Source organism: Gordionus sp. m RMFG-2023, chromosome 2 (genome assembly GCF_954871325.1).
Source record: "Gordionus sp. m RMFG-2023 chromosome 2, tfGorSpeb1-WG-v2, whole genome shotgun sequence".
Lineage (NCBI taxonomy): Eukaryota > Metazoa > Nematomorpha > Gordioida > Chordodea > Parachordodidae > Gordionus > Gordionus sp. m RMFG-2023.
Genome location: NC_088776.1, coordinates 35,140,129 through 35,212,217, shown reverse-complemented (window position 1 = coordinate 35,212,217; position 72,089 = coordinate 35,140,129). Strand labels below are relative to the sequence as shown.

The 72,089-nt window shown below is 26.9% G+C and overlaps 2 protein-coding genes across 3 annotated transcripts in view; one reads left to right on the top strand and one right to left on the bottom strand.

Moving 5' to 3' along the window:
* LOC135923323 (probable protein phosphatase 2C T23F11.1) overlaps positions 1-4,379 on the bottom strand; it is a 26,337-nt gene extending 21,958 nt beyond the window's left edge. The window contains exons 1-2 of one of the 2 annotated variants that reach the window (XM_065458008.1): positions 4,332-4,379; positions 4,081-4,215 (exon numbers count right to left, since the gene is read on the bottom strand). In XM_065458008.1, coding sequence (XP_065314080.1) covers positions 4,081-4,183 — 103 coding nt within the window. In that variant the 5' untranslated portion in view covers positions 4,184-4,215; positions 4,332-4,379. The remainder of the gene's footprint in view (positions 1-4,080; positions 4,216-4,331) is intronic. The other variant, XM_065458007.1, reaches the window with a different exon arrangement.
* Positions 4,380-22,577: 18,198 nt separating this feature from the next.
* Positions 22,578-69,178, top strand: LOC135923119 (bromodomain-containing protein DDB_G0280777-like). The gene is made up of 16 exons (XM_065457697.1): positions 22,578-22,942; positions 26,650-26,994; positions 31,748-31,822; positions 32,061-32,302; positions 33,189-33,544; positions 34,399-34,663; positions 40,728-41,063; positions 41,242-41,370; positions 45,034-45,222; positions 46,290-46,485; positions 52,242-52,319; positions 52,588-52,722; positions 52,959-53,396; positions 53,500-53,599; positions 61,401-61,920; positions 68,546-69,178. The coding sequence occupies exons 1-16, from the start codon at positions 22,660-22,662 to the stop codon at positions 68,777-68,779; spliced, it is 3,921 nt and encodes a 1,306-aa protein (XP_065313769.1). The 5' UTR covers positions 22,578-22,659; the 3' UTR covers positions 68,780-69,178.
* Positions 69,179-72,089: the final 2,911 nt, after the last annotated feature.

Here is a 72,089-nt window from a genome sequence, read left to right as displayed (position 1 = left end):
TATAAACGAGTTTACATTGTATATTATGTAGGGCTGTGTCGATCCACATATTTTACACCGATCCGATCCTATATTGGTTCAAAACCGATCCGATATTTATATTGATTTTTCACCACCCCCCTTTGAACCAAATTTAATTAAGAAATCAATATTTTTTATGCAAAAAAATCGAATTATGCATTTAATTTAATTTTTTTATATCTAATAATTAAAAAAAGTTTACGGATATTGGTAGTATTAAATAAATTTTTCTCAAATTAGATTTCCGCAGATAACGCATTTTGCAAAATTATCTTTGTCTTTTGTAAAATATTTCCATAATTCAGATACCATATTTATTTAAAGTTTAAATAAAAAAATTGGCGTTATTATTTAAAAAGATTTCGAATAAATAAAACTTTAAGTGTTCCTAATTTTTTTTTTAAACAATGCAAATGCACAACACCCCTTAAAGTTTATTTATTTTTTTAAATAGATTTATAATATTTTAAGTTTTTTTATAAAAATAGAAAGGAACACCCAAAGTTTAATTTATTTTAAATCTTTTTAAATAATAACGCTAATTTTATTGATCCGATCTGATATTTAATATCGGCGCAGCCCTAATATTATGTAAATTTTAATACTTAAACTGGGAAAATTAAAAATAATTTATGAATGGTTAGAGTTTGAAGTGTGGATCGGGAAAATTTTAAAAAATTATAAGACTCGGTTAGGAAATTCGCGCATAAAATTATTTTGAAATGGGAAGGATATTTATACATAGTATCAAACTGGGCCTCCCAAATCTTTGATTATTCGTAAAATTTTAATAGGCCAGTACGGGGATTAAAATTTGATATTTTTTTAATTTTGAGCAAATATATGTGATGGCCTGAAGGTACAAAAAAATTTTAACGGACCAGGGTGGACTTTTTGCAAGAGTATATTAAGCCGGGCAACAAATTTAAAGGACTGGGCAACTTATGCAAAAATTCTTAATGGGTTAAAGAGGGTCGGGCAAGGCTTTGCAAGCCTCTAATTTGAAGACCTAAATTATATATAATTTTAAAAATTGAAAGATAAATATTCATTTATTTGGATCTATATAAATAGCATATCTAATATATCAAAAAATAAATCAGTAGCGTCGCTGAGAAGGGAGTGGAGTGTATCAAAGCACGCCGAGCTTAACCTTATAAAAATTTTGGCATGCCTTTATTTTTCCTACTTTGGTATTGACAAGTGATCGCATCAAGTAGTGTTTGCAACGGTCCGGTCCGAATGGTCGGACCGACGGTCCGGTCCGGTCCAGTCCGGTCTTATTAGACTTTTCGGTCCTATGGGACGGTCCCGTCCAACAACACGGTCCCACGGTCCGGTCCGGTCCGACCGAAGACCGATTAAAGAATATAAAAGTTTACTATAAATTGCTTTATAGTTAATGTGTATGTACATGAACATATAAAATATGATTATTTAATGCCTAACACTATATAATATCTAATTCATCGTTTACTTTTTATATTCTTCCGTTTCATTAAATTCAATATTCATAGTTTACTTTTTATATTCTTCTTTGATTAGGCATTTGTGTATAATATAATAAAAATGAATTGATGATATAATTGAAATATTAATAGGGTAATTTAACTATTCATTTTTAATAAATTTAAATGCAGAATAAAACTTTTGTAGCTTTATAAAAAAAAATTTTTTTAGGTGGGACCGGACCGCCTGGACCGGACCGGACCGACGGTCCCACGGTCCGGTCTCATTTGACTTAACGGTCCATCGGTCCGGTCCCATTTTAGAAAAAAAAGACCGGACCGGACCGGACCGGACCGTTGCAAACACTAGCATCAAGCCTAATTTCCTCCACTATTTTACAAAAAAAAGTAGCGCGCTATAGTATGCTTTACGCTACTAATTTTTTTAAAATATTTTTTAAGTATCTCTATTTCTACAAATAAAAAATATGACTAAAATTTAAAATATATATTATTTATTTATTTTTTGTTACATCTCAATAATAATAACATTTCCATACTGTCATCCCAAAGTCTAGAGCGAAGATAATAAGCTATGACTAAATAATGGTTCAACACTAGCAGAAAATGCAGTATTAAATTTAATATATATTTTTATATAATAAAAATCATCAAAAATATTCATTTTAGTATTTTTAAATTTAAAAAAATGCATTTAGGGATTTTCAATAGTATTATTTATTTCAAAAAAATCATCTATAGTAGGTAGTGTTTTTGATCTGGCTAGGATCCTAAAATTATAGTAGTAATAGAAGAATAGAAATTATGTAGTGGATAAGTGGATGGTCATGTTTGACAACTTTCTAGGTCACCTGGAAGGATTAAAATAAGTTTTTTAGCATGTTTTAATAAAATTTATAAATATTTAAATAGATGGGTGGTTAATTTATACATGTTTAACATCCAGATAATAATTAATATTATCAATAAATAGATGAGTCTGATGATAAAATGAAATGATAGTATTAATTATTATAATTTTAAATTTATAATATAATTCTTGAATAACATCTTATGGCCAGTTGAAACAAGTGATGTTTGTACTGGGCTAAATCAACTTGCACATAAACTCATCTAGCTCAAAAACTATTAAAGATACAGCTTTGATTTAAATTTAAAGATTAAGGATTGGGCTACACATTGATATTAAAATTGTTTTATATATTACTTTTAAATGTTTCCTCACTGAAGCTACTAGTCAAATTTGATGATAAAACTTTCCAGCATTACAATGAAATTTATACTCAATATTAATTTATCGTGATTATAATATTTTGTAAATTACTTTATCAATATGATCTATGCCAAAATTATCTTCAATATCAATCTCTATCATCTACATTTTAAATGATTTTGATAACTAAATTTATATTATAGATTTTTAAATATAAATTTAAATTTCAAAATTAAATAAAAAGATTATGATTTTAGAATTAATCATAAATTTATTTTTATAATTTTTATGTGTATTTATTAAATAAAATTGTGCTCTTTGCTAATTTTTAAATTAGTGGCAAATGTACTGCTATAGCTATTAATTTTTATAAGTAGCTAGCTAAAGCTACTCCTACAGAAAAAATTAGTGTGTTAAACAACACTGGTGCCTATATACTTTTTAAGAGGAAGCCATATATTTTTTGAATAAGGATATAAAAAATTTATGTTTGTTTCTAGAAAACATTTATTGTGATGTGTTAGTAACATATAATTATTTTTAAATTTTATTCATTTTATTTTGAAATATTATTAAAAATAGAAAGAAATTATAATTAAAGGTATATCAAAGATATAAAGAATTTAAGGAAAAATTTTAAAAAACTAAATAGGACAATTAATAAAACACACTCTTTTCCTATCTTTCTTTTTTTTTCCTAATAATTAAATGGGAATCCTCTGGTATACTATCCAATTTTCATTATAAAATCAAGACATAACTTGAAATATATAAGTAAAACACTGTCCTGTTAAGATTTTTGTTGGCCCAGGGTGAAAATAAATTTACTGGCTCTTAAACAGGGTGCCATGCTAAAACTATTGGCATCCTAGGAAAAATAATCTAGCAGTCCTAAACCACATAATTTTCCTATGTATTAAAGGATATCATAAAATAATGAACTGTTTGACATTTTTAAAATCAGGTTTATACATAAACCATTTATAATATGAATTATGGAATATTTTATGGCGAATTATAAATAATTTGTAATAAATGATTGAATAAAATTAAGCATAATTTATGTATTTTTAATATATTTTTTAAATTACAAGTAATTTTTAAAAGCAAAAAAAATAAAATTTGGCAGTTCTTTAAATAGTTTAATTTTAATGTCAGAAGTGGCTTTCCCACCTGCTTCCCAGTTTGCTTGGGTCTATTAAAATGTATACATGATATCTTAATAAAATTATTTACATATAGATATGAACTCAATTTTATATACAAATATTTTTTCATTGAAGAAGCCCCTTTTCTCATTAAAGATTTTACTTTTAAATATACTGTTTGTGCATCAGCATCTATAAATATTTTTTAAACTTAAAAACGTTTTTTTACTTATTCTCCATCCTTGCATTGAGGAAGCACCAACCATTAATTTTTTATTTTCATAAATTTCCGAATCCTTATGAACCATTGGTTCTGAAGCATATTGTCCCATACCAAACCTTGATTTAATAATCAATTATAGTCCTATTGATAAATAATTAATAAATTTATGGTAACATAATATAATATACATTAAAATTATAAGCATAAGCATTATATAGACAAAAATTTGGTATATAATATATGTCAAAAATGTTCACTCGATTTCCATATGAATATACCTATGAATGAATGAGTTAAGCTTTTAATATTAGGGGAGTTTTAACAAATATTAAAAAGAATAATTTTACTATTATGATAAAAAATTTAACAATTAATTGTTTCGGAAATATTTTGATATCTTTTATTTTATTACTTACACCAATTGTTTATAAAATTAATTTTTTTTACAGACATATTATAATTAGGCCTACTCAAAAACATAATTAAATATTCGCATTCAATAGTTTTGAACGAATATATTTCCATAAGCTATCAAGGTATATTTCTTTATACGAATACAAATAATTAATCATGGCCGGTCAAATGCGCCGCCGCTGGTGATTTTTAACCACGCCGACGCCGCCGCCAAAAAAGTGTTGGCGCTCAACACGCCACCGCCGATGTAAAAATTCGGCAGCGTGGCGGCATGCATATTTTTTATTATTAAAAATAATATTTATTTTATATATTATTTATGAACTGTAACTAGAAGAAAAAAATATTAAATATTTTTTGAATTATTAAAATGTGATTTTATTTTTTAAAATAAATAAATATTATTTACTATAAATTTGATTTGTAACAATCCATATAATATACGCTGGCTCACTTTGGGCAGGTCTGGGACCAACGTGCTAGATAAGATAAGATTAGGATAGTAAAACCAATGACATTAGTAAAACAGAAAAGTAATTGATATTATTATATATTTTATTATTTTAATCTTAGATTTTATTTTAACTGTTAAAATATTTAATTATTTTATAATAGAATATTTAAATAAAACTAATCTCATCCCACATTTAAAATTTTATGGCATAATATATTTAACATTAACTTTTTATTATGTAGAAATATGGCATTATTTCAGATACCAAAGATTTACCAGATATAACAACACCTAGCAGGAGTGGATTAGATGATGTGTATTTATCAATGAAAGCATACATACGTCAACAAATTAATATAGGTCCTAAATTTTGTGCTATAACTTTTGATATGCGGACCGACAAATATAGACGGCGAAATTATATTACCTTTACATTTCACGAAATAGATAATAATTTTAATATTGTATTTAATAGATTGGCGACACATCCTGTCACTTAAAAACATACGGCTGAAACTATTCTTTCAGAGATAGAAAAAGTTGAAAATGAATTTGATTTAGGGTCCAAGAAAATTCAAGGTTACGGATGCAGGACCCAATGTAAAGAAAAGTATTCGTCTAGGAGAATATGACCATCATTTATGTTTGGGGCATGGACTAGTGACAGTCGATGGAATAAAAAAAAGTTAATAAAATAGAACGTCTCATTAAAAAAGTGGGAGAAATTACATTTGCCTTAAGATTCAACACAACGAATTTTGAAAATATAAACGATATCGAAAATAGAAAATGTTTTGAATCGATATCATTTACATCGGATATTTTAGATTTGGATGATAATGATTTTTTTTATGAAGATTGTTTTGGGTTTGATGATGATAGTGAATATCAAAAATCATATGAGAAAAAACCTTAAAATTAAATGTGCCTACATGTTGGCATAGTATTTTAATAATGCTGGAAAGTGTGACTGGCAATAACAAAAATCCTATAAATATTCTATTAAATAGAATAGAGAAACCGGATCTCAAATTATTTAACTCCGATTGGGACTTGGTGCATGAACTTTTAAATTTTCTTAGAACCTTCAAAAAAACTATTGAATTTTTATACATCCAAAAAGGAGTTACTATAAATTTGTCCTTATTATTTCGTAGTGAAATTAAATATTATTTAACTGTAAAAGAATATGAAAATCCTCCCATGCATCCCTTAAACAAAATATGCTTACTAAATTTGATCATAGATCCAATAACCGATCTTCAGGTAGTATTTTAAAATACATAAATTATTTTTTTTATATTTCTCTTTATTGTATATTTTTATTTAGGTTATAGGAACACTTTTGGATCCTCATTTTCAATCTATAAACATAGTAAATGAATATTCAAAAGGAAAAAAATATTACTCCAGTGCAATTTTTATGTCAACACGCTACCTCTCTATGACCTTACACGGACGAATTAACCGAATGTGAAACGACGGAAGTTGCTTCGAAATTCGATTATCTTGCATTGGCTACGAAACATTCATCTATTCATAATAATAATCTGAAACAGTAAGACTATTTAACTAGTTTAGAAAAGAGATATATTCATTATTTTCGCCTTATAATTTAGAGATAAAAAATTTCTTAGATTTTTGGAAGATAAGAACATTGGATCTTCCTAAACTTTCAATATTAGATAGAAAGGTCCTGTGTGTTCCAGCTACGAGCATACCCAGCGAGCGTGTATTTTCCATAGCTGGGCTCACTCTGAACTCTAAAATATCATTATTATGTCCTATAAATCTAAACATTATATATGATAATTTTAACTTAATAAAATCATTAAATTTTAGTTATAAACATAATAAAGCATAAATTTTATTTTATAAATGCTTTCAATGAATTTATAATTTAAATTTTAAAAAAATTGAGTTAGTGGCGGCGTCTAAATCGATTCGCCGCCACCAGCCGATCATTTTTAAAAAAGAAACGCCGCCGCCGATAATGCTACTGTCGGCGCACATGTCTACTTATAGCTCAAAATCAAATGGTTTGGCTGAGCACTATATACGTATTATAAAAACACGCTTCTAAGCTAGAAGGAGATGTGGAAGGAAAAAGGATATGGGATAAAGGAATAGGAAACGTAAACCAAAAATAAAAGCAAAATAAAAAGAAAAAAACGAGTAAGGAAAGGATAAGGAATAGGGAAAGAAAAGAAAAACAAAGGGAAAAAAAGGTATAGGAGGGAGAGGGAAAATGGAAAACAAAGATAAGCAAAAGAGAAGAAAAAGAAAAGAAAAGAAAAGAAAAAGAAAAGAAAAGAAAAGAAAAGAAAAGAAAAAGAAAAGAAAAAGAAAAAGAAAAGAAAAAGAAAAGAAAAGAAAAGAAAAAGAAAAGAAAAGAAAAGAAAAAGAAAAGAAAAGAAAAGAAAAAGAAAAGAAAAGAAAAGAAAAGAAAAGAAAAGAAAAGAAAAGAAAAGAAAAGAAAAAGAAAAAAGAAAAGAAAAGAAAAGAAAAGAAAAGAAAAGAAAAAGAAAAGAAAAGAAAAGAAAAGAAAAGAAAAGAAAAGAAAAGAAAAGAAAAGAAAAGAAAAGAAAAGAAAAGAAAAAGAAAAGAAAAGAAAAGAAAAGAAAAAGAAAAGAAAAAGAAAAGAAAAGAAAAGAAAAGAAAAGAAAAGAAAAGAAAAGAAAAGAAAAGAAAAGAAAAGAAAAGAAAAGAAAAGAAAAGAAAAGAAAAGAAAAGAAAAGAAAAGAAAAGAAAAGAAAAAGAAAAGAAAAGAAGAAAGAGAAGAGAAGAGAAGAGAAGAGAAGAGAAGAGAAGAGAAGAGAAGAGAAGAGAAGAGAAGAGAAGAGAAGAGAAGAGAAGAGAAGAGAAGAGAAGAGAAGAGAAGAGAAGAGAAGAGAAGAGAAGAGAAGAGAAGAGAAGAGGGGAAAACGGAAAATATCTACCTATTTCCTTACAAAATATCTCCTAAATTTTAACATCACTATCACTATCACTTCCCTTCTAAATATTAAATATTTGTGTATAATCAGGTGCGTAACCATTGGGGGGGGGGGATTCCCCCTCCCTCATCGGAAATTTGATTGTTTTCATAAATATCATTTTAAGCTAATAAAAAATTTGCCCCCCCCCCCCACCCCCAATCAAAATTTTACAAATATTTGAATATCAATTTTCCAACATATTATTCAAAAATATTAATAAAATGGAAAATTTTTTAGTCAAAGAGATTGAAATCAAACGGTAATTTATTTTATTATTATATATAATTATTTTATTGAATTCAAAATTATAGTGAGTTAGAATTAATAAGTATTTTTAATAATATTTTAATTATTAATAATTATCTATAATTTTTTAAATATTTTTCATTTTTACTTCCATTTTGTATAACAGAGATTTTGAATGCAAGATATTGCACAACAAAAGCTCATAGTCTTCTTACATAAATGAAAAACAAACCATTATCAAATATCAATCATAAATTATTAATATACTTGGAAAATATGAGTGGCAAATATCTTCAAATATTGAAAAATCTTTTTAAAATAACATATTTACAAATAACATCAATCTTAATCATAAAATTAGGATAATATATATTTGTTTTTTTAATTCCAAAAAATTAGAAAATATATAGCAGCTTTTTACATGAGAATAATTACTTTATAGGTTGCCAAAATGGCGTCCCCAGCTGATTTGTATCGATGTACACTTTTAATGAATGAATCGTCAGTCTAGGTATATTATATGTCATTGGGCTGAGCATGAAAAAAAGTAATGTGTCGTCAGAATCGATATCATTATTGAATTCAATTGATCAATCAGAATTTATCATTGCTGCTAGTTGCATCAATAAATTAGTTTTCTATAGCTCACTACTTTGTATAAATTTACAAAAACCAAATTTAGACGTGGTTCAGGTTATTGATTTGGTGGAAAATATATATGAACAGGTAGATACACTAAGATTGAATGTAGATGAATATTTTCATAATATTTATCTAGACCTTGAATCGAAGGCTAAATTTTATGATATAACGCTAATTAAACCTTGTCTAGCACCTAGGCAATTATTGAGATGTAAAATAAATATTGGCTCATCAACTGAAGAATATTATAAAATATCCATTTTCATCCCATTCTTAAATACTTTTATATCGCAAATAAAAAGTACGGGTTTTAGATAAAAAAAACAAGTCTTTAGCAATCTTCAAGTTTTATTACCCAAAGATGGTAAAATTAAATATTTAGCAAAATTTTAGTGAATTCAAATTGTGCTATAAATATTTACTATGTTTAGCTATTTTTGAGCATGCTATTGATGCGCTCAATCGGTGTAAAGAAACCTTGGCTCAATTTCCTAATATTATGAAGTTGTTTTATATTCTTGCATGTTTGCCTATTACAACATGTACGAATGAAAAGACTTTTTCCAACTTGAGAAGGTTGAAAACATATTTACGAAGTACTACTTCCGAATCTCGGCTAAATGGGTTAGCTCTGTTAAATATTCACAGATATTTGGTTCCAACGACAAACGAAATTCTTGAAAAAATTGGCAACATTCCCACGAAAATTAATAATCACATTATAATTATAGTATTTAATAAAAAAAATTGTATAATATTGTATTTGATAAGAAGTTAAAAAAAAACTTGTTTTTAAAATTATTTTCTAGTCAATATTTTATACACATACTATTAGTATTTTCAATAAAAAAAATATTCTACTTATATTGTATGAGAATTTAAGATGAGGCTAGTTTTTAAAGCAAATTTTATAAAAAAAATGTCATTAAACTTTATTTCAACTTTACATTTAAAAAAACTTTATTAAATATAATATACCTAACTTAAAATAATAAAAAATATGCTTATCCATAAGCACGAATTAGTAAATAAAAGTTAAAAATAGAAATACAATTATTATTAAATTATGAATAATTTAATAGAATAGCTAAAACATAAGATCCGGCCGAAGACGGGGGGAAAGCTGGTAAAGGGGGTTTGGGGACGAAGCCCCCAAAAACCTCCCCCCCCCCCTTATAAGAAAATCCTTGATAGGCCACTGTGTATAATTAAGAAGAAGATGTAATAGAGAAATAATTATTAAGTGTTTGAAATATTCTGTAGTATTTTTCCACTTGTCTAAATGATAAATAATTGTGTATATGTTTAAAAAAATCTATATAATTTAATGTAGTTTTAATTTATATTTTTTGTAAAACTTTACCAAGATTCAAATTATTGTAAACATCAATTTTGAATATACGATATATAAATCTAAGAAAGAGTTTATAGTTAATATATAAATAATAAATACATTTATGGGTCAATATGATTGTAAAAAATAATGTCCTCACGATGAGTGAGGATATGACGTAGTGAAGACATGACATAGTAATATATTTTCTTATTTAATTTAGTTCTTTTGAAAAAAAAAATTTTTATAAACAAAATACCCCCCCCCCCCCCCCCCCCCGTCTTACAAAATTACAATTGAATAAAAAATTAAAAATATATGTTATATATTTTGGTTAAGAAAAGTAATTATTGGTTGTCCGCTTAGATATTATTTTTCTATCACACTGAGAATTATTTTTATATCAAACTGTCCATGGAGAATAGTTTTTATTAAATTCAAATAAAAAAAAGAAAAAGTACATATTATGCCTAAAAACGGCTTTTTATATCTTATAATTAAATAAATAATTAATAACTATCTAAAATAAAAATAACAGGACATCTTGTAATTCAAAGTTATAAAAAGTCAAATAAATGCGCCGATGTTATCAAGCCATATTATTGCGCGTAATAAAAATATAATGAAGCTTAAAAATATATATATAACAAAATAAAAAAACAACACCAATTATGACATCTCCACCCTTCCCCACTCTAAAGTTCCTCATTGAAATGGCAAGGGTCTCTTCTCCTTAGAACCTAAATAATTCCGCCAACTCTTGTGTCCCTACCCCCAACTCCAGGAACTTTTCATGCGCTACCACCTGTCTGCCAAGGACCTTTAATATCAATGGTCTAATTGTTTGAGATGTTGACTGAACCCTCTACAGCCAGACCCTTGGTTTAGACTCGGGGTTCAGAGGAATGATGTTATTCCAAATAGTTCAAATAGCAAAATGCAATGGCATTTTCTCGGTTCAGCTTAGGGTTAAGAAAATTTTTTAAATGGAACCACCTAAGGTTTAGAAATACCAAATAATAGGATTAAAATGAGTTATTATGTTGGTTAGCCGAGCAATTATTTCCAGCCATATCACTAGTTAAGTATTAGATACGGACGTTCTGGTCGAATTTGTTTATTTCATTTATGGGGGGGGGGGGGTTATAAATAAGCTTCTTTTTGTCCTGCCTATTCTAAGGTCAAAATATATATAATCTTTAATAAGCACTTTTTATATAGTTCGTATAATTACTATGATAGGGTAATGGCTAAGTACAGGCTAACTTGGCCCAATCTTCAGGCTCTTGCCGGAGAAAATCTGTTAACATTAAGGCGTTTTAATTTATATTAATTTCTTCCAAATTAAAGCGTTTATCTTTTTAAGAATAACCCCGAAAAACCAGAATGATAGTTTTCGGCTAAAAAACTAGCTAGATGATTTTTTAGCCAGCTAAAAATATATTTGATTTGAAGAAGTTTAAAATAAAATTGTGGTAAAATTAAAAAATAATTATAAGAACTTTTAATTAAGGTTAAATTTTTTTAAGAAATAAAATGTTTTCTTTAACATTTTGTTTCAAATTTTTGTTATATTAATTATTTTTGTCAAAACTACCGCAATTGGAAATCTCCCGCAAAAATCTACCGCAATTTTTTAATTTCTCCCGCAATTTTGTTTTTTGGTATTTTAACGTTTTTAATATATAAATAATAATTTTGAGAGACATTAATTGATTATTTTTATATTTTTAAAATAAATTTTAAATATTTATTCGAAAAACATGTCTAGTTTGTAAATTTCTTTCTATCCTGTTTTATTTTTATCCAATAATAAATCAACATCATTTCATTTATATAAGTCAGTACAGGGGAGTATATCAACATCGATTGCAATACAAAAATATTCACAAAAATAATAAATAATACAGATGCAACTACATTTGCGGAAATCGTATACATCTATCATGTAGTTAAACATTCACAGAGCTATATCATCACAATGTGGGTCAAATCTTTTTCTAATGATATTTAACGACTCCAATATAAGTGCAAACCTTACTTGTGGCAGAACAAAGATAAGCACAAGTGTTTTAGTACCTGAATCCTAGAGTCAATTCTAGACGATCCATATTCTAACAGATGCATCTAATAAGGGAAATATTAAAACATTTCCATCGATCCTTCGCTATTTCAACAAGAATAAGAACATTTCAATAAAACTGTTAAAATTTTTTCCCCGGATAGTGAAAAATCCAACGATGTAGCTAGCCACATAATGGTAAATATAGTTATTCAGGTTATCAATGATTTGCATGTCAGCTTTCAGCGCTGATAATGCCTCTTTAAATTTTGGCCAAAACCAAAGTTACCAAATTGAGGCAGCACAATAATGTATTAATACCAATTGGCTTATGCCATATACTACATAATTCTTGCAAGAAGGCAATGAATTTACTATCTATGGATGTCGAAATAATTGTGATGAAATGTTTTAACGAATTTAGTTCATCAATTAAAAGAGTTAATGAATTAAAAGAGTTGGTGAAGTGGTCTGACTTGGAATGGCGTGAGTTGTTGCGATATGTACCTATTGTAAAGACGCCCCTTACTCTCAACCCTTCCCTTTAGCTTAATCTACACTTAAATTGAGTCAAAAATATCCCAAAAGTCCATTCAAATTCCTTATTCACAATGATAAAATAACAACTAATATAAAAGTAAACAAATAACCAATAATAACCATCCATTACATAAAAGACGCCCCTGCACCAACTGTAAAAACGCCCCTTACTCTCAACCCTTCCCTTTAGCTTAATCTACACTTAAATTGAGTAACAAATATCCAAAAGTCCTTTCAAATTCTTTATTCACAATGATAAAATAACAACTAATTGAATGTTGTACTACAAGATAAGTGATTACAATTGCCGCAACTGTAGTTGCATCTGTATTATTTCTTATTTTTGGAGTACCTTATTTTGTATTTAAACTTGATAACTGATAATTAAGCGCCTATCCCTATAATGTTATACACACACATGGTAGATTTCCAATTGCGGTCGTTTTGCGGGACATTCGCATAAAATATATTTTTAATTGTAAAATTAAAATCTTTTTTTTTAATAAAATTTTATCTTGTTTACATTCTTTTATATTTCAAAAAGATCGTTGGTTTTTTTTATTATAAATTATTATATTTTAATAAATCAAGATATTTTATTTTGAAATATAGTTACCGACTTTGTATTTATATAAATTAATGATTAAAAATAATAGGCGGATAATTAAGTCAATTCAAAATCCCGGCTGGCCAGCAAAAAAATTTATTTTAGCAATTTTTATATTTCTACCGCAATTTTCATATTTCTCCCGCATAATACCAAATTTCTCTCGCAATTTGAAAACCTATATTATGTTCCCATTTTTTATTTTTGATTACTTGATTTCCTAGTATTTGTGATCCATCATTATTTGTTAATCACCATTCATTCATATCTATTTCTGTTTCATAGCCTGTTCATTCCACGTCCGTAAGACCAGCTAGGTCAAAATCCTAGTTTTTTTAATACATAAAGGTATGTTTGTGTATTCATTTATAAAAAAATAAGTGGTAACCCAAATATAAAATTGCTTTTTAAATAAAGAGAAAATCATTTTAAATGATTGTGTAATTTGACGAGCAAACATGGGCATCGCTCAAAAGAAGATGCCTATAGGAGCTATTTTTTAAAGTGCATATAATTGTTTATTCTACTTAGTATATATAATTTATTAACCTTTGGCGGGTTTCGGCCAGCTTTTGCCCGATTTTCCGTCTGGTTTATTAATATCAAATATAATTTTAATATATATTTATTCGCGAGTCAAAATTATATCTAACACAATATAGAATCTAGTTCAAATTCTTTACCATGCATAACCAATAAAATATCCTCAAATAATCAAAGATTCAAGCCGAACCTGAACCGAACCATTAAACCGCTAAAAGTAGGTATTCTTTATTGAACCTAAACAGAACCTAAATCGCTAAAAAATTCTAGCCGAACCTGAACCAAACCGCCAAATTGCCTCTAAACCAGTTCAAGCCTCATGATTTTATATTTATAATTGTAAGTTTTTAATAGTATATTGCAAAAATTTTAATTATATTTGAATTATTTTAAAGATTATTATCAATCACATTTGATTGATAAGTTTCAGTCAAATTTTTATTAACTTTAGTATATTGACATTTTACAACATTTTTTAAATATTTTAAGCTAACAAATTATAATGCCTAGAGAAAAATTAAATCCAATATATAAATTATTTACATATAGTATTATAAATGGCACATCAAAATGTAGTCAATTATATATGAAAGGTCATTCAGGAGCAAATCTTGTGAGTCACATAAAAAGAAACTACCCTCTAGAATTAGACAAAATGAACAAAAGTTAATAAAATAGAAAGGTTTAAGATGTCATCAAACCAGCAGACGATAGAAGAAGCATTAAATGAACAAACAATATCAGTAAAACTAAATAAGGAAATATAATCGATGCTTGTACTGACTTGGTCACTTTTAATGACAGACCATTCAAATTAATTGATTATAGCGGTTTTAAAAGAATTCTTGAACTTATATTAAAGGGCATGGATAATATTAAAATTAATTCTCAATATTCAATCTAATGTTGCAGAATTAGCCTCAAGTATTCGGCGAAATAATGGTAAGTTATTATCTCTAAAAAGTGACTGTCTTACGCGTCTAGACAGGCCCATTTTTAAGATTGATCTTCAGTATATTCAAAAAGCAAAAATTGTTCTGAGAACACTAGTATTGAAAGAAAATTTTGAAGGTCCACTTATAAAATTTTAAACTTCTTTTAATAAAAATATTAAATGATTATGAAATCAAAACATCACAAATATACACTATAGCAATTGACAATGGAGCAAAATTTGATTAAGATGGTAAAATTATTTATGGAGGATAGTGATGTCTGAAAATGACGAAGAATGACAAATACAAAATATAGATAATTTGAATGATGTTTCTACTAGTTTCACAAATGTAGCTGGTGAATTAATAATCAATCTTAATGATTCTTAATATAATATTATAAATATAAGATGTGCTTCTCACATATTAAAACTTGTGGTATATCATGTGTTAAAAAATTCCAGTTTCTAATATTATTAATAAATCTCGTACTGCCTGCAAGAAACTAAGGACAAAATCGAGATCAATCTTACTAATAAAATTAAACCTTTAAAAAAACCTATATTGGATTGTTACAGATGGTTATCAACCTATGACATGTTTGAGCAGGGGCCTCGCTAGCCTTAACAATCTCAGGGGGCTCAACTAAAAAAAATTATGGGGGGCGAAGCCCCCCATACCCTTCATTTGCGGGCCTTCGGCCGGATTTTATATTAATATATTATACCTTTTTAAAATTTTCTAACTCTGAATAATTATTCTGAATTTCATATTTTTTCATTTATTATATTATGCATACAAAATAAACTAGCATACAAGACATTTCTATTTAATACAAAATCTATTTATTACAGTATAAAATATATTAGATTGCTGATATAAAAATTTTTTGACAAATGATAAAAAAGGTTAATTAATTCATACATATGCTTCAATTGATAATGGTTTTTAAAAACTACATATTATAAAATTAGCAAATTACATTGACAAAAGGTAAAGAAACCAATATAACACTCTGTTACCATTTTTAGACAATGTTTTATAGAATGGACTAATAAGAAAAAAATTATAGGCCTAACCAAATCAACAATTCTTGGAAAAGAGAATATAAACGACCAATCCAAATCATAAAACTATATGGTGGTTATAGCTTCCTCTTAGATGACATGATGGAAGATAGATAAGTAATCGATAAAATTATTGTATGATATTAAATTTCTAAAAGATTATCTTCCATTTTTAATGATACATAAAAGACTACACAGTTGACCATTATTGCTTATCTAAAATATGTAATCATATGCTCTCAGCAGCTGTAGTAATAATCTTAATAGCCACACAAATAATAGATGCTGGTTAATTTGCAGTTCTAGCCATGACACTCACGATGGTAACCCATATCAGAATTTATTCTGTTAGATAAATTGATAAAACAAAAACACTAAAAACCTTTAGAAGAAATTATGCAAATATATTGAAGCCTCAAGTTATTTACAAGGCAGGGATGCCATATTAGAAATGAAAAATTTTGTAACTATAAAATAAGAACCAAAGTGATATGATATGATAAAAGTAATTAATTAAGATTTTATATATTATTGTTGCACCACCTCTAGTTGGCATATTATATCTTAAAATAGTAGTAAGTAGTTTGTAATAATATCAAAAATATACTAGTATTAAAAATTTAACTCAAAATTGTTTTTCAAATAAGAAAAAAAATAGCTTTCCTAAAAACACGTAAAAAAGAGAAGAAAAGTTATCTAATTTATTACATCCATTCTGGGATAAATAATATGTTATATTTTAAAATATATTTCTAAATAAATAGATGGCATTAAATATTTGATAGCAATTTATTACTTATAATTATCAAAAGTTTATTAGTAGAATTTATTAAAATATTAACTGTAATATATTATATAACTGTCAAATACGTTTGTGAAGTACTATTTAACCTAATATTTTATAACCAATTATATCTAATAGAGGATTATTAAGTATATGTTTACTTACTTTTTATAAATAAATCTCTTATACTTATTTGGATTTGGACCTTGAAAATAATTTTAAGAAGAGACATGGTAATTAAATTTAAATATCAATAATATAGTTGATTAGTGATTTTGAACTCGGCTAATTACAATTAAATTTGTTAATTATCATTTAATATTTATTTAATTAGGGTTATATAATAATTTAAATAATAAAAGTCAATAAAGCTTCAACTGTTAATGTTAAATTAATATTTAGTGAGTGATATTAATATTCTGTTTTTAGCACAGAATTTGATTGCAAGCTGACATAGTGAAAATATAATTTATAAGTATTAATCTAATCTAATAAATAAATAGTATTCATTTAAGAATAATTTAGATAGACTTATTAATTTTTAAATTATAAAATTAAATCTATAAATCACTCAATAGAATTATAAAAGAAATTATTCAGTGGGCAATCAAAAAAATTTATTTTTAGTTCAAGGGGATATTAAGGAGCCTTTAAAAAAAAATTTTTTGCTTCAGGGGGCTATTCAAAATTTTCAGGGAGCTCGAGCCCCTGCGCCTCCCCCAGCGACGCCACTGTGTTAGAGAAAATGAAAATTAAAAGATATGTGTGAGGAATTATCAATATCATACCGTGAACTGTATTTTACAGCTTCGTAATGGGAAGTTTAAATGGTGTTAATAAATATTCTAAAACCAATTAAAGTAGCTACCAAAAACCTACAACTTGAGCAGCTAACTTTAATGGTTTTTATGGCACATGGCTAAAAGCTAAATTAGAAATTTATATTTTTACTTCACCCTTTGCTGGTTCAATAATAGATGTTAAATCTTAGAGAGAAACAACTTTTAAACAACAATGCCTTTTTGTCATGCCTATATCTAGATTTAAGGTATGTTTTAAAAATATTATATTATATCTTATATCAACGATTAAATTTATACTATCTCCTTATAGATAATTTGAGTGCAAATCCTGAAAATATATTAATTATGCGGCTTAATAAAAAAAATTTAAGTAAATGAAGTTAAATATTAATTAATCATTGATATTTATTTGTTATACTTATAAATTAAATATTTTTTTATAATGTGCAATCAATAAAAATGAAAGTTTTATGAATGTGTTTTTTATTTTAATGATGAAATAAAAAAAACATTCTTCCCTATACATAATGCGAATGTAGGTTTAAATAAAAAAGTGTTCAATTAGAGGTTCGAACCGAATCGAATTGAACCGAACTGATATTTTTATTTTTACAAACTGAACCTAAACCTTGAACCGTTATTATCCGAACCTGAACCTGATTCGAACCGATATTCGCTTCGGTTTGGATCCCTGCAAATAACCACATCTGAAACTATTAGATTTTGTTATCAAAAAAAAATAGGAAAATATTTTTGCTTTATTTCTGAGAATAGGGGACTAATTCAAAAATAAACTTAAATTAATTGAAGCACGCAAAACCTTTTGTATACTCAAAAATAAGTGCAAAAATGAATATATGTATATTGAATTTAGATAACCTTAACGTAATCTATGTGTTAGGTTTTGTTTCATCTTGATGTGTAGAAGCATTTAAAAAATTTATTGTATATAGAATGTATAATTTTTATTATATAACATAATATTTTGATTTTTGCATGAGGCAAAAGGAGGTTAGGTATAATGGCAAAAGAATTTAAAGCCACGACGAAAATAATATCAATAAGCCCTAAAATTTCGCAAGAAAACTATTTAATTAAAATATTAAAATATTTCTGTACATGGGTTCTATTTATTTAAAAATAGGGAAACTAATTTTTAAAAAATCGAGTGCTAATCCATTTTTCAAAATTTAGGCCAATTAAAAATTTGGGTGCCTTGCACCCAAAGCCCCTAGTTAGCGACATCCCTGGAAGCAAATAAAGAAATACAATACAATCTCTACAAAATTTTCAAAACTTGCATTTGTATTTATTCTATGTATCTAAAGAATTGGTCCACTTGATAATGAATTCAAAACATCTCATTCTAATTTCCCCAAAAATTTATTGGTAATTTCAGATTTCGATAAATTGCCAATTTTTAAACAAGATGGAAACCGAAAATATAATATTTCGGGGTAAGAATTTTAATTTATTAAATAATATCAATGATTAGAATTTTTAGTATTATAACGAATTGATGAGTTTTTAATGAACCTATTATAAACAGGAAAAAAATAAAATAGATTATCTGCTCTATCTTTAATTTTAATTAAAGAATTTAAAAGATAATAATCATTTTTATAACGCAATTGAACATATTACTCAAAGGCAAATTCTTCCTATTTGTAAATCTTAATATTTTATATGGTCTCACTAATAAAAAAAATTAATTGATTTGCTTTTCTTTAATAAACATGACCCTTCGCTTTGATAATCCAGTTTTAAAAATTGCAGTTCTAAAGTTAGTGGGGGAAGGGTGTGAAACACCCAGTACTTAGTTAACTATGGGTCTGCATTTCTGACCCTTCAGAAATGCTTACATATATAGGAAGAAGTGTTGTCATTATATATCTTTAGGGTGTAGGTAGATAGTAAAAAAATATATTTTGTAGAGGAATAAATCTAGGCCTGTTACTTGCAACTTTTTTGATTTCATATAGATGCCAGGTCCGATTCCAGACCTATGTTTCTTTGCTCCCCACAATTTCAAACTGCCCCCCCCCCTCCCTCCAAAAAAATTTCCCATCTGCCGCTACCCAAGTTTTTATAAATTATTTTGGTTTCTGAATATAATATTTTTTTAATAAACTGTTGTTCAAACTAGATATCCAAACCGAGACAAATATCGGTTCGGTTTAAATTCCCTTTCGGATAAAAATAACGGTTCAAGGTTTAGGTTCGGTTTGTAAAAATTATAATATTGGTTTGGTTTAAACCTCTAAAAATGGTTTGAATTACAAACTTACATTTGAATTATATGTTAATTTGTTGTGGTATTTCGATTTTATTGAGTTCTAGAGGGGAGCTCCTTTTTTAGTGATGCTTTTTGCTCCGTGCTGCCAATTTAAGTTACGACACAATCAGTTATATTACATAATACTATATGTATTATTTTATATATTTGATTGAATTTGTCTATAGACATCATAAACTTAAAGATATTTTAAAAATGTTTTAAAATGGTAACATGCAAATGTTTATAAAAAATAATGACTGACACTTATCAATCAAAATTGATTAATAATAGTCTTTAAAACAATTCAAAAAGTTAGATTTTAGCAATATACTAATAATATAACTTTCATACTATTTTATAAGAAGAAAATCATGAGGTTCGAACCGGTTCATAGACATTTTAGAAATTCCGTTTGGGTTCGCTAGAAAATCTTTTAACAGTTTAGATTCGGTTTAGGTTCACTAAAAAATACAGGTTATAGTATCGGTTTAACGTTTCGGTTCAGGTTCAGTTTGGATCCCTAGTTCAAACCACTATAGGTTTAAAAATAACTATTTATTCATGTCTGCTGCTGAAATACAGAATAACGCCAACGTACCTTATTGTATTGATGAAAGTCAACATGTAAATGTAATTAATTTGGTGAAAGAATGACAATGATCAAGATGCCAAGATTCAGAATAAGGAAAATGAGCCTGAGCCTAGAAAAACAAAATGGATAGTTTAGATTTTTAAGTTATATTGCAAATAATTTATAACTGATTTAAATTATATATAATCAAATAGACCAACATCAAGATAATTCAAAAGCAGCGTCAATATGAGCGGGAGGAACAGTTTGCATCCGAATTTTTTGAGAGGGGTAGGGGGTAGGATTAAAGGGTGGTAGAGGATAAATTTAATGAGATGGGGAGGTTATCTATTAAATTTTTAGATGAAATAGGACAAAATTATAGACCTATTATAATACAACGATATTGCTAAACATCAACTAAATCTATATATGGCACACAATAATATACAAACTAACTAGTCAATTAAAAAAAAAATTAAATCAAAATAGCCATTTTAATTTTCTAGACATAAAAAATTAAAACCTTTATTGGCAATCAATATTACTGAAGACGGATTGGTAATTAAAATTGAGCTTGTTAACAAATTATTTGTTATAGTTTAGAAAATTATAAAATTTTATTAGATATGATTTTCTCAAATATACCCATATAAAAATACATTTCCAATTGCATTTCCAATATTTTTTATCAGTATATATCATTCACATCGAGTTGCAAGTAAATTTTTTCATTATGATTTATTAAATCAGATAAAACATTCGATTCGAGTAATGATATAAGAAAGGGCAACTTGGTTTTATTAGGACTTGTAAACAACACAAACGAAGCTATTAGGAATTTTAGGGCATTTAAAAATACATCTCAACCAAAATTATATTGTTAATACTTTATTTTTGTTAGTTTTACACTGCTCAATCATTGATATAATACCAATTGTAATATAGTTATATATATTTTCAATTACATATATTTTAAAATTGAATCACTAACAAATATTATACAAGCACAATTTATCAACGTTATTAAAATGAAAGTAACGAAATACAAAAATTATATTAGAAAGAAATAACGAAATACCAAAAATCTATATATATATATCTTTTACCTTTTTTCCTTTTTTAAGTATTAATTATATATCTTTTACCTTTTCTTCTTTCTTTATTAACTATTGAATCCTTTATTCTCAAATATTTCTTTATTCATAAATTTCCAAATAATAAGTGATAGTATATACATAAATTTCTCTTTTTTAAAACAAAAATAAACATTTTTTTTCTTTGTTGACACTGTATTTTTCTTTTTCCACAAAAATAAACAAATCCTTATCTAACAACAGGTTCGTAGATATATATATAAATTAATTATAATCCTTTAAAACATAATAATTTTTATCATCCCAATACAACAGTTATTATATAATATTTGTAAAATCATTTAATTAACTTATTTCTATCCAGTTATTAGTCAATTCTTATCTTCCATCTAATTATATAAACATATTTGTTCATTGCATATTATGGTTTCAAAAAATCGTATTTCAATTTTGTTTTCAAATAACTTAAATATTTCCACGGTGTTAAAATTTTTTTGCCTCTCCAAAATTTATGTCTCCCCCCTCCCCAATGGATTAAGCTCGTACAGGTTCTGAAATATGCTATTCAATAAATATTTTGGCCTGAAAAATTGTTGATCCGTAATGTAAAAAACTATCAACATAATTTTAACACTTTAATTGTTCATTTTGTTGATTTAAATATAATCATTTATGTTTTATACCTCGTGGATAAATATATTACATTTATAATGCGCTTTAAAATATTTTTTGGTTTATGACATAAACAATAATTTAAGAAAAAAAACCCTATAATAATATGTTGAACATAGAATCTGATAATCAAATCAATACAAATATGATTTTTAAACCAATAAAAAATGTATTTAAAAATAATCAGAAGAAGTCTAAATTCAAAAAATGGAGACGTAAACATTCCTTTCAAGGAATATCTTCTCAAAAACTCAAAGAATCTTTAAATATTACACTCAATGGACATAAACTTAAGGATATTAATAAAGTAATTTCTAATTTAATATATAAAGATCACATTCTTTTGGAAAAATCAAATATTGCACTTATTAAAACAGAAGAAGCATTAAAATTAGTTGGAATTGATAAACTTCTAAATATTGTTATTAAAAAATTAAATCATTCTAATTCACACAAAGAAAATTTAAGGAAAAATTCTGAATCATATGACAAAAATTTAACACAGATAAATGTTCCTCAAGCAGTGTTTAAAATTATTGATGAAAACATTAACCATTATATGGAGGGAAATTTAAACAAAAAATTATATGTATTTGATGAGAATAACTTAAAAAGGAGTAATGATGATATAGAATATGAAATGGATGAAGATGATTATGAATGGATCAAATGTATAAATGAATCAAATGATTGCAAAATTTTTGAGCACACATTTGAATATTTAATTGACAGGATAGAAAAAAAGGCCTTTATCAGTTACAATTTATCATATCAAACTAATGATAAATTATACAAGCCAAATAAATCTATGATGAAAAAAAATTTGAAATTTGAAAGGACAGGTATTTAATTTAGAAATATTTTAACAAATTTATTTATTTTTATTTTACATTATTTAATTACATTTTCTTTAGTAAACAGTCCTACAGGCACCATGCTTATTTTTGCTATCTAAGAAGTGTGCCCTAAGATATATTAGGGATTTGCTGAGGTAAGATTTTTTAGGCCTGGACTGAATTCAAATATTTCCAACCTTTTCTTTCCCTAAAATCTGGCCTTTTATTTGTAGACCTAGATTTTTAAAATTTATTAAATGGCTTGATTCAGATGTTTAATTAGATAATTTCATAAAACATTGATCAAGTAGCATTTATCCCAAGGCATTGCTATTTTTGTTTAACATCATATTTTACCTTTTTTAGGCACTAACATGAAATTTTATTTTAAAAAGAATCAGGGCTGTGAACTCTCCTTCTAAAAAAAAGAGTTCGGATTTTGGTTTAGTAAAAAATCTGAATTGGGTTGGTTCAAGGGGGTGCAGTGTTCAGAAATTTTTTAATTTACTTAAAATAGATACACTAATATAAAAAAACGATTACATGAAAAATTATTTTCACAAAAAATGTTTTTAATATTGAAAATAATGAAAAACAATGATATTTTAAATATTTAATATGTTTTTTATAAATTTTACATATTATTTTTTTTAATGCTGTTAAATTTTTTTTATAATTTAAAAAAATTATTGAAACCTGAACCCTACATTTAACAGAATGTTCAGCGTTCTGTTTCAATAAAATCTCAGGGTTTTATTAGTTCTGGTTCAGGGTCTGGGTTTGGGTTCACAGCCCTGAAAAGAATGTAATTTTTAAAAAATTCAGATATCCCATAAAATATGAAAAGCAAATATATGTTAAATGATTTTTCATGTTATTTTTTAACTGATTGATAAATAATATTTGAAACATTTTAAAATATTTTTGCATGGTTGTGTTAATTTTTATAATCTTAAGCTCCTACAAAGTTATAATTTTTATTTACCTTAGGTCCAGCCTGGATTTCTAAGATCATTGCCTTTTACTCCTTGTAGACACAACTTGCCAAATAATGTTTAAAATTTAAATAATTTTAACTTATAATAAAAAACAGCATATTAGCTCAATTTATATTTTTATCCATACAAGGGAAGGGAATATGAAACTTGGTCTTAGTTATTATATATCCTTAGACTTATAATAATGCTATAAGTTGATTATAATTTCTCCACATATCAATTTTCAAATCATACTTTTACTATCACTATTATATAAGGCTCTATTTCTATTAAAATTGAAATGGCCAAATAAAAAACTAAATTGTTTTATAAAAAATAAAAATTGCTTAGATATAAAATAGAAATGCTCTGAACTAGTCACCTGAAATATGCTTTCTTAGTACTATTAATTTTAAAAATTTGTATCAAAACTAAATCAGTGGAAAAAAATAACTCCTCTGGCCATCTCCAGACGGAACGTTTTTTCAAAGCGGTTTTTGAATAATGTTAGCAGCAATCAATTTCTTATTTCCATAATAATGTTAACTGCTCTAATTAATTTTTTAATATAATAATATTTAATAAAAACAATCTACATCCCCATTTTTTTAATCGTATGGGGCCATAAAGTTAGAGCCAATATAAAGAAGTATAAATTAGATAAAAGAGATTGTATTAATAACATAAAGTGGAGAGAGATGTTGAAGGTGCTTACCACCAGAAAAGGTGAAAGCTAAAGAGAAAAAAAAATAGAAAACAAACTGATTTGATTTTAATAACGATTAAATGTCATTTTGAAATGTGACTCTGGATATATTATATAAAAAAATTAATTCTAGAATTTGGCATTTTTTTTGAAAATAAAAAAAATGGTAACATTACCCAAAAACCGCTTTGAAAAAACGTTCTGCCTGGAAATGGCCTCTGAAAACTTTTTTGAAATATAATTATCTTTTTAAAATAATATCTAATTTAGTTTTATTTAAATTTATCAAAAAATGGGCCCAAGTTTAATTTTTTTTCAAATAATACAACTAAATTCATGAAATTTTTCATTTTTTGCCAATTTTATTATTAATTCCTAGATATATGGTCCCATTTATATAGAAGATAAATAAATTTATTTATATTATTTACTGGCTTTTTTTATTTTGAATTTTATTTAAGGTCCATGTCAAGATAGTATATTACCCTCCCCCCTCCCACAGCACTTTTACTATGGGAGGAATCTATGATGCAAAATCGTCATTGAAATTGGAGGGTAGAAAAATATTTATGATTCCCATGTAAATGTTCTGACATGCAAAAAAATGTTAAGAAAATTTTTAAATGGGGAAACATATATATTACAATTAAGAGTGTGCCGATACCATTTGGGGGCAAATATTACCTATATTAAATTGATATCGACCAATCCGTATCCTATCTGATTTTGTATTCTAAGCATACTAATAGTTTTAACATACTTTTTATTAGAAACATCTATATTTTAACTATACCATAACATAAGTCATTTAAATTTATTTTAATAATCAGTTATAGTTTATATTTATGAGTCTAAAAGTATTAAAAATCTTTTTATTGATATATCATTTATATTTAAAATAACATTAATATATTTACATAATAAGTAATAAACAAATATATTATGAAATTTGAAATATTTTTTTTCCTGAAATGGGTATCTATAATATTTATGAATATGCGGTTCAGGTTTCTGTTACAAATTATTAAAGCAAGCAAAAAACATTTAAACACACCACCCCTCTATAATTAAACAGCTTGGTAAATTGCTGTCCAATAGTGGACGCCTATTTACTTAATTATATCATACAACATTTTAAACATGTATATAATGGAGAGACCTGATATTTTTTAAATATTCCTGGGCCGGGCCTAATATTTTTTAAGATACCTGGACCGAGCCGTATATTTTAAAACCAAATATTTTAAATCGCCATTATTATCTATAAAAATTAAAAATAATTATAATATATTTTAAAAAAATCCGGATCGGACCATGCAAATGGTACATCTGCAGGTCTCTGATATAATGTAAATTACTTGAACTGGTTCCAGAACCGGTTCCTGAAAACTTAAAAATGGGTTCCTGTTCAAGTATACATTTCAAAAGAGAGTTCTCATTCAGGTTCCTAGATTTGTTCCAGATTTAAGAGTTCCAAACTCGGTTCGTTGAATTTAATTGTCCAAACTTTAATGTTTTTCACATGGTAAATACAGTATTTTGACGTGTCTCCTGTTCTGTTTCTCCACGGTCTCCTTATATAGATCTTTAAAAAATAATGAGCATATATGAGCCCCATTCCTCCTTAAGTTTAGTTACATTTAAAAAAATCCTATGCAAAAATTAATCATGTTTTAAGGTTTTATACAATGATTACCAGTTCTATGAACGGTATTTATCTCTTAAAAAAAAATTGACAATTAATGTTATTTTTTTTAGTTATTGTATTAATACTCGATACGAGTAGAGCGCTTTTATTTGAATAATCAAATTGATTTCTTTCTTGAACACAAAAATTAAACATTTTTATTCTTAAAATCGCCTAGCTCTGTTATTCATTGATCTAAATAAATTTTTTTCGCATTCGTTCTAGAAGGGTATTCAAAATATAATGTAACAATAATGATGCTTGATTATAAAATTATATGTTATACACCAATGGCTCTATTGACCATTCCGCTCTCCTAACATTTTATACTTTACTTATAAAGAACTATCAACTCCCGATATCAAATCAAATTCTCCAAATTCCCCCACCTCTTGCCATTGTCATCCACCGGACTCGGATGCCGTATGCAACATATGCTTAGATGGGGAGTGCTCTAACGTCAACGCTATCCTATTCTGTGATTCCTGCGACGTGCCAGTGCACCAAGAATGCTACGGAGTTCCCTACGTGCCTGAAGGCCAATGGCTGTGCCGAGTCTGCCTCAGACTTCCCAACCATACTACTAGTTTTGCCTCTCGACTCAAGTGCGTTTTGTGTCCCGACGGGACTAGACCTGCCGCCTTTAAAAACGTTTCTACCGCTAAAACGACTATCAGAAGGGATATTGGTTAGTTCTTATTTATCTTTCAAAAAATATTCACATCTTGTTTTTTTAATGAATTAAATATAGTGGCAGATAAAAATATCGCCTAGATCAATGTTATATAGAGTAAATCTTGAAGTTAATAATTTTTTTTAAAAATAATGAGTTGAATAAAAGAAAAATTGAAACAATCAAAGAAGGGTTTAATAGTCTCTTTTATTATGCCTAAATAAAAGTGTGAATTCTTCAATTATAATTATGCAAAAATAAAGTTCCCAATATTTATAAGATTTTTAGCGAAGGTTCCAATGAGCCTGAACTGAAGCGTGAAACCATATTAATAACAGAATCTAAGTTTGAGCCGTTTTTAGAGATTCTAAACGGACTGATATTTTTTATCCTGAACCCATACCGTATTTGTTATGGTTCGGATTCATGTTTTATCATCCATTTCTTTTTTTTTGTTTAAACGCGAACATTATGGATATATGAACAGGGTTGGGCAAATTTTCCAAAAATTTTTATTCGAATAAATACATACGTTTTTTTTATAAAAAGAAGTATTTTAAATATAAATACTATTATTAAATACCTACAAAAAATTTTCAAAAAAAAGTATAAAGACAAATACGTTGTCGAATACACTGCAAGTCGATTTTTTTAATACTATATTCATTTTTTTTAAACGTAAATAAAATTTTTATTTTTAACCATTTTCGAAAATGATCAAATACTAGTAATGCAAACATTATAAAATATTACATTTATTGTTACAACAGTAGCATATCATATAAATTTGTAATAATTGCAAATATGATTAATAACACTTTTACAGAGTATATAATAAATTTTATTTTATTAAATTAAATATTAAATTAAATACAATATATTATATTAATCAATCAGTTAGAATATCATATAATAGAACATTTAAGATGTTAGTAATTTATGTAATACTAAATATAAAAATAAAATCATAAATTCAATATTAATTAATGAATAAAATTTAGATATAAATTGTAAGTAATTAGGGGGTATCAGTCATTGAGAATATGAAGCTGAGGTAATTGGATTTTATTATATTGAGGGCTAATCTTTGGCGTAGGTAGTAACCCTCGTTGGGATCTTCGGTCCTAGTAGAGATCCGTTTCCCCAGCTCTTTAAAGAAGGCAAGGGCGTGAGAGCCGAACGATGTGAGAGTCGTGGCGATTAGTGGTAGGAATGTGTAATTGGCCGGAAGCGATGGCGAATATTTAGCGAGTTTATTCGTCTCGGCGTCTACTAGAGCATCTCTATTTATATTGGAAGGGGCAAGGGGATCGATGCATGAGAAATCCCAGGTTAGAAATTCCCCCCTCTTCCAAGGGATCATGGTAGAGCCATCGGGACGCTTACCATCAGAATTGTAGAGTCCAGTGGGTTCTAGGGTTGATGGGATACCGGCAGATTTTAGGGCCCTGGCAATAGTATCATTGCATTTTGAATGTCTAATGAATCTGCCTCTACAGCGCTTGCAGTGTAAAGAGTGACGGCCTTTGGAGTTGACCGGCGTTTGACAAAGGATGCAGTGATAGGGTATTAACATATCACAATTAAGTCTTAGACCGATGGCGTGACGTAGCTCATCATTGCTTAGGAGCTGGTCAAGGTTTCGCGATGGAAAAGCTTCGAGAAATTCATATCCGCTGTCTGCGGAAATGGAGAAGAGTAGAGAATGGTCCTCGGGTTGGCTCCTCGATTTAAGGTATGCAACGGAGTTGCCAACTAGAGGCTTATCCCACTTCTGCAGTGTCGATGAGGGAGAATCGACTAATGAAAGAGATTTCCATAGATCAATTGCCTGGGGAAGTAAAGGGTCAGGATGTTTTGTGAGTGCGTGTATGATGGGCTCGCAGGACAGGCGAGAGGATATGAACGCACTAACAGAGAGTAGGGAAGGCGATCGTATGCCAATACCGCCGGATTTGGTTGGCAAGGTAGCTTGTAGCCAAGATAGGTCTCCGAATTTGAGATTGAGTATATCCTCTGTAAGGTGTTTAATCTCTAGCTCGTGTGCAGCGAGGTTGACGTCGTATTGGAAGATACGTGACGATCGGAGTGTATATAGAATTTTTGGGATTAGGAGGTAGTTCTTTAATAGAAAGAACGCTTGGTGGGCTGGGAGGCGAGATAGTGTACCGCGCATAAGGGATATCTCTAGTAGAGTGTCGGCGAAGAACTTGACAAAGGACTCGTCTTTACCCACTGGAGATCCGAGATGTGTTAAGAAGTTCAATGGTGTATGATTGAACATAGGATCATAGTTAAGGTCGATGATTCCAAGAGGACAATATTCTCTCTTGTCTTGATTGATTCGCAGTCCCAAACTGCTCTCGCTGGATTTTATTATTTCGACCGCCTTCATAACTTCGCTGGGTGAGCCGCCTAGTATACCATCGTCGATATACCAGTTATGAAGGTTTAGTTTACATTGGTCATTTATGCTTTGTATTAGGCTATTAATGCCCAGACTGAATAAGAAGGAGCCTAGAGGGTCACCTTGTTGTATTCCTCTACTAGAAGGAATCAATCTAATTTATGATTTTGTTTTATTTTTGGTTTGGCAGATATTACCTTAGCTTTCACTATTTTATTGATTTTTATGATATTTTGAAATAATTTCCATTTAAAATTGTCAAATAATATAGAAACTCCTTTTCAATTACTATATCTTCCTCATCTTCAAAAAACACCTATATCTTCACTTTCGTTAATAAACTTTAAAAGTAAAATAGTGTTTAAACTGGAATATGTTAATTTTTTCCATAACTCGGGTCACAAAGTTTATATTAATAAATAAATATGGATTTACTTTATAATTAAATTAAAATCGCATTAAATACAAAATACTTTTTATTTATTAGTATACAAATTCTAAATGCTTTCTAGAATATTCAAATAAATTTGTATTAAGTTTTTATAAATACAAGTATTCCCGTTACTGCCCATCAATGTATATATCAGGTCATATCCAAGTTTTTCAAAATATTGCTCTTATCTTTGATTATTCAAAAATAATTAATTTCAATTTTTATATATCAATTTTTAAATTAAAATCATATCCGAATTAAGTAATCTATGTGATGCAAAAGATCTTAAATGAATATTATTTGATTTAATGATCTAAATATGGGAATTATATTTAAAAAAAAGTAATTCGACATTTTACCGAATTTTCTCCTTTATATAAACGAAAAATAATTAAACCATAATTTTTTTGTTGAAATAAGCGCATCACATTGGCTATTTCTTATAACAAGCCAACATTTTGATTTTATTGATTATTTAATTTACGTTTATTTTTTTTATTATTTTTTACTTATTATTATTGCACATATTTCCCTGTTTTTAAAATTGGTGATTTTTTTTTATATAAAACCAAGGTTTTTTATCTTTTAACAAATCAGTATATTTTTATTGTAATTCTAATTAAATTTTGTATTCCTAATATTTGGGGTTGGATCATACCTATTCCTATCTATCTTTTTTCTTTTTGTTACAATAAGCATCAATTATAATCAAAACATTTTTGGTTATTCTATTTTAAAATGAGCTTAATTGTGGGTTAATTATATTTGTATAAAATATCAGCTTTAACCAAATAAGCCCTATTTGTTTAGGTTTTGGTTTCTTTTTATAAAAAAAAGTTCTAAGATTTCTTTTATTTTCATTATTTTAAAATCGATTTTTTTGTCATATTTTATTTTAATATATGAAATTTACGAATATTTTTAACGTCAGAAAATTAAAAAAAATTTTTTTTGTATTTTATTCAATTAAAAAACGTGATAAAAGATTTAAAGCTGGGCACACACTCATCACAGTGTCTGTAAATAAAATAAATTATGTAACTACTATGGATCGAATTTTACATTTTAAAGTATCATTTTCAAATTTATCTATTATCATAAACTTGAAACATCAAATCAAATCTGTAAAGTCACTAACTTTTACCTTGTATAGTTTTATCCCTTTGACGCCAACTTTTAAATAATTAAAAAAGAAAAATTTATAGATGCCCAAAAATTTTTTCATTGTTTTTAATTATAAAGGTAAAAAAATGATGTTTCAATATGAGATCATCAGACATAGTGAATATAAAATACAAATATCTATTATGAAAATCTCGAAAACACTTTTTATATTGGTTATAACAAATATATATTACATTTTGTTAATTTTGTTCAGGAATATGTATTTATGCATAATTTTCACCTTTGCCTCGTTTCGCAGGCATTCGGTCAATGACCTATGTGGTCATATCTGATATAAGATATAGGCGCCATTATAGAAGAACTTTTTTTAAAATTATCTGTTCATTCAAAGGCCTCCCTGCTTTTCTTTTACTAATTTTCCCTGCTGATAACAATGCGTTAACAATATGTTTCTTAAATTGGATAAGTTTCCTAAATTTGTTCTCTTTTTTATGGTATATTTGCCGTCTATACAAAAGTCATGAATTAGCTATCTAAATATCATTTTACTATTATAAATTTGAAATCATTGACTTTAAGACAAGTTTGAAATGATATATTACAAGATAAAATTTCTATAGAGACCTTTCTTTAAGCACGATTGTTAAGCGCGAAGCGCGCCTAAATAATGAGAGCTAACGCCCACTGTTTTCTTCATAAACATTATTAACGATTATTTATAAAGCTTAAAATTACTGATAATTTTTTTAAAATATATACATAATATATATATTTTAAATGTTTATAAAATGGAATAATTTAAGATTATGATGAATTAGCTGTCGATAATTTATGGGCTCACGTGGTTTGCGCTTTATGGATCCCCGAAGTTTCCTTTGGTACAATACCTTATTTAACCAGAAATAATTTAATTTACATTTTTTTTGATCGCCTAATGTTATTTTTAGAGACATATTGGCATTTGATGGAAAGAAAGAAAAGAGAATGAATTTATTATTTTATATTAGCCTTGTTTAGATGGTCAGCCATTAGTTTTTAATTTTAAAAAATTTGCCGCTTCTTATAGTTATTTTTAATTTTCTTAATAATTATAGAAAAAATTATTTATATAAAAAGGCAATACTGTTTTCCTTGAGCCTGTAGATAACGTGGATAAGATACCAGCCGCTAGATGGCGTCTTACATGCTACATCTGTAAGCAGCGGGGCGTAGGTGCTTGCATTCAATGCCAAAAGACAAATTGTTACACAGCTTTTCATGTGACCTGCGCTCAGCAAGCCGGTCTTTATATGGCCTTAGAAACCTCTAACTTTAATAATGGCATGAATATAGAAGATGGAAATGAGACGTTTTTCAAGGTAAATTCAACTGACTTTCCAATTTGGCATAAAAAATTAGACAAAATTCTCATCAAAACTAAGGGTTAATTGTTAGAAATAGTTTAAGACCAAAAAAATTATTTTTACAAAATTAGAATTAACATTAGAGGACATGGTTTTATCCAGGCCAGGAAAAAAAATCTTGGCACCGGGCTGGACAAAATGTTAAAAGTATTTTTAATGCCAGGCCGGACTAAAGTTTTGAAAATGTTTTTACAGTTGATAATTATCCAAATTTAGGTCGTTTTTATTCGTAAAAATTATTATGGGCCAGGTTGGAGGACAACTATGCAAAATATATTTTATGGGCTGGGTAGAAATAATTATGGGCTTAAAAAACATGGTCTAAAATTTTTATGGGTTGGTTTAGGCAGAGTCATGCCAACCTCAAGTTAATAGACAAAAAGCCTATTTTGAAGTTAACAAGTGAAAAAGCATTTTATTGTTGAATATTTTTCAAAAGCGAACAAATAATAGTAAAATTACAATGACTGCGTAATGCGATATAATGAATTTCATCGCTATAGATTATAAATTTTACCTATAATTTGTTCTTTTGAAAAATATCCACAAGTGATGTTCCCTTACTATGAACAAGGCCTTAAAATTTAATTACAATATATAAATAGTTTTTTTTATTTGATTGTTTTGGGTTATAATTCTGCTTCACTCATTTTGAGAACGTATTTTTCCTTTGTTTCTTTTATAGTTCAGAATAATACATAGTCACAAAATGGCAATCCAAGTAAAATTTTAATCATTGGTTTGTATTTTTTATTAAAAAAAACTTTAATTTACTCATCTAAATGGAATATTTTATTATATCAAATTCAGAAATAAAGAATTTATAATTATTATTAAATAGTCAAGCCCGGTTTACCATCCTCCAACACATTCTTTGACCAATACTCCTACAATCCATCCTAATGGTCCGTTATCCCCTTTGGCGGTTAAGAAGATAGCTTATTGTGACATTCATACCCCATCCAACTTGACGTCGGAGGAGTGGAGCAAGTCTTGGTCCATCAAAAAAAGTCCCCATTTCACACTCGAACCCAACGACCCTTATTACAAGTACCTTAATAGCAATAAAAAGGCAAATCCGCATAACACCCATTCGTCTGTGAATTTAGTCGAAAGGGCTAGAAAACTAATGGCTGCAAGGAGGTCCAAAATTCCAGTGCCACCCACAATAGTCATGCCTGCGTTGAGCGAAGAGAGGTTTATATTTTATTTATTATGATAAAAATTCTGTAAAGAGAGGAATATATTTTATTTTTTAAATTTTATAAAAGATATCAGCTTTAAATTTAAAAAATGTCACAGTTTTTGAATAATTTTTACTTTTTGAGATTTAATAACTATAGCTATGTAGATGTGCACCCAAGGTACAATTAATGGTCAGGGCTTAGTTCAGTATTTACCATCAGTCCTGTCCTTAGCCACGCCCTTAAAATCATGTCCAAATCGAACCTTGTCTTAATGAATGAGGGTTATTGGCATATCTGCAAAATCGATTTTGTTCAGTATCAATTTTTTTTAGATCTGGGGATGGCTTGGGCGCTCTTTTTTATAAGCGCAAGATATATATCAAGCTCAAAGTATTTTTTATTATTATCTAATGCAGTATTATGCATTAGATTTAAATATCAGCAAATACTTTGATAATTTTGTGATATTTATCTATTTAATCTCTTTATTACAAAATATCATATAAATGCCAACTGATTTTTTTAAAAAAAAGAATAGGACGGAAATATATCAAATTTTTTCAGGCCCGTTCCAGCTTCTATTTTGTTCCTGATGTTACAGGATTCTAGCAGAAACAGAATAAAAATATATAAATTCTAGCCTCATTTCGAAAGTTTTTTAGTTAGACAATTTAAATAACACCATGAAATTTTTAATTACACAAAAAACATTAAAAAAAAATTTTTTAATAGAAAGGGATAAGGGAACCTCTAAGGGTAAAGTTTTGGTCCTCACTCAATTTGATCAAAAATGAACTTAAAATAGAAGTATACTTAAATATTTTTTTATTTACACTATTATCCTAACTAAATTGCTTACCACAGCCTAAAAACTTTACTTAAATCGCATTGGCCTCCCACATCTTCCTTCCTATCCTCCTTTTCTGTTCTCAATTCCTCCAGCACCAATTCTACCCCTGACGCGTTAGCGAATGAACAATTAACCAAACAGGCCATTCTCAAGAGAGTTTTGAGTTATTGGAAGATCAAGAGACAGGCGAGGAATGGGTTTTCACTCATCAAAAGGTTCCAATTCAATCAGTCCTCTTCTAGCGCAACTGGCGTTAATTCCGCTCTAGTCATTAAAGAGGTTATATAAAAGATTAAAATATATTTTACCATTTATGAGTAAAGCTTTATATATCTTTTTTTTAAAATTATGTTAAGTGTAATGCGAATATATAAATAGTTAAAATTAGTAATAGAATAGCTTACAAATCAAAATATGTTATAACAATTTTTTTTATATTAATTTTATGATTGCGTTAAAAATCGAAGAATTTTATTTTATAGTTATTGAAAATACCAGAGTTGGGCAGTACCGCTAAGACTTGTATCTAAGATACAAGATCCTTTTGTATCTTGTACTCAGTATCTTTTTAACATTTTTAATAATATACTAGTATCTGTATCTAAGATACTTTATTCTGAAAAGATTCTTTTAAAACCTTATTTTTTTCGACAACCAAAATTACCTTGAATATTTACAATTCTCATTAAGATAGATAGATAAAAATTAACAACATCAAATCGAAATAAATAAATTATATATTTTATATATAAATTAAATGTAACTCGAAAGAATATAATTACCAATTTTATGTAATATTTTTTAATTTGTAAGATGATTAACTCTCATGGTAGTGAAAGGAAAATTATGGAAATAAGTTCCCTTGAATCAAATCCCAATCTTAAAATTTTAGATGTAAATTTTTTTAAATAATTTAAGTCAAAAAGGATAACATTAGGCTAAATACAAACCCGTACAAACAAAAAAATGATACAGGGTTCAACAAACTCCTATACAAATTTTGTTAACATATTAGTATATTATTTATATGATAATTTTATGTTACAATATAATTATATATTATTATGTTTTGAATTAGAGATGTCATATAGGCATTTATACCCAATATAAGTTGTATTTAAAAGAGCAAAGAAAATCAGCAAACTCTACCACCATAAAAAAAAATTCAACCCAGTATATCAGCTTCATTTAATGCTATTAATAAAATAAAATCAATAATTACACAAAATAAAATTGATATGGGGTAATGGGAAAATGTCCAAAACTATGGGACGCAAGTGGTAGGCCCAAATTTTCTTAAAAGATAAGGGAGATAACATGTGGCAATCAGCTAAAATTTCCATGCATAATTAGATGGAATATTTTATACGATAGTATGACTTCACTGTTAAAATATAAATCACATTTTAATTTATTATTTGAAGCAATTGATTGTCCGACAAACTACAAGGGCAGAGTAGTAGGGAATTACATACTATTTGTGGTTAATGGGACTTATGTAAACTTAAAAATTTAAGTTGCAAAGCCTATCTTCATTAAAATATTTTGGTATGGGCAAAAGATTTGAGAAATTTTTTTTCTTATGATAATGAATAATATGATAAGGCTTTTTTGGAATTATTATCACATCTATATTTTAAGAACTTATAAAGTCGAAAGATAAAAAAAAATTCTTTTATATTATTAAAAGAAGTCAGTGGCTTAGAAAAGGGGGGGGGGGTTTAACCTCCCCCCCCCCATAACCTCCGAAAAAAATTTTTTTTTTCTTATTGCAAATAATTTTATTTAAAAAATGGTTTCAATTTATAAATAAAATTATATACCATATGAAAATGAAATATATTTTAAAAAACAAGAATTTTTAATTTTAAATGATAACATGGTTTAAAAATATATATTAAAAATTATATGTAAAATATTAAATAACAATAAAAATATATTGTAAATTTTTTCTCGCATAGTTAAATTAGATATTTATAAATTTAATAATAAAATTTATATTGTTAAACTAATTAGATAGTTTTAAAAATTTTAATTAATTTTTTATAATTTTTAAATAAAAGAAAAATCATTTAATTTGGTAAATATAATGAGAAAGTAAAGGTGATCGCTAATATTTTGGGATTAAAAATTTTAAACCTAGAGTAGTTTCTGATAGTCCAATCGCCTAAATATTGATGCATCTACGATTGAGGATTTTTATAAAATAAATATTTTTACTTCCCTTATTGATACATTTTTATTTCAATTAAAGGAAAGATTTATTAGTCACAATTTTATTTTAAACAGCTTTTATTTTCTTTTGCCGGTTGAGTCTAAATACACTTGAAACGCGAGAGGATATTAAGAAAATCTCAGAGTTTTATTCTGATGAATTATCAGGATCGTATGATAAATTACTTTGTGATGTCGAATTTTGGTATAAAAATTTTGACAGAATAGAGTACTCTTTGAGACCAAAATATGCTTTGCAGGCCCTTAACATGTATAATTGCACTTTTCCCTTCCTAATATCAAAACATTGCTTTTTATTTTAGATACCTTACCGAATAGCACCTGCACTAATGAAAGGTCTTTTTCATCTTTGAAAAGGTTAAAAATCTATATAGCACCGGTGAAAGCCTTTTAAATGGATTCGCAATATTTTTATAAGGAGATTATTCTAGATAAAAATTTGATTCTAGATGAATTAGTCAAATCTCAGAGAATAATAGACCTCTCTTTATAAATTCAAATTATAAAATTGCTATGTTATTATAATATGATCTTAGTCACAAAATTTTTATATTTAAAACGTAATTATAATGAATTCTTAGTCATAATATTTATATATTATATTATTTTTAATAAAAATATTGCATTTGCACTAAGAATTAGTGATCTGCATCGGGCCTAATTTTTCAAGCCAGGCCCTGCTCGAAATTATTTTAAAAAAATTTTGCCAGCCCGAACCGAAATTTTTTTTAAAAAGTTTTGTCGGCCTGGCCCTAATTTATTTAAATATAGAAATTCATTTTTATAATTACTCAAAATAAAAGATATATGTTATATGGCGTCTAGTTTTTATAAATAAAATCAAATATTTTTATTTTACATAAAAAATATAACATAAAATGGATATATTTAGATAAAAATTTCCAAGGCCCGACCCAACCCGACCCGAATTTTTTTAAAAAATATTAGGCCCGACCTAGTCCGATCCCTATTTTCCTACTTTTGTGGATCTCTAATAAGAATTATTTGTTTTATTAATATACTCATTTGTATTAATTATATTATAATTGTTAAATTATTTTTTCAAATACCGCACAAGAATTACTCATATTTTATTGTAATTCTATTTTTTTAAAATATAGTTATTTAGAATAAATTTTTAATATAATCTGTATAAAATTTATACATTTTGAAATTTATTTTATTGTATAAAATAATAAATAAAATCTATAATGAAATTCTCTGCAAAATTTTGTTATATGCAAAAATTTGATTAAAATAATTATATTTAACATTATATAAGAAATATTAAGTGATCATAAAAAATGGGAGGTTTGAGGGGTGATTTTATTCTTCTTTCTACACCGAATGGATTGAATTAATTTACAATTGACTAAACATTGATAAAATTTTCAGAATAATGCTTTCGGCCCCGTATTAATCATAAAGTTGGCAAAAATTTTGTTACTAATATTTTTTTCATTTATGCTGGCTACTATAGTGGTTAGACACCAATAAAGCACAAAATTGGCAAATTTTTAAAATGCGGTTTGAAGGCGAAGCCACCCCCCCCCCCTACCGCCCCCCAAAAAATTAAATTCCCCCCACCCCCCTTCCCCATGGATCAATCCTGAATACTCCACTGAAAGAAGTCCTAAATGTAGTACCAGTAGTATATATCTAGCTCAAACTATACCACTTAGGATTTAATATCTTATACAGAAAATGATCACTTTTGGTGAAACAAATGTTGCTGAGCTCAATACAAATAACATTGAGCTGGAGGCTTTAAATTATTTTGACCGTCGAAATATATTAAAAATGCTAAATTATTATCCTTCCATTAAGGGAATTTTTTAAAACAATAAAATTGCAATATCTTAATCAGCTTCAGTTGAAAGATTATTTAGTTTTGGCGCAAGGACGCCGAAATGGCAAAGGCTTAATGATAATTATTTAAAAAATTGATTATCCTAAAAATAATGATTTAAATCTATCAAATCAATATTTTGACTCTTAAAAATACTAGTCTCTTTTCGCTGATTATGCTATGAATGGGCTAAAGCTAATAAAAAATTGCCTGATTATTATAATTAACTCGTCATTAAATATTCTATTAATTATTGTAAATATTCATTCTTATTATATGCTTATGTTATGTTCTTCATCAATGTATTTTATATACTATTCTAAATTGGTAATGATAATTTTATAAAAGTATCTCGTATTTAAGATACTCTCATTTGGCAAAAAATACAAGTATTTTTTATCTTGTATCTTTTTGATATTTTGAATAAGATACTAGTATCTGTTAAGATCTATTTTTTTATAAGGAATCTATCTAGATTCTTTTTTCGGAGGACCTCCCCAACTCTGGAAAATACAAATACATTTTTGTTACTATCTTTTTAAAATAATTTAGAGACTATACTATTTGTTGTATGTATTTTATATTTATTATCATTTATAATGAATTCAATTTAATTTTTTTATTTTGTAAAACTATAATTTATTTCTTTAAATATTAACTTTGTTATCAGAGTGAGGTCTTATCTGTTTCACCTTATTTTTATTAAAATGAGCAACGTTCATAATGAAAATTAAATTGAAGAAATAAAATAAATTATTTAAAGAAAATGATATAAAACTCGAAAATATAGATTCAAGTTCTATCGAGTTGATATTATGATAAATATTTTTAGCAGAGTATCTGGAAAAGTTCTCACGTCTCCTAAATGCCAATTGACTATATTAGATGGAAGGTTCTTCAAAATATTTATCAAAATGGATTATGTAGAAAAAGCACCATGAAATCTGTCAAATTGTTTTATATGTTTGCTCTATTATATAAAGATTATATTTCTGATATAATTTTAAAATAAGCCTGCAATTTTTTTTTATATGATATTATTTGCTGCATAATTTTCTTAAAAATAAATGGTTAATAAAATATCATAAGTAAAAACAAATTTTTGTTTATTTCTAAAAAGTATTCCTCAAAGTTATTTTTATTTAAAATACTTTTTTGAATATTTTTTTTTTGATATTTAACAGAGTTGTGATAAGATAATTTTCAAATGGATCTAGAGACAAATGCATCGTCTAAAAATGTATCTGCATCTAGAAACATTATTACAAATTCTTCAGGCAGATATAATTGTAGAAATGCATCTTCATATAGATATAATTATTTATAGATGTATAGATGTATATAGGTATTAATATAATTTTAAGAGATATATATATATATGTATTATAATTATATAAGGTGTGCATAATGCCTAATTTAGGATTCTAATCTTAAAATTGAAATTTAGAAGCGGGCTAAAGATTTTTTTATTGAATTGATATACAAAATATATAATCAAATGATAAATAATAATTTTTAGTTTTAATAATACATATACAAAATATATAATTAAATTTATAAATAATAATTGTTACATTTTAACAATACATATACAAAATATATAATTATAAGATTAAATAAATGTTGGATTCCTAATATAAAACTTCTCAAAATTTTGTCGTTCATCCATTGCGTAAAATAAAATATATCTGCTTTGTTTATGTAATGAAATAAACCAGGACATAATATTTAATGAAATTCATATCATTTTTAATATAACAAAATGTAAAATAAAATAAAATAAATTCATCTAAAAATAGATACATAAAATTTGTATCTAGATACAGATACCACATTTTTGTTTCTAGATATTTTAACTTTGGTATTTATATTTGAAATACATCTAATAGAAACCTATTTGTATTAATATTCAAATACTTTTTTATGAAGTTTAATTGTATTTATATTCAACCAATTTTTTTTGATTGTGCCTAACCCTGTATACAACATGATTATGGAAAAGCAACATCCACTTAAATAAGTCATTTTTATTAAAAAATATAACATATAACCAGTTAAAACGATATCATATCATCTTTTTTAACTTTATATGGACTATCTTATTAGATAAAAACATATTTAATTAATTTCTTAATTTTTTTTAGTGAAGTTGAGGGAACCCCGTGGAAATATAATTGAGTTGCATTTTTAAAGTATTAATAATGATACTGAAACTTTTTAAATCGAATAATATTCCAATTATCTTTTACCTTTTAAAAGTTGGTGGATTGGCAGAAAAAAGAGGACTCGAGGATCGAGAAATACTCCAAAAAGACTTATTTCTCGGAATTATATTCCAACATGACCAACATATCTCCTGTTCAGAACAAATCGCCACCGCCCTTTAAGAGTTCTATTTTATCGGTCACAAAATTTCGTTCTTCCTCCAAAGATTTTCCTCACAGGAAATCGAATGCAAAATTTTTTAATCTCGACGATGTTTCTTCCAGTTATCACCACCTGTTTAGACCTTGGTTAAAATTGAGACAGGATCTAGAAAAATCGCGCCTGCTTACCGAACTTATAAGGAAGCGGGAAAAGTTGAAAAAGGAAAAAGTAAAAATTATTGTTTTTTAAATTATATTATTAAAGGAAAATTAATAGAAAAAAGGAGAAAGCGAGAAAGAAAGAGAGGAAAAAAATTAAATTTTACAACATAATTGAGAACTTCACGTTTAAAATGATTAAAATACGTTAGTATTTATAATTATAAATTGTAAATTATACAATAAAGATAGCTTTATCCCAAAATATAACCGATCACAAGCTAAGACCACTTATATTGTTTCTACGGCCTATTTTATATTACTTAGAAAGTTTGGATACTCATCAAATATTCCATAAACCCGTAGATATTAAACAAGTATAAATATTATTTTTTTTTAATGAAAGTATATTTTTAGTGTTGCTTAATTAGCTGATTTTAACCGACTACAAAAAGGCGTAGCCGAGATTTTAGGTGAAAAAATCGGCTAAACTTAATTAGGCATAACCTAAATTATGCATCGGCTAATCGTCCGTCAGCGTTCCGTAAGATATGCCTAGCATTAATTATTATTTATTTATTTTTAGTAAAATAATTTATTTTATTTATATTTAATGTTAAATTTTATTATTATCAACAAATAACATATTTATATGATTTAATATTTTTTATTTAAATTATTATATTATAAAATGAAATGAAAATAGATTTATTTATTTGATGTTTTTTTAATAAAAAAAATGATATGCTGCTATTGTAAAATTATTTTTGCATTACTATTTATTAGTGATTTTCACGCCCAAAATTTTAAGCAAAAAATATTTTAATAAATCTTTTTTGAGGAATTCTTTTGTGAATTTAAAAACAAACAATCTTTTAGGTGAAATCTTTTATGATTTTTTAAAATCATTTTTGTATAATTATCTATTTTTTAAGTATATTAAAAGAGGTGGTTTTTTCCAGTTAATTTTTTTAAATATTTATATTAAACTTTTTGTGTTATTTTATATGATCTTTTAATGATAATATTTTAATGATAATATTTTAATGATAATATTTTAATGATAATATTTTAATGATAATATTTTAATGATAATATTTTAATGATAATATTTTAATGATAATATTTTAATGATAACATTTTAATGATAATATTTTAATGATAATATTTTAATGATAATATTTTAATGATAATATTTTAATGATAATATTTTAATGATAATATTTTAATGATAATATTTTAATGATAATATTTTAATGATAATATTTTAATGATAATATTTTAATGATAATATTTAATGATAATATTTTAATGATAATATTTTAATGATAATATTTTAATGATAATATTTTAATGATAATATTTTAATGATAATATTTTAATGATAATATTTTAATGATAATATTTTAATGATAATATTTTAATGATAATATTTTAATGATAATATTTTAATGATAATATTTTAATGATAATATTTTAATGATAATATTTTAATGATAATATTTTAATGATAATATTTTAATGATAACATTTTAATGATAATATTTTAATGATAATATTTTAATGATAATATTTTAATGATAATATTTTAATGCGACAATTGTCATATTCGTTATTTTTTAAGATTTTTGAAATTTTTTGACACAAAAGGGTAAAAATATAATTTATTTTGTAAGATATTAAATTATAAATTCAATAAAGATGTTCCTTGGAAAAATGACAATTATCATAATCGGTATTTTTAAATTGTTAGATTTTTTTGATGCTAATGGACAAAAATATATTTATAACATGTTAAATTAAAATTTCAATTGTACCATATAAAAGTGACAATTGTCATAATCATTATTTTAAAGTTTTTTGAATTTTTTTGACGCAAATGGGTAAAAATATAGATTGTAAAAATGTCAAATTAAAATTTCATGAAGATGTAGCATGGAAAAGTGACAATTTTCATAATCTTTATTTTTTAAACATTTTCCAATATTTTTTTGAGAAATCATTCTGAAAAAGATATTGTATTTAAATTTTATTGAAATAATTCAGAAAAGTGCCAATTAACACAATTTTCGTTCTTTAACTTTCTTATTTTTTTTTGAGAAATTTGTTGGTACCATTTGGAGAAGCAAAAAAAACAAATTTCAATTTCATGTTTAAAATCATCCCTTTTATCCTGCTTTAAATTTGATAAAAATATGCAAAGTGATTACTAAAGAAAGTTGTAACTCATGTTTTTAAACTTTTAAGATATGGATTCACAATCTTATCTTTTAATTAATAAAATTTAATTCTACATCTCTTAAAATTTAAAACCCTGCATTCACAGTTAGCCAAAACTTTGTATACTCACGACGAAATCGTGCTGAGTCTTAATTCAGGGTAAGATTTTTATGAAAAGAATTTAAAAACCATATGATTATTATTTATCAATATGATACAATCAACATCCTATAAATTTTATCCTAAGATTTTGAATTTTATAAACATATGGTAAAAATAGATTTCAATCTATATTATATAACTCATTTGCGTCAAAAAAACTTTAAAAATAACGATTGTGACAATTGTCACTTTTCCATGCTATATCGAAATTTTAATTTAACATGTTTACAATCTATTTTTAGCCATTTGTTTCAAAAAAAATTGAAAAAACTTAATTAATTGTCACTTATCGATGGTACATCTTCACTAAATTTTTAATACAACATGTTAACAATCTATATTTTTGCCCATTTGCGTCAAAAAAAATCATAAAACTCTAAAAAAAACGATTATGATAATTTTTACTTTTCTATGGTACAATCTTCATTGAATTTATAATTTAACATCTTTACAATATAAATTATATTTTTACCCTTTTGTGTCAAAAAATTTCAAAAATCTTAAAAAATAACGAATATGACAATTGCCGCATTAAAATATTATCATTAAAAGATCATATAAAATAGCATAAAAAAGTTTAATATAAATATTATAAAATTTGGAAAAAATTACCTCTTTTAATATACTTTAAAAAAAAATAATTTTACAAAAATGATAAAGAAAAAAATTATAAAAGATTTCATCTAAAAGATTGTTTGTTTATAATAAAATTCACAAAAGAATTCCTTAAAAAAGATTTATTTACAAAAAGATTTAAAATTCTTATCAAATCAAAATATGTTCTCAAAAATTTTGAACTCTAAAAATATTTTTTGCCTAAAATTTTGGGCGTGAAAATCACGAATAAATAGTAATGCAAAAATAATATTAAAATAGCAGCATATCATTTTTTTAACTAAAAAAACATCAAATAAATAAATCTATTTTCATAATATTTTCATTTTATAATATAATAATTTAAACAAAAAATATCAAATCATATAAAGGTTGATAATAATAAAATTTAACATTAAATATAAATAAAATAAATTATTTTACTAAAAATAAATAAATAATAATTAATGCTAGACATATCTTACGGAACGCTGACGGACGATTAGCCGATGCAGAATTTCCGACTAATTTAATTTTAGCCGATTTTTAGGCTAAGTCGAATTAGGTTAAGTCTAATTAGGCTTAGCGTAGTTTTTAGCCGATTACGCAACACTATATTTTAATATAAATATAATTTTTGGACTTCATGGTATCATTCATGAAAAATAATTATGGAAATGGCGAATTTACCAAAAAAATCCTATAGAATTTATAGTAAAAACAATCACATGACCATGACTATAAGAAGACTGTTTCCTTAATTAATAGAACATTTTGATTTTATAGGATGCAACATCAAGTGTGCATACATTGAAGTCAATGTCAATGGCTGTAGTAGACGCCAATGAAAGATTTTCCATCTCAATGCCTTTCACATTTCATCCAAATATTTAACATTTAGCCTAAATCACATGCCTTTCAATATATACACCTTTTAAAAAATGAATTATCAATCAAATTTACTATCAATGTCATTGGGGCACACCTTTGGAAGTTTTGCCCTAAATTCACTTTCTTTCCATTTATTGAAATACTTTGATTAATTTATTATATATATATATAAGGTTTCAGATTATTTAACCCTCATATCGGAACCCATGGATTTTTCTACCATGAGATACAAACTACTAAATAATCTCTACCAGAGTTTCGAACAATTCGATCGCGATTTCAACCTCATGATCGATAATTGCAAAACGTATAACCCTAAGGATTCTATCTTCTACAAATCGGCGCTTAAGCTGAAGAATCAGGTTATACTTTTTCCTTCAATTTTGACTGGTCTTTATAAAAAGCCTTTTTTAAAAAAACCTATTAATTTTTTTTTCAGGGATACGATACAAACCTCAACCTTGTGAACTCTCATGTTTTTCGAACCCTTTTTAAAGGCTGAGGGTTTAAGTTATCAAAAAAATAAAGTTTTTAAAATAATAAATATAATAAAATAACCATGAAGAAAGTTTTGTTTACTTGGAATCATTTTTATGGCATTTTACATAATTATCTATTTTTTTTATCTCCATATTATAAGTAAAATCTTATTGTAAATGTTAATGTAATAAGAATCAGAGATCGGAGTTTGCCCGACTCTAAACTAGCCTATTTAAAAAAATCAGTTCGAGCTGGGGAAGGCCTAATATTTTTTTAAAAAAATTCAGACCGGGTCGGGCTTAAATTTTGAAATAAAATTGATATATTTTTTAATTTTTGCAAGAAACAAGGCGCCAATATTTTTTATGTAAAATAATCATAAACTCGATTATGTTTAGTGTAAAAATGTAAATTATATTGATAAATTTTGTTAGGCATTTTGTGAAATAAAAGTTTTTTTATTCAGGATCGGGCCAGGCTGGTCAAAATTTTGGAGGCTTAAATAATTAAGCACGATGTGGATCATTAGTTTACATCTCTGAACTTTTTTGAACTAACAATATTTGTTCAATCACTAATGAAGAGTTACATTCAGAGTTTTGAACCAAAACCCTTTTCCTAAAAATTTTTGAAACAGAACATTTTATAATGAATTACTAATTTATATAATTGTTTAAAATTATGTACAATTAATTTTGAAGGGTTTATTGTTTAAATTTGTTAGTATTTTTTTATTGCTTATTAGAGTTGAATAACCGAGGCAAATCTAAGAGCCAAAACCACCTTTAAAAATATTTAGACCCGATTTTTTTATTTAAAAATTTCTTGTATGTCATATACTTTTTTTAATGATAAGGAAAATTGAAAATTGGTAAGTTTTATGGCAAATGCGATGGCTTGAATATCATTCAAATAAATTTATTTAAAAAAATTCACATCTTATAAAAAGTCGGCTCATGTAATGACTGAAGCGCAAAAAATAGCTCCTGTTGATCTTATTACAACTACTAGTTTATCACCTTGTGCAATGGGCGGTGAGACTCAAGTCATGCAACCTATCATTGATCTCATTAAACCTACCTTTTACAAACATTCTAAACAACATAGAAAAAGTAGTGACGTGAAACCATTGCCAAATTATAAAGGTAAAAATGTAAATTTTAATTATTTTGTTTCATATTTTAAAAATAAAATAAATTTGCAGAATAATAATAAAATAACGACCAATCTTATTCTGATAGACATGGTATATTGTACCCAATCGCGCAATCATATCACTGATGATTTAATTATCAGAAAAATACTTGATTTTCTATTAAACATTCTTAAAATCTATTGTCTATTTATAATTCAAAATTTTATTAAAATGATTTTAAAAATGACAAATTGCATATTTTTTATACAACAAATTTAATGAAACTTGGCTCTTCTAGCTTTATTACTCACCAAAAAAGGTGGATGAATCAGATTCTTTTCAGTTTTGGCCTAAGTCTATATAAAAAAATCATCAATGCATACAACGAAATCATATTCTTTCCTTTGAGGCCATCCTGCTCTGGAAGATTCGAATTAAAGCTGATTTTTCACTCCCCTTCAAAGCAGAAGGACTGGGATATTGTGGTTATAAATGGCTTTGAACCTGATTTTATCTAGCTTGTAATTAAAAAGTTTCTTGCAAGTCTATTTCTTCCTCTAATATGCCGTTAGAGCCTACCATATGAGCTCACTCCTGCTAACGGGCAATAACCCACGTATATGTTCGGGCGTAGATTTCCTTTTTGTGGAAAATTAATACATGATTTCCTCGATTAAAATGTAAAAATACACACCTTGTATGATTCAATCATACAATGTGCAATCTATTCTAATACCCTCAAGTTATATCCTCCTAACCTTCACATTTAGTAGAAAATTTCTCCACGGTACTTTTCAGATTACTTGGAGATGAGGCCAATTTATAACCTGGTGGTAATTTTCACTAATTCAATGGCTCGATTAAAATTCAACCAATCCTTCAACTACAATCTCTAACTTATAGAACACTTTATAATAGCTAAACTCATCCGTATCAGGTCAATTCAGCGAAACTTTTATCGCGGTAAGATTTTATAGCGAAGGTAAAATCGCGAAACCAATTCTGCGGATTTATCTCCGCGAAACATTTGTAGCGAAGACAATTTCACGAAGCCATTGTCGCGAATTTATTTCAGCGAAACCTTAACCGCGAATTTATTAGAGCGAATACATTTTAGCGAAACATTTTACGCGAACTCTTAACAGCGAATTTTTTATCGCGAATATGTTTGCGCAAAGTTATATTGCGAATGCATTTATTTAAAGGAAAACAACATATTATTTATTATTTGATGTTTTTTAATAAAAAAATGATATGCTACTATCGTAATATTATTGCGAATGCATTTATTTAAAGGAAAACAACATATTATTTATTATTTGATGTTTTTTAATAAAAAAATGATATGCTACTATCGTAATATTATTTTTGTTACAATTTATTAGTGATTCTCATATCCAAGATTTTAAGTAAAAATATTTCTCGAAGAAAAAGATTTTTGAACATATTTTGATAAAAATTTTAAATCTTCTTTGTAAATGTATTTTTTTTAAGGAATTCTTTTGTGAAATTTATTATAAATATACAATTTTTAAGTGGAATCTTTTTATAGTTTTTTTATCATTTTTGTAAAATTATCTATTTCTTAATAATATTAAAAGAGGTGGGTTTTCTAAATAATTTTTTTTTAAATATTTATATTCAACTTATTTACGTTATTTTATATGATCTTTTTAAGGAAAATAATTTAATGTGAGAATTGTCATATTCGTTATTTTTAAGATTTTTGAAATTTTTTGACTCAAAAGGGTGAAAATATTATTTATATTGTAAAGATAATAAATTATAAATTCAATGAAGATGTTCCTTGGAAATATAACAATTATCATAATCGGTATTTTTAAACATATTAGATTTTTTTAAAGCTAATGGGCAAAAAAATATGTATTTTTAACATGTTAAATTATAATTTCAATTAGGATATACCATATAAAAGCGATAATTGTCATAATCATTATTTTTAAAGTTTTTTTACAATTTTTTGACGTAAAAATACAAAAATATAAATTGTTACATTTTAAAATAAAATTCAGTGAAAATGCACCATAGATATAAGTTACAATTGTCACAATCGTTGTTTATAAAGTTTTTTGAATTTTTTTGTTGCAAATGGGTAAAAATATAGATTGTAAACATGCTTAATTAAAATTCATGAAGATCTACCATTGAAAAGTGACAATTGTCATAACCGTTATTTTTAAAGTTTTTTGAATTTTTTTGACCAAGATGCGTTAAAATAAGTATTGCTAGTATGTTTAAATAAAACTTCAGTGAAGATCCCTAAAAAAGTGACAATTATCATAATCATTATTTTTAAACTTTTTTAAAAATTTTTAACGTAAATGGGTAAAAATATAGATTGTAAACATGTTAAATTGAAGATGTACCATAGAAAAGTGACAATTGTCATAATCGTTATTTTATAACTTTTTTGAAATTTTTTGACGTAAATAAGCTAAAATAAGTATTGCAAACATGATTAAATAATTTCAGTGAAGATGTACCATAGATAAGTTACAATTGTCATAATCGTTGCTTATTTTGAATTTTTTTGTTGCAAATGGGTAAAAATATAGATTGTAAACATGCTAAATTAAAATTTCATGAAGATGTAAGATGTACCATTGAAAAGTGACAATTGTCATAATCGTTATTTTTAAAGTTTTTTGAATTTTTTTGACCAAAATGGGTTAAAATAAGTATTGCTAGCATGTTTAAATAAAACTTCAGTGAAGATGTACCCTAGATAAGTGACAATTATCATAATCATTATTTTTAAACTTTTTTTGACTTAAATGGGCCAAAATAAGTATTGATAACATATTTATATAAAACTTCAGTGAAGATGTACCCTAGATAAGTGACAATTGTCAAAATCGTTATTTTTAAAGTTTTTATATTTTTTTAACGCAAATGGGTAAAAATATAAATTGTAAATATGTTAAATTAGAATTTCATGAAAATGTACCATAAAAAAGTGACAATTGTCATAATCGTTATTTTATAACTTTTTTAATTTTTTTGACATAAATGGGCTAAAATAAGTATTGCCATGTTAAAATAAAATTTCAGTGAAAATGTACCCTAGATAAGTGACAATTGTCATAATCGTTATTTTTAAAGTTTTTTGAATTTTTTTGACGCAAATGGGTAAAAATATAGATTGTAAACATGTTAAATTAAAATTTCATGAAGATGTACCATAGAAAAGTAACAATTGTCATAATCGTTATTTTATAACTTAAAATTTTTTAGACGCAAATAACAAAAATATAAATTGCTTACATATTAAAATAAAATTTCAGTGAAGATGTATCATAGATAAGTTACAATTGTCATAATCGTTGTTAATAAAGTTTTTTTCAATTTTTTTGTTTAACATTAAATTTATAGGATGTTGATTGTATCATATTACTAAATAATATTCATATGGTTTTTAAGTTCTTTCTATAAGAATCCTACCCTGAATTCAGACTCAGCACTATTTTGCCACGATTATACAAAAATATTTGCTAATTATGAATGCAAGGTTATACATTTTTATAATGTAGAATTAAAATTTATTAATTAAAGGAATAAGATTGTGAATCCATATCTTAAAAGTTTAGAATTTAACATAGGTTACAACTATCTTTAATAATCACTTTGCATATTTTTATCAAATTTTAAGCAGGATAAAAGGGACAACGATTGTGAATATGAAAATATCAATTTGTTTTTTTGTTTCGACTGAAATTTTATTTTAACATGTTAACAATTTATATTTTTGTCCAATTTAGTCAAACAATTCAAAAACTATAAAAATAACGATTATGACTATTGTCACTTATCTAGGGTACATCTTCACTGAAATATTATTTTAACATGTTAGCAATTTATATTTTAGCCCATTTGCTTCAAAAAATTTAAAAACTTTTTAAAATAACGATTATGACAATTGTCACTTTTATATGGTACATCTTCATGAAATTTTAATTTGACATTTTTACAATCTATATTTTTATCCATTTGTATCAAAAAATTTCAAAAAACTTTAAAAACAACGATTATGACAATTGTCACTTATCTTATAGTACATCTTCTTTGATATTTTATTTTAACATGTTAGCAATTTCTATTTTTGCCCATTTGCGTCAAAAAACTTTAAAAATAAGGATTATGACAATTGTCACTTATCTAGGGTACACTTAGTAATGTATTTTTTGCCCATTTGCGTCAAAAAACTTTAAAAATGATTATGACAATTGTCACTTATCTTGGGTACATCTTCACTGAAGTTTTATTTAAACATGTTATCAATACTTATTTTGGCCCATTTACGTCTAAAAAAGTTTAAAAATAACGAGTATTACAATTGTCACTTTTCTATAATACATCTTCATGAAATTTAAATTTAACAAGTTTACAATCTATATTTTTACCCATTTGCATCAAATTCAAAAAACTATAAAAATAACGATTAAGACAATTGTCACTTATCTAGGGTACATCTTCACTGAAGTTTTATTAATACATACAATACTTATTTTAGCCGATTTACGTCAAAAAAATTTAAAATAAAGATTATGATAAATGTCACTTTTATATGGTGCATCCTAATTGAAATTTTAATTTAACATGTTAAAAATACATATTTTACAGTATAAAAAATCTAATATGTTTAAACATACCGATTATGATAATTGTCATTTTTCCAAGGAACATCTTCAATAACGAATATAAAAGTTGTCAGATTAAATTATTTTCCTTATAAAGATCATATAAAATAACATAAATTAGTTGAATAAAAATATTTTTAAAAAATATTATTTAGAAAACCCACCTCTTTTAATATACTTAAAAAATAGATAATTTTACAAAAATGATAAAAAAACTATAAAAGATTTCACCTAAAAGATTTGTTTATTTATAATAAAATTCACAAAAGAATTCCTCATAAAAGATTTAAAATTTTTATCAAAATATGTTCAAAAATCTTTTTGAACTTCAAAAAATATTTTTTGTTTAAAATTTTAGTTGTGAAACACATTGTAACAAAAATAATATTACAATAGTAGCATATCATTTTTTTTATTAAAAAAACATAATAAAAGAAATCCATATTTCATTTCATTTCATAATATAATAATATAAATAAAAAATATATATCATATAATATGTTTATTTGTTGATAAATAAAATATTAACAAAATATACATAATATAAATTATTTTAATAAAAATAAAAAAATAATAATAGGCCGCGTTATACTTCGCGAAATAGTTTTCGCTATATTGTCTTCGCGATATTGACTTCGCTATAAAATTTTCGCAATTATTGATTCGCGATAAAAATTTCGCTCTAAGGTATTCGCTTTAAAGCTTTTGCGATAAGAGTTTCGCTATAAAAAATTCGCGATATTTGTTTCGCTATAATGTTTTTGCAGAAAAGTATTCGCTAATGCATCGATTCTCTATAACTTAAAGAACAGTCAAAAATAATCAAACTGATGACATTTTTCCATTCCCTTAATATTCAACACCCTAACCATCTTTAATAATTGTGCCCTTTCGTTCTTCATGGAATTGCAAAAGCCTACTATGTCCAATCTTAAGGTGGAATATAAATAAGCCTGAATGATAGTATCCTTTCCTTGGAACCATCATAATTAATTTTATTCTTTTTATATATTTCAATGAATGTCTTTTCATTTAATAAAATATTTTAATCACAAATTTATATGATTTTGTAAATAATATTAAAAAAATTGTCTATTTCATTATACAGAAAGGTATAAAGCTTTGCAAATCGATATCATTGATCTCAAACGCAACATAGAAAATGCGAAGACTATACAAGAAAAAGGTAAACATTAAAAAAACGATGGTATGTAACTATTGAAGATTTTAATCTGTACCAAAACAAACCTCAGTTTTAAAAAAGATATTTTTCAATTGGCTAGCCTAAACAAAAGATCCTTTTTTATGTCCAAGATTTCTATAGAAAGCTATCTCCCTGCCTTGAACTTTGCCCCTCCCTTAACACCACATATTCTCGATGATTATGCTTCTTCACTTATATAATCATGAAGATTTCATATACCATATATTTATTTTTGAATTGAAAATGAAAGCGAAAAAAATATATCAATTAAAGACCTTACGCGCTCAATTACTCTGCAAACATCGTATGATATCTTCTGTGAAAAAACATTTGACTTCGTTTTCCGCTGACTCATTGATATGCCCTGAACCAGAGCGTGAGGCAGGTGCATTATTAAAATATTGATATTTAAATTAAATAAATTCTTTTTAAATAAAACTTCACCTTTTATGGAATTTTGTTTGATTCAGTTCTAGCTCTTGTCATATAGGAACTCTTAAAAAGTCACTTTTTTTTAGTTGTCAGTCATGATTTATACATAGGTATAATTTTTACAGGGTTTTAGTTAATGTTTTTATGTAATGCCTATTCTAACATACTTATATTTACTAAAAACAAAAGACATTCATATAGAATCACCAACTCCATTCGGTACTTCAATATCAGATTGGAGCCTATCTGCAAACTTAAAATCTCTAATCGCAGCTCAACAAACATTATATTCTCCCATTAAAACCTTAAATTTACCACGTTACGATAATCATGAGCCAAATGTTAAATCGCCTATATCGCCATGTACTCACTCTCGTAAAGTTGAAAATAATGTCAAGCAAAAGAAAATAGTTGTCAGTTTCCCACTTGATTACATCAATTTATCACCACAAGGAATAAATGGTTTAGGCGACAGAGCCAAAGGAACCCGAAATCATCAAGATTCAAGTCTTGCTGAGAAATGTTTTACTAATGAAAATGATGCAGAAACGATTGGAGATTTAGCTGAAATTAATGAATCAACACCACTCTATGTTGTTGTAAAAAATAAGGATTCGGATTGTACAGGTTTATAGTATCTATATTATAAATATAAAACAATAAAAAAGCTGGTCAATCATATCATGACTGGCAATATGTTATTATTTTATTTTATTCGATAATCTTTAAGATTCGGAAAACTCTTTATTTCCACATTCTCAGTTCAATTCTCAATTAACGGCCGACACTTTGTTGTTTGCGACATCCACATTTTCTCCAAAAGTTAATAGGTAAAAATAATTATTTTATTATAGACTGGTATTTTAATTTAAAATAATTTTAGTTAATCATGAAAAATTGACCTCTTATGAAAGTTTATAAATATAAATTGCAAGAAATAAAATTTTTCAAAAAGATTTAATATAAAAATAATTATGTTTATAAATTCATATACAAATGAATATAAAGAATTAAATATAAATATTATAATTAGTGTTGTTAAATATTCGGAGTGCAATAACTCGACTCAAAACTCGAGAGTCAACTCATTTTTACGACTCGAGTTATGAACTTGAGTCGTGAACTCAACAGGTTAACTTAAATTAATGAAACTCGAATACTTATATTAGTGTTGTTAATTGGTTGGTTGTGTGATACCCTGGCGCTAGGCTCTAAAAATCCACTAAATCAGCTGAGCATAAACCCCGAGCATAACAGGGGTTCAAACCCATATATTCTAAGTTATTTGTTATTGAACTTATTAAAGTATATAAATATATGGTAATTAGAGGTATCAATCGATAAATAATTAAAAAACCTATTGAATAGGCAACAAGCCAAGCGCTACATCTCGATCGGTGAAGCTATTACTAGGGGGGGGGATATTTGATATAGTTAAACTGATCTTGAAAAACCTTGCTTAATAATATTATCACCCCGCAAGATATGCCTAGCATTATTTAATATTTATTTATTTTTAGTAAAATAATTTATTTTATTTATATATAAATATTTTGATATGATTTAATATTTTTTGTTTATATTATATTATGAAATTAAATATGCTTATAAAATCCTACCTTCAGCCTCATTGTGGTGAGGGAGTGGCAACGTTTTTTGGCGGCTAATGGAGGTCTAAAAGGTTCCCTGTGATCTGGGTCTAGATTAGGATCACCGTCTCCTCAACGGGGTGTAAAAACCACTTAAAGAGGTTGATGTCAGGAAGGGCATCCGATTTTAAAAACCTTGCTACAAAATTTCCCTATGGTTACAACAAAGCATGGGCGGGGTACAGCCCAAAGTACCCCGTGGGCCTCCTCATCCGCCTACGACAAAAAGAAGGATGGGAAACCTGGTGTAACCATGATTCATGAAAATGAAACTTATGACTGCCATAAAAGACCTGATAATAAGTGGAGAAACCAGTTTACGGGGGATCGAGTTAGGGTCGCGACATGAAATGTTGGAAGTATGACGGGAAGAGCGGGAGAAGTGGTCGATGTATTGCATAGAAGGCATATAGATGTGTGCTGCATACAGGAGACTAGATGGAAAGGGGACACGAATGATTGGCAAGGCTAATGAAAAGTATAAATTCTTTTGGCAAGGAAGTATTGATGGTAAGGCTGGAGGTAGGGTATTGGTTGCAGAGAAATTGGTAGACAAAGTAGTCGAAGCGAGAAGGCTAGATAACCAGATAATGGTTATCAAAATGATTTTTGGTAGAAAGCTATATAATATCTCGGCATATGTTCCTCAGGTTGGAAGAAGTGAAGAAGAGAAAGATATATTTTGGGTTGGAAGTGACATCGAGATTGGCAAATTAATAGGGGATTATCCTGGCTGGTGATCTGAATGGACATGTGGGAGCGAGTAGTGAGGGTTATGAAGGAGTACATGGAGGGTTTAGATGCGGCATGAGAAATTTGGAAGGAGAGAGTATTTTAGATTTTAGTGATGCTATGGATATGATTGTCTGTAATATAATGTTTAAGAAAGAATCTGAGAAGCTGGTGACGTATAAGTCGGGTAGTACCAAAAGTGCAGTGGATTATTTGTTATTAAGGAGATGTGATCGAAGTATAGTAAAAAATGTGAAAGTGATACCCGGAGAGGAATGTATAAATCAGCATCGATTAGTTGTAGGAGATCTCACTCTTAAAGGTGCCAGGATCACTAAAAGAAAGTTTGTGCCAAGGCTGAAGGTTTGGAAATTGAAGGAGGAGAGTGCTAGACGTAAATTCACTATGACATTGGCGATTAGGGAGGCGGAGGTGGCACAAGCATCTGGGGTAAATGACAAGTGGGAAGCCATGAAGAAAGCCTGGGTGATGACAACTGAGGAGGTGTGTGGATGGACAAAAGGGCCGCCTAGACATAAGGAGACTTGGTGGTGGAACCCGGAGGTAGCGAAAGCTGTGGATGAGAAACGGAGGAGCTTCAAAAAATGGTATAACAGCAAATTAAATAGTGATAACGATATTTACAAGATGGCTCAAAGAAATGCTAAGAAATTAATAGCGAAAGCGCAAGAAGAAAAAAAACAGGAGTTTGCTAAAGAAATGGAATGGGAAATATGGTTCGAATGGCAAAGCAGGTGTCAAAAAAGAGGCAGGATGTGATAGGTGTTAAATGTTTGAAAAATATGGAAGGAAAATGGTGATTGATAGTAGTGGTATTAAGAACACCTGGAAGATCTACATGAAAGGACTTTTGAATGAAGAAAATGAATGGGATAATAATGTTAGTTGTGCAAAGGTAGAAGGTCCAGGGTGTAAATTTGGAAAGGACGAAATAAAGAGAGCAGTGAAAAAGATGAAAAAAGGGAAGGCATCGGGTTTAACGATGGTGGTATCAGAGATGTTTAGGGATTGAATGGTTAATAAATTTAGCCAATCAAATTGTCAAAGAAGGAACTATTCCCGAAGACTGGCGAATAAGTATAATTATCACAGTATGGTGATCCTTTAGATTGCGGGTCTTACAGAGCTATGGAACATGCAATGAAAGTATTTGAGAGGGTGTTAGAGAAGCGGATAAGGGAACAAACTGAAATGCAGTTTGATTTTACATCGGGAAAAGGCACGACAGATACAATTTTTGTGGTCAGACAAATGCAGGAGAAGTATCTTGCCAAGGAAAAGAAACTATTATGCGTTTGTTGATTTGTAGAAAGCATTTGATAGGGTGCCGCGTGAGGTTACTAGATGGGTCTTGAGAAAATCAGGCGTGGAGGAATGGTTGGTTATCACAGTGATGGCTGTATGTTGGAGCACAAACAGCAGTACGGAGGATTATGGTTATAGTGACAGCTTTGAGGTGAAGGTATGATTCATCAAGGATCCGTGCTGAGTCCATTATTATTTATCATAGTAATGGATGTGGTGGCTAGAGAAATGCGTGAAGGATTTCCCTGGGAGATATTATATGCAGATGACCTTGTATTAATGGCAAACAGTGAGGAAGAATTGAGGGATAAAATTAGTAAATGGATGACTATGGAAGCAAGGGCCTGAAAATGAATGCATGAAAGACAAAGGTGATGATTGGTGGGGAAAATCTAAAGATGGAAGAATCCGGTAAGTGGCCTTGTGTTGTATGTGGGAAAGGAGTTGCTAGAAATTCTATCCAATGCACCAGATGCCAGAAATAAGTACATATTAGATGTAGCGGGAAAATAGTAAGTTTGATGTTAGAAAGAATGACCTTTATTTGTAGAACTGCATGAAAGGGATACATAATAATGATAACCTAGAAAATAATGGTCTGGATATTGCCATGGGTTAATCCTAAAGAAAGTGGATAAGTTTTGTTGTGTAGATTCTGCCGTTGTTGCAAGGATCAGACAAGCTTAGAAGAAGTTCAGAGAGATGTCGTCTATTCTTACAAATAAAAAAGTCTCTGTAGTTAAAGGGGAAAGTTTACGTAAGCTATTTGAGGAGTTGTTTAGTTTATGGCGGCTAAACATGGGCAATGAAGTGACTCACGAAGCCAAATTAGAAAGAACAGAGATGAGAATGATTAGATGGATGTGTGGGGTATCTCTGAGAAAGAGAAAAACTAGCAAGGAATTGCGAGCAAGATTGGGTATAGAAATGATCGGAATGGTAATGCGACGAAATAGACTAAGATGGTTTGGGCATGTGGAACGTATGACAAGAGATGACTGGGTAAAGAGATGCACAATGATGGAAGTAGGAGGATCAAGACCTAGAGGAAGACCCAAGATGACGTGGACAAATGTGATAGCGGCGGATATGAGAAGCATGAATCTTACAAATATTGATGCTCAGGACCGTCAAAAATGGAAAAGAAAAATCAGAGGGAAAACTGGCCTACCTTGGTAAACCTAGAAATCGCCATAAAACGGAGAAGAAGAAGAAGAATATTATGAAAATGGATTTATTTATTTCATGTTTTTTAATAAAAAAAATGATATGCTGCTATTGTTTGTAATATTATTTTTGTTACAATTTATTAGTGATTTTCACACCCAAAATTTTAAGCAAAAAATATTTTTTGAACATATTTATATTTGATAAGAATTTTAAATCTTTTTTGAGGAAATCTTGTGTGAACTTTATTATAAATAAACAATTTTTTAGGTGAAATCTTTTATAATTTTTTTAAAATCATTTTTGTAAAATTATCTATTTTTTTAAGCATGAGACTGAGAGGCTGTTTTTTCTAAATAATTATTTTTATAAATATTTTTATGTTATTTTATATGATCTTTTTAAAGGTAATATTTTAATGTGACAATTGTCATATTCGTTATTTTCTACCATTTTTGAAATTTTTTACCACAAAAGGGTAAAAATATAATTTATATAGTAAAGATGTTAAATTATAAATTCAATGAAGATGTTCCTTGGAAAAATGACATTTATCATAATCGGTATTTTTAAACATATTAAATTTTTTTTGACGCTAATGAGCAAAAATATTTATTTTTAACACGTTAAATTAAAATTTCAATTAAGATGTACCATCTAAAAGTGACAATTGTCATAATCGTCATTTTTAAAGTTTCTTGAATTTTTTTTACGCAAATGGGCAAAAATAAGTATTGCTAACATGTTAATTAAAAATTTAATGAACCATAGATAAGTGACAATTGTCATAATCGTTATTTTTAAAGTTTTTGGAATTTTTTTGACGCAAATGGGTAAAAATAAGTATTGCTAACATGTTAAATTAAAAATTTAATGAAGATAATAAGTTCAATAAGAAATAACTTAGAATATATGGGTCTGAACCCCTGTTATGCTCGGGGTTTATGCTCATAGCTGATTCAGTCGATTTTTAGAGCCAAGTGCCAGGTCTGGGTATTACACAACCAATAAATTAACAACACTAATATAAGTAATCGAGTTTCATTAAATTTAAGTTAACCTGTTGAGTTCATAACTCGAGTCGTAAAAATGAGTCGACTCGATTTTTGAGTCGGTTTTTTGACTAAAAACTCGACTTGAATCGTAGTTAAGCCGACTCGGCTGAGTCGTTTAACAACACTAACTTATATTTGTAATTAATTTATTTATCATTTATTTTTTAATTTAAGCTTTCTTTTCTCAATGAAATAAAATGTTTTTATATCTAGGAACTATGAGTTTAGTTAATATTTGCAAAGGGACCCTAATTCTTGATCTAGTATATGCTGTTTAAATAAATTCTCTTTTAACTGTATGTGTCCACTTATTTTTTATTATTAATTAGAAACCTAAATAATTTAAAAAAAATTATAATCATTTTAATTCAAAGCCACATCCTATTTTTATATAATAATAGAGTGATCAGGAATAAAAATAATTGAAAAAAAGAAATCGGAGATATTAACATTTTGTCTCTAAATTAAAATATAGTAAAAAATATGTGTGTTAAAAAAAATTAAAATTATATGTTTATACATGATGATATCCTAAAAATCATCCAGATCTTTTATTAATGCTTTAATTCATAAAAAGAAAATTTATATATATGTTAGCGGCAATGTATTTTTTCAACTTTATATCATTTTTTGAGCGCGTTTTTTTTGAATTTAAATATCTGATTTTATCGGAAATGTATTGCATAATGTTTGGAATACCCACTTTATGAATTCTAGATAATTTTGAAATCAACTTTTATACTATAATTTATATTCGTTTTTCCATAATTTCTATATAATTTGTAAATGACTCACTGGTTAACGGCAAAATTGTCTGGAATTCATAAGGTAACTATTCTAGGCATGCTAGAATACATGTACAGTAAAATCAGATTTTTAAATATAAAAAACGCGCTCAAAAAATGATTTAAAGTGGAAAAATAACATTATCGGAAAAAACACATTACCGCTAACATATATACTTACAATTATTTGTTATTTTAATATAGTATTGCATTTTGAATTAATAAAGGTATACCATTAAAATAAACTTATTTCTCTCATTGAAATTGCCACATTAAGCCATTTAGATTTAGCTTGTAAATATTTTGTTAATGGAAGAATTTAAATATCCTGTAAAAACACATTTATTTAATTGATAAATTAAAATATGATAATTTGTAGATGTTGGATAAAAAGATTCATTTGAAAAATGTGCAATGCAGAAACATGAGTATTTGTATGACTTAAGAAAATTCTCTTTTAACTGCATGGATCCATCTGAAAAGAGCTTTATTGTTAATTGGAAACTTTAATCATTTTAAAAAAGAAATCATTTTTATTTAAAGCCACAGTCTATTATCATTAATAATAAAGTGATCAGGAATAAAAATAATAGAAAAAAAGTCAGAGATATTAACATTATGGTAAATTTTTTATATAATAAAATATATATTTATATTCTGTTTTAAATTAAGCCGCTATTTTTTATATAAATCAAAATGTTTAAAAATGCTCCATCTTGAGGAATTTTTTTTGTCACTTTATTTTCTTATTATATATTATTATAAAAATTGATTAATATATATATATATTTAATTTTTTATATTCATTTATATATGAATTTTTAAACAATATTTAATTATTTTTATATATCCTTTTGAAAAATTTTATATCTTGCTAAATACAATTTCATAAATACATGAAATATTTAACCATAAAATTATTATAAACACAGACTTATTAAAGCAAATGTTGTATCATTGAAAATGGCTGCCAAATGACTGATGTCTTAAATACATTATAAAATTGGGGCATTGGGCACTATATGTTAATATAAGTCTATGTTTCCAGCAATATGCGTTATCTTATCAACAAATAATTGTCATATCTTATAAGTCTATGTTTCCAGCAATATGCGTTATCTTATCAGCAAATAATTGTCATATCTTATAAAATTGTCTCAAATTATAAGGTAGGTATTATGCTGGTATAAAATACAAAATCAGATATTTCAAATTTAAAAAATGCGCTAAGTAAATGATGTAAAGTTAGAAAAAAAACAAAATAATTTGTTAACCACAATTTTAAATTTGAAAATCTTATTTGCCGAAAATATATATCAGTATATGTAAAATAACTATACTTGACCTCTTTAAAAGCAACATTATAGAATATTTACTTAAAACTTGAACTAAATATACATATAGCAAAATGACATACTTTATTTTTGGTTTTTGCACTATTTAATGTATTTTATATATAGGATTTCTTCCAATTAGGTGTAATCCACCTTAGTTTTAGCTGATGAGTGTTATACATATGTCCACTACCCGGAAATTTTGATTGACTCCCATGAATAAGACAATATAAAGCAACTTGAACAAAATATAACATTATATTATAGTTATAAAATAAATTTAAAAAATCGAAGATAATTATTTTCCAAAAAAACTTAAAATTCCATTTCTTTAAAGCCTAAAAAAATATATGCGCTTCGTTATTCAAATAATCGAACATTATTGCATTTTAAGAAGGTCAAAAGGAAGGCAAAATCCTTGCCTGTTCACGCCTAAATTGGATTTCAGCATCATAATATTTTACGTTTGAGCATTAATTCCTAAAAGGTGAATTTTCAAATTTTCAAATATAAGAGCATGGAGTTTTTATATGTAAATATATATATATAAATTTGTTAATTATATAATAATATTGGCATTCAGGAGATCAAAAATCCTTTTCAATAAACCTTCTTCCATCAATAAATCAACTAGCCACCAAAAACAAACGTATATCGACAATTCTATCAACTCCATATCGCACAATACCGATTCTTTATCTTTCAATATACATCAAACCGACCCTTCCACCCTTATTAATATAAATATCGGCAACAAGAATACTAATAAATTTGTTAATACTAACAACTCGACGGCTAAAAGGGAAAATGATTTGAATGTTGATTACAAGAATTTACAAAGTTTTGACGATATCAAAATCAATATAAACATGAATCCTGCTAATAAAAAAAATGGCCAAACTAGGGAGAGTGCCCTTGACATTGACAAATATCCCGTTTCAAATTCTGGTAGTTATGCTCCACAAAATGTATCGAAAAGTGACAAAGCTGATATTTATAATGGTTTTGCCCAGTGGAATACTCAAAATTATTCAAACAACATTTCTTCCTCCGATACTATCCCAGTTTTCAGCGATGTCAGTGGTATCAGGGAAAGTTTCCAAGTATATATATTACTTTTATTTTTAGACACAAAACAATTGTTAAAGACAATAAAGTTATATGATATATATATTTATGATATCATTTGCTGGCTCAAAACTTGGCCTGGAGTGAACCATACAATGAATATAAAAATCCTGGTCCGGCTTAAAAATAAATTAAAAATCTGACTGGGTCAAGTCGAATTTTTAAAAATAAACTTAAAATATATAAATCTACTAGTTGGAAAATAATATGCAATGGACCATTTAACGTTCATATTTCAATTTCTCCAAGAAACAAACTACAAAATGCAGCCAAATTATTTTAAACTCCGGGTCAGGCTTTAAAATAATCAAATTTCTAAAATTCATCGATAATTTTTATATTAATCCAGGCCAGGTTAAAAAATTTTTTTTAATCAAACTGGATCTAAGAATTATAATTGGGCTAGACCTAAAAATTAGACCTCTATGGGTCTCTCTTCAAGTTGTATTCCATCAAGTCTCAATTTTTATTTTGAATGTTTCTTATAATAACTGGTTCTTAGTAGAGGTCTATGCAGCTCAAACCGGCCCGTGGAAATTTTCTATTGGGTTTTCTGGCTTGTAATTTTTTGCTCGGCCCATAAAAAACATTTTATGCAGGTTGTCCAGCTCTACCCATAAAATTTTTCATTAAAGAAGGCCACATAAATGCATTTTCAAAACTCCGGCCTGTAAAAATTTTGAACAATTTGTCCTGCCCAAAAATATTTTCCCAGCCCGCCGATCGGGGTAGGTTGACCTCTAATTCTTAGTAAGGAGATGGTATTAAATAAAACGAACTAACTATTAGTTACGATTAAATTTTATAATTATTGTTACAGAACCATGTCGTTAAATAGTCACATATTAAAATGATACTTAAATTGGTTAAAATAAAAGGAATTTACATAAAGTCCAATTCCTGATGTAGGATATTGGGGCTGATATATACATCTGCTTAAAGCACATATATGGAGTAGAGTTAGCTTCAAAACAAAAAAAAGAGTATCATATCAAATCAACCGAAGATTCAACCCACCCTCTTCGATTTTATTAAAAATGTTTATAATGGTAGTATATACACTAACTAGTAAAAATATAAAATTTTAATTCCCAACTCAGCTTACTTCATGAGATATGGTCATCTTTAGAAAAGCGAAAAAAATATATTAGAGTTAATTTTAAATATCTCAAAAAATAATTAGCTAAAAACATTATTAAATTTTATTAAATAGCTCTACAATAGCCCTTTAATATGATATAAAATTTATTTTATTGAAAATGAGTCTATTACCAAAAATCGGAAATAGCTATAAAAAAGAAAACTGCTCTTTTTTTCTTTCAAATTTTTTTTTAAATTTAAAATATGTAGTAATTTTTTTAAATTTTAAAAATAAAAGACAACTTAAAATTTGGACATTTAAAAAAATAGATGGGTGGACATTAAAGATCTCTGGGTTGGGCCTGATATTTTTAAAAAAATCGGACCAGGTCGGCTTGATTTGAAATGAAATAAATATATTTTAAAGTTTTTGCAAGAAACAAGTAGCCAATATTTTTTATTTGTTTGTAGAATGATCATAAACTCGATTTTGTTCAAACTAATGCTAAACTTTATTAGGAAAAGAATAATATTTATATCTAAATTAATTCGAGCCGGGAACAAATAATTTTTATTTCAGGTCGGACTTTTCGGGACAAATTAAAAAAACTGTCTGGGATAGGGCCGGGCTGGGCTTGAAAAATTAGGCCCGATGAAAATCACTAGTGGAAACTGTGTTGTATTTTAACATATAAGTTTAGCTTTTATTTTAGAAAAAAAATAATTATAAAGATATTTATAACTAGCTAATTATTTATAATACATGAAAATCATCGCAAATTAATATTATAGTAAACATTAATTAAATAGTATCATTCATTAAATAATTTAATGAAGAATAAAATTTTTCATTTTTTCTTTCATGGAAATAAATGCATGTGGCTGTTGAAAATCTATTTTCGAAATTGGTTCATGCTTATATATTCAACGTTGCTGACGAATATTTAATGAATCCCAGCGATATTAATTCTCCTATAATTACACAAATCCTAGGTGTTCGCATACGGTTATTATAAGGACGTTGCAGACTTGTTCTAGCACCCCCATAAACTATTGCAAGAAGTTTTGCTAAATGTAGTTCCAAAAAATTACCATTCTGCTTTGATCCCAAAATCATTCTCATGATTAGAGGTTAAAAGTTTTTTTTATGCTGAGTAGCATCTCCATCAGAGAAGTATAAAATTATTGAAATTTTTCTGGCAAGAACTACAAATATTTTGATTAATTGATATCCTAATATTAAAACACATTAATTGTGATTTTAACCGAAAGAGGTTTCAGCACATTACTAGAATTGAAATAACTTCTTTTTTTTTCTCTTTGTAGACAAAATAGAAGATGTTTATTAATTTTATAAAATTATGACAGTTGTTAAAATAAATAAATCAATTGGATAATGAATACGTAATTTAATATATATTTCTGACGATTTCAAAGATTTAATTATCTGGTAAAAAAAATAAACATTGTTCACTCACACAGTTACCAGATCAAAAATTTTAATTCTAAAAAGATTTTTATTTTGCTAGACGAAGGTCCATTCTTGGGTGGTGAAGAGATTATTAGGTTGTTACTTTATTATACAAATCATTATTATTTATTCCTTATAATGCTTCCAAATTGAGGCGTTTTTCGTTTTTATAATAATATAGTATAATTTGGAACACGGTTTTTTTTTAATATTCAAAAAAAAAATGTAAAATAGTCTTGGTTTTTTAAGATTTTAGTTAGTTATTTTTTGCATATTGACCGCTTTTAAAAAAGAAATTATATATTTGGTATAATATAGGATTTAAACCAAAGATCTGCAGAGGTACCATTTGCACGGCTCGTCCTGGATTTTTTAAAAATATATTATATTTATTTTTATACCTAACAATGCCGATTTAAGGCTTTAAAATATACCCCCCCCCCCACTCCCGGTATATTTTAAAAATTAAAATAGCGGCTACAGGACTCTGAATTAAACCATACAACTTTTTTTTAAAGTGCAATAACTCATGGGCCAGTATTCACCATCTAGGATTTTGTACAAATATTAGGGGGTATAATTTCTGAAATATGAAAGAAAAGAGCATTTTCATTTTATAGCTATTTCCGGTTTTTGGTAATAGACTTATTTTCAATAAAATAAATTTTATATCATTAAAGGGCTATTCTAGAGATAGTTAATAAAATTTAAATTATTTTTTGAGCTTAATTAATCTTTGAGATATTTAAAATCAAATATGGTTGTTATATTTGAATATTTATATATTGTAAAGGTTAAGATATATATTTTAAAAGGTTACGTTATTTGTATGATATATTATTATAATTTTTTTACATTTCATATTATCTTATGGAGGTCAATGTAATTGCATATTAGTAGAAGTTGACATAATTATAAAATACTATATATATATAGGAAATAATTTTAAAATAAAGAATCGATTGTTTTGACTAAAAAATGGCGACGAAATAAAAAAAAATATATATAAGTCGCGCAATTTTCGGTCTTCGGTCAAGTTTAATATATAAAATTATAAATTTTTTTCCTGTTTATAAAAAAAAATAATATATTTTGGAAATTATGGATAAAATATTTTTACAGGATTTTAAAAAAGAAGATTGTTCCATCGATGACTACATTGATTATATAAAATACATACTGAATGTGAAAAATATTTTTCAAACTGGCCACTTTTAAAAAATTATTTATAGCTTATGGAGGAATAAACATTATAACTGATATCAAAAAATTACTCTATCCTAGGAAAATAGAGGAGGTAGGATGGATTGACATATACAAAATTGCTAAACAACTGTATAAAGATGAAAGAACTATTTTGGCATCTAGAATTGATTTCATTAGATTAAGTCGCGGGCCTACTGAATCCGTAATGAGCTATTTAAAAAATATAAAGGAGCTAGCCCGAAGATGCGAATTTGGTAATTCGTGCAATTAATCCCCGGACTAAAGATATCACAACTAGATAAAGAACTACGTTTAAGATATCCAAATACTAAAGACGAAGATCAACTGTTGAACTTAAACAAAGATGTAGAATTGGCTTTAGCGATGGAACCGGCTGACTCAGAAATAAATAATATTGCTAAAATGGTATGAAAATAATAATGATAAATCAACATGATAAAAACAATCGGCATTATAATAATAATGATAATGATAAACGGCACTATCAAAAGGATAATAAAGCATATGTAAAAAGAGAAACTATGTAGGAAATCAAACCACTTCGCCGTATGTTGTAAAAAAGAAAAGATTTATGGTACAAATTTCAATAATAAAGACGACTATTCGGATGTCTCTAAGAAAAATATACAAATATGGACAACATCCAACAATTGAGGTATTAATAGACAACCAAAAAATTAAAATGGAATATGATAAGGGCTCGGCAGTAAGCATTATTAATGAAATAATATGGAATAAAATCGGAAGGCTAAAACTTAAGGGCAGCTTACACCTCGAGAACGTTACAAAATGCTGAAAAGAATTATTCGGCAATCGACAAAGAAGCTAAAGAGAGTAAACGGCGTAGAAAAATTAACTATTTGTTTGGACGAAAATTTAAAATACGAACGAGAGATTTTAACTCATGGTGGGAAAAATTTCGAAAAATTAGTCAACCGCTGTATTGGGTATCAAAAACATCGCAGAGATATACCAGAAGTTGCCGTATACCCATGGAATCTAGAGATCGATAGAAAGATACCACAAGTAAACGATATGGTGTTACACGTCAAATTGTCACTTCATTTTCCACGTCAAATTGTCACAGACAATGGTCCACAATTCATTTCAAATGAATTTTATAAAAAGAAGTAACGGATTAGTAGAAAGATGTGGGGAGAAGACTAAATACTTTATTAGACTGGGGGAAACCTTCAATTACTGAAAAATTAGAAACCTCTGTAGTAAAACATGACCAGTTAAACAAAGGCCAACATAGATATTTTGGAGAAAACGAATTAGTTTGGATAAAAAATCCACTTGAAAAAGGATGAAGATGAAATCAATAATAACAATATAAAGTTAAATATATTATTATACCTTTCTTACATTTCATATTATCTTATGGAGAATGTAATTGCATATTAGTAGAAGAAATGACATAATTATAAAATATTATGAGTAAATTTATGGAACGGCACCTCTAAAACAGTCCTGAAATTATATATAAATTTCTTATTTATTTCCATAATTTAAAATATTAAGTTCTTAAGATTTTATAAATCTTATCCTAAATTTTTTCCTCCGATGAAGATTGGAAAACTATGGCGTCAACATTAGAGCCGTTAAAAAAGTAAGCTTAATTTTCCAAAAAGAGACCATTTTCCATGATTTCAGTTTTCAACAAGGTAAAAAATGCTAATGAATACTTTGTTCTTCCTTATATCTAGATCTTAGGTTTAAATCTCTTTTGAACGAAGAGGAAATAGCTATAAATAATTTATTGGCGGCATTGAAACATATTAAAAATTTTAAGGATGGAGATTTAAATATAATAAGTAAATCAGATAAATCTTCTGAAGAAGGGCAAAAATTTGATGAATTAGAAATATTTCTAAGGTCCAAGGATTAAAAAGAAAATAACAAAACTTACAAAAAGGATATTCTATTAACTATAAAAAAAATTCTAGCGGTAAAGATTAATCAAAAATTGTGGTAGAATACTGGTAATTCAATAAAATAAAATATTCTAACCTATATGACCCAAATCGTATTAGCACGCCTTGTAACCAGATAAGTGTTGAACGTTGTTTTTCGACACTCAAATTTATACTAACGCCACAAATAACTAATATAAATGATAATCTTTTAAAATATATAATTGCTTCGATGTAATAATAGATTCATTTAATGATTACATAAAGATTATTTAAAATGTGAGATTTAAAGAATATATTTAGATATTTTTATAGGAATGAAGGTGGAATAGAAACGGAACAATTTTTTGACCGGAACGGGAACGCAAAAATGCCCTTGTTCCGGGTCCCTGTATACTGTCAACTAGTGTTGTTAAACGGCTCGATTTGAGCCGATTTTTAAAAACGGCTAACTCAATATTTCATTCAGAAAAATATTACTCAAGCCTGAAGATTTTACTCATAGTAGGAACAAAGGTCTAGACATCTATTTACAAAATCTCGAGGCTTAGGCAATATTTTTCTGGCTAAAATATTGAGTTAGCCGTTTTTAAAAATCGGCTCAAAACGAGCCGTTTAACAACATTACTGTCAACACACACATTTTGAAAAAAAATCGAAGGGAGTCTTGTTGAGAATCGAGTTCTTTTAGTTGATTTAATATCGAATCCAACATATATATATTTGGGGTTTAAAATATCTTTTTAGCATGTGACTATTTCTGACACTTTGCGTACCATAACATTAGCCTGATCACCACTTAATGATTACTTGAATATTCTTTTTCGTCTAGAGTCTTGACCCCCCCCCCCCCCTTACCAAAGAATAAAATAATTTTAAGATTATTATTTCTATCACTTAAAAAAGTTGTACCGATCCGATAATAATGTCTTGTGTGACGACGATATATCAGAGAATTTTAATGGTCCGAATCACAATCTCAATTCTAATGACGAAGCAAAGAATGATGAAAATATTCTTTCTAAATTTCCCTCATCCCTTTCGCCATCATCTCCGGCTTCCAGCCTTTCCTCATGTTCCGATAAAACGCCCTTATATTTTTACGCCTCAGAACAGTACAAAAAGGGGGAAACTTTTTAAATATCCGTTAAAATAAAAAAAGCTGGGTACAATGAAAAATTATCTTCAGGTAAAACAAGTAACCAATCAATCAAAACTTTAGTTATGTTGGCTTGACCTTGATATTCAAACCTTGACTAATTACTAATCTGAAAACAATAAAAATATCAAATATTCCGCTTTGAACAAGAAAATAAGCAATATTTATAGCAACAAGTTTTTGATATATTTTAATGAATGTCATAGGTCATTTGCCGATTTTATACGACACATATATTTTTTTTCCTAATTTAATATAATATTTAATCTATTAAAATCCGTTATCAAAAAAAATATGTATATTGCTGTGATAAATCTTTATATAGTAATTGAAGATTTTTTTAAAATTAAATCCTTTTTGAACTAATAGCATATAAAATATAAAAAGATCTAGGGGTTTTAAAAAGAATTGTTCCTATTTTAAAGAATGTTTAAAATTATCCCTTTTGTTTTTCTCACTGTTGATTTAATCATAATCTTTGCAATTGAATTTTGAGTTATGTTTATATTGTACACAAGGTATGAAGTTATTAAAGATTTTTTTCATATATTATATACTTGAATATGGCCAAAAATTATAATTTTTTATAAATAACTTAATATATTATTTATATTATATTTATATAAAAAAATGTAGTAAAATATAATGCTAACTCGACATATTTCATATTCTTCGATTTATAGATTAGATATATTTTGAACCTAATTAAATAAAGTTATAATAAATACTCTACATAAATAGTTTAGTTATTATTTTTCTCTATCATTTAGATGTCTTGTACACTTCATTTAAAAAAAATTTATTTAAGGAGTTCACATAAAAAGACTTTTCACAAATAAATAGCATTTTTAGGTGTTCTCAAATTAAATGTAGCTGTGCTTTTGTTCCTCACTAACCAGTCTGTACAAATAAAAATCAATTCGATTTAAATCAAATAATTTTATTTAAGGTCATTGATTTATATAAATTTTTTTTAACTAAACATAGTAATTATTAAAATTCCTCACTTATAAATCACTTGGCATTTAGCTACAAACACCCTTTGAATTGTGAAATTTATTAAAATATTAAATTTTTTCATCAATTTATTTGATCATATATTTATGAACTAACAAACAATACTCAAATATATAACTAATATTCTTTTTAGATGTAAATTTAAACAAATTTAAGATTAAAAAACAAAATTTCGGCGCTTCCTCTTTCCTTGCAGATTGTGTGAAATTAATATTTTGTCTTTTTCTAAATATCTGCAGCCACCTAGAATTATAAAAATTGTAGATATTTATATTATTTAGAACTACCTCATCAAATATTTTGCTGTTAATTCAACCTTTTTTTAGGATGGAAAGACCATTCACTGCAATTAGGGCTCCGTACCTGCGCAAGTCAAATTAATAATGCTATCTCTGTTTTCTGAAAGCTAATTTTCTTATGCTAGTAGTTTATTTGTAAGGCATTGTGATAATTTTGATTCTATTCTATGAATTATATTTTCTAATAACAATTTAAGCATAAAATAATAACTAAGTGATACGGGATAAAAAGAAAAACCTATCAGGTTGGGTATCAAGAATTTAAGGGATTGATGTAAATTCAAAAATAATTTTTTAAAATTATTTAGTGCTAATCTCCAATACAAAAATCATCGCTTCGCATATATCCGATAAAAATAGCGTGTTAACATATAAATGGGACTTTAAATTTTTCGCATTAACCGATTTGCATTTAAAAATAACATTATGCCATTGAAGATTTTAACAAAATGGCTTATTATTTTCGCATTCAAGAATATTTGTACTTATGTGATATGCAATTACGCGGTTTTGATTGTATAGACAATTTTGAGAAACAATATTTGATTATTTTTATATTTTTTAAAAAATTTCCAAAAAACATCCCTAATATGTCAATTCCCATCTTTCTAATCTGTTTTTAACCAATAATAGCACATATCAATTGAGGCATATATAAATTAATTAACCTTTTATCATTTATTATTCTTTAGACGCAAAATCATTTCATATCAACAATCGAAAATATTTTAATCTGTAATAAATAGATTTTCTATTAAAAAATATTATTTTAAATGCTAGTTTATTTTGTATGCAAAATATAATAAATGACATTCAGAATAATTATTTAGAGTTAGTAAATTTTAAAAAAGTATAATATATTAATATAAAACCCGGCCCCTCATAAAAATTTTTTAGTTGAAGCCCCCTGAGATTGTAAAGGCTAGCGACGCCCCTGCATCCTCACCATCTTTATCAAGTGCTATTTGCAAGCATATAATACAAAAGTCTTTATCTGTAGCAACACTGGTTCTTCTATTATTTGTGTCAGTTTTTAATATTAAGGATCCAAAATGTTTCCATGCAAAAGAAGGCTTTGCTTGCAAGGCTATACTATATTTTGTTACAGGGTATTGCAATGCTGCATCCATTATAATTGTTTTAGTCCTGGTATTTTTATATATGTTATAATGGCAAATAAAAACCATTAATTAAAATTTCCTATTATGATTAAAAATAAATTTTATATAACGAGTTGTAAATTATTTGAAGCATCAAAAATTCAAAGAATAAAATATAGAATTACCTTTTCAAATTTAATGTCCTAATCTTATTTTATCTAGCACGTTGGTCACGAACCTGCCCAAAGTGAGGGAATTTACATATCAAATTTATAGCAAATAATATTTATTAATTTTAAAAAATAAAATCTTTAATAATTCAAAAAATAATTAATATTTTTCGTCTAATTACAATTCATAAATAATATATAAAATAAATTAATATTAAAAAATATGTATCACGCCGCAGAATTTTTACATCAGCGGTGGCGTGTTGAGCGCCGACACTTTTTTAGCACGCTGTGTAGGCATGGTCTAAATCAGCGGCGGCGGCGCATTTGACCGGCGGCGCACATGTCTATATATGAGTAACACATTTAAAATGAATATAATCATCAAATAAATAATTGGAATTTTATTTATCCTCCTCACCTTCTTTATATGCAAAAGAGGATTTTATGTCAGTACAATCTAACGATGAGTTGTTATCATTTTCTTTTGAAATAAGAGAGATTAACAAGTCGGCCCTGTGCCATACAAGATATTAGGTAAGTTATAATTGATGAGCGAGAAGCTGCGTTCGGATGCCACAGAAGTTGGAATGGTTAAAGTAATCCGTAATATAATGAATATATTTTGTATATCTTTATTTAACCTACTAATGTTAATATAGCGTAAATTTTTAATAGAGTTTTTATGGGATGCTTGCTTAATAT

Coding starts and splice junctions, on each gene's coding strand:
- LOC135923119 (XM_065457697.1), top strand. CDS start 22,660: ATGGAGGGAAATTTAAACAAAAAATTATATGTATTTGATGAGAATAAC. Junction 52,320..52,587: donor GAAGACTATACAAGAAAAAG/GTAAACATTAAA, acceptor TGAAAATGAAAG/CGAAAAAAATATATCAATTA. Junction 53,397..53,499: donor TAAGGATTCGGATTGTACAG/GTTTATAGTATC, acceptor ATAATCTTTAAG/ATTCGGAAAACTCTTTATTT.